The sequence below is a fragment of the Thermobia domestica genome, chromosome 9 (genome assembly GCF_964235325.1).
Source record: "Thermobia domestica chromosome 9, izTheDome1.hap1.1, whole genome shotgun sequence".
Classification (NCBI taxonomy): domain Eukaryota; kingdom Metazoa; phylum Arthropoda; class Insecta; order Zygentoma; family Lepismatidae; genus Thermobia; species Thermobia domestica.
In genome coordinates this window covers 164,703,209-164,775,297 of record NC_137462.1, presented here as the reverse complement: position 1 = coordinate 164,775,297, position 72,089 = coordinate 164,703,209, and the positions used below count along the sequence as shown (strand labels likewise).

Genomic DNA, 72,089 nt, shown 5'->3' with positions numbered 1-72,089 from the left:
AATTTGTGATGTCATATGCGTGACCTCGAGCCATTCATTGCTTCCATTACAAAGGATGGTTTTCCTTCACCAAACATAAAATCATTTCAACCACATCAACTCAATATTTCAATGTTTTCTTAAACACAAATATTGAAAAGGGTAAATTAATAAAATCAAATAATTAAGGTGAACTGAAAATAGAAATAAATAAGAAAACTTTATTACACAACGATGTTAATGATTTTTTTTTTTTTTTTTTTGTTGAAAACTTGCTACTCCTTGAAACGTACTGCTCTAGTCCCATTTTACTTATTGACAAAACTGACAGTAGTTGAAGTAGAAACACAAATAATTACTTTCCAATATATTATTGTATGATTTTCCAGGCTAATGACAAGAGAAAATCACGTATAATAGACAAACACGAGTAAGCCGAAAACATACTTTTATTGCAATTTTGAACTATATATTAATATCAGTGAAAGGGTAAAGCTGCCTTTTATACTCCAAGGATTCCAAATAGACATCTCTTAATCTTCTGTACTTGTAACGGGACATTGTACCCGCTATTACAATATATATATTTCACACGAAACTTTTAAGTGAATTCAGCATTTTAAGATATTTTTGCACTATTTTAGTTTTGTTATATTTTCAATAAACTGAAATCATGCACTGATAAACCTCAAAACAAATAAGCTGTGCACGAATAGTTGAAAGTCACCTTTATTGCTGTTTCTCAAATTATATCCGAAGTCCATTAGATTGCATTTAAAGACAACTGCGGATGAATGAGGTAAAATTATACATGTATACAGAGCTACAAATAGTAACATAGAAAATTAAAAATTTAATATAAATCTCATTGCGTAGCTCCTAAGACAAATAAAAATTAATCCAAATAATACTTGTAGGAAAGAAGAACATTAAAATACGATAACTAAACTACTTTCAGGATAAATAGTAAACTTTCAAATAGAGGCAATGCTGTTAAAGCTAAAATATGTATTATTGAGCCATTCCATCGTCACGGCAGGACATTTATACTACATTTCTGACGCTTTAAAGTTGTATATTTATGAAAGTACAAGAAAAATTCTGCAAATATATTATATATGAGCAGTACAGACTTAGGAGTATATAGCTGATGTTTTTAGTTTTTTTTGTCTGTTTAGAGTATAAAATATTAATTCCTAAATGTCTGTCACGGACGAGGACAAAAAAAGAACTGACTTTTGACATACCAAGTGAATGTTAGAAAACTCTGTGAATTCTTAACTCAAAATGTTTTTATTTAAACGGAAATATATAAATGATGAAATTTTCTAACAAACTTCACTTAAGAGAAATATGACAAATATTTGTATTAATAAAAACTAAAATTTACTGTGTCATGGGCAGGACACCGTGTGAATCAACACACAAAATCTCAATAAGAATGATTTCAAACATGAAACAAAATCGAAAATAAGTCAATTTCTGCTGTTCTGCTGTAGCATTATACACAAATAATTCCATTTACTTTACTTGAGGCTCGCTTTTATCACGCAAAAATAATAATATGTAGTACACTTACTTCTCAATACCTACTCTTTAGAAAATGTTTTTGCTTGTCCATTTACACTCATCTTGTAGGGAAATTCGTAAAAAGCACTGTGTCTAACAGTATGTAAAAATAGATGCTGGTATCCAATGCCGTGCTGTGGAAAATCAGCGCCCGGGGCGAGAGTATAAGACGGCGCCTCCGTAAATATGAGTGAAGTCAACAGACCAGCCGCAAAGCGCCACCATGGTTGGCACGAAGCGTAAGAAAATTTTCAAAATTAAACCCTGCTTTTCCTTGATTTTTGATTTTCCTTCCTTGATTTTCCTTGATTCCTTGATTGATTTCCTTGATTTTCCTCCCAGGGGCCGTCGTTCTTCATCCCCACGGCACGGCACTGCTGGTATCATAGAGATTATTTGATCGACATGCATGGAAGACACATCTTCTTCAACAGTCCTGAAAATTTTACCGTAATCACTTACGGTCTTCATACAAATTTCCTTGACTTCTTCGTCCCCTTCCACTGGACTTTGTGTGATAGTTGCATGTCTGTATATTCTCTTTTTCTGTCCACTAGAGAAAAATTTTACCAACAAAAATGTTCCTTGTGTTATATCTTCAACAGTTGGCCTAACACAAGCCTTGTTACCATGCAAACCTAAGTCGTTGCTCAGGATAGCTTCATAGCTTTCGGAATCATCATCAGAATCTAAATAAGCGTATGTTAGGAACTTCAAGATTTTACACGGATGAAGCTCTGATTTAAAAGTTCGGCGAAGGATCAAATTTTCGCTGTCAAATTGCAGGAAGAAAAGAAAGTGTTTTGATTGGAGACATTCAATTGACAGAGTATTTTCCGGTCTTTTATTCAAAACGTCTTTTTTTCTTTTTCAATTTCTGCTGATGATAGTAGTAAAACAGATATATTTTGAAACGAAGAGCTTAAAGCTGCTACGAAATCACCAGCACATTCTACAATTACTTTCTTTTGTTTCACCAAGTTCCATACTGGCCTTTTTGTACGTACTCTAATCCCATCCACTACTACCTTAAAACCAACAAAAAGGCGACGCTAATGATAATATTTATATGACACTTGTTTTAAATTAAAACATCATATTGACAGTAATAGATAATCCCCTATTTAAGTAAATAATGTTCATGCTTAGAAAACGTTATTTTAGTACAATGGAATCATTTTCTATCATGAATAATCAATGTACACAAATTTTCCCACCAGTGGCATGCCCACTGTCACGGGCAGGACAAGTCTTCAAATTGAAATAAATCAAAGTATATTATTAGCATTAGTCCAAAATTTGGTAAATATGAAATAAACATGCAAATTGATACTTCTACTAAGTAGGAACTACACTCTCAAATTTAGTAATTCAGTACAATAACTTTTGGTAGTTTTCTGTCACGTGCAGGACATTGAAGTTGACATTTATATCTTTAATGATATTATAAACAAAATTTATCCTATAAACACTTTTCAACTGCAGCTTGTAGAAAAAGAAGCATTTTGAACAGCTCAAAGTTACTTCTGTTAAACATGCACAAGTAAATGTGCAAGTTTATTCTTGTTATCGGCACTTACCGTAAAATGTTGCCGATAACAAGAATAAAATAATTCCTTCCAGATGATATGTTACAAATTCACAATTTAGATTTAACATTTTACGTGAATTCTAAGTATAAATAAGTTTTTCTTTGTGAGAGCTCTATTTACTTCATATATATGTAAAGATGCATTGGTTTTGACAGTTTTTGAAAATTTGGGTTTAGGCTCACTTTCACGTGGAATGGCTCTACTATGAAAGTAGTAGATAAATTGCTACATCGAAAATTTTAGTTGAAAATATGTGCTTGGCTATATGAATATTTGTTTTATACTAAAATTAAAATTTCATATTTCCGACTCTTGAGCTGAAGTTTTGTGAACTTCTGTTTGAGTCATATTTCGAAGATTTACATCATTAGTATGGCTGGATCATGTGTTGTATTTTTTATTCTTGCATTGAGTGTTTTCTAAATCTTCAATTCGTTAAAGTATTCATTTATGTTTTAATCATTTGTTCAATACCAAGACACACATTTAACTGTGTTTGGAACAAATGTGTGATAAAGACACAAATAATCTTCAATATTCTATAGTTCTGGTCGTCATCGTGCCCGTGATTCACACCATGCTGCCCTTGGAACATTTGGGTATCTTTCATTCAGTTTGTAATAATACATTTTGTATTTGTTCCTTTTAAAATATCTTTTTTTCACTGTTTGAAGAAGGCTTCTATTCGACATATAGGAAAAAATGTATATGAGTGGTAGCTGTGTTTGTCTGTTTTACATTAACCTTAGTGAAAATTTTCCAATCTTGATGAAACATGGCCTCCATTTTGCCTGAGATTTGCCCTTATTCTTACTGTTTAACGAAGAAATTAAGGAATATTAATGAATAGGAGGGGGAGGGGCTAATCTCCAGCTTGGAAGTTACATGATTCTAATAATAATAATAATAATAATAATAATAATAATAATAATAATAATAATAATAATAATAATAATAATAATAATAATATAACTTGATATTTCTTTTCTTACAATTTACATTGGATTGTAAAAATGTTTTAAAACTGCAATTGTTATTATTAGAAACTATGGTTAGAAAATACATGAGACTTACCTTTTGAATTACATAGTGTGGACAAGTGTCTATCTCGAATGCAGCGACGGCTCCTTGTTCAACTAATATCTTATTAACAAGTCCTTCTATATGGCAGTTGACGAAAACTAAACTTTTTTCTGATTGTTTCTGCATTTCAACAAGCTCCTTTGAAGGCATCCAACCTATTAAAATAATCATAATAATTCTACTTTCAAGTGACGACAGAAGAGAAGAAAGTATGGTAGTCGTGAGGAAATCAAATTCGAGAATTCAATGGATTTACTAGTTCCACAACCCTTACATACCGAAAAAAAGTGATTTTTGAATATTTGTTTATCTATTGGTCCTTTCTGATGTATGTACAGCGCTTAGAGGTCATTCTTTCAACCGATTTCTTACTGGAATCGAATTTTAAACTTAATGTCTTTATAAGATTTTTCCGGTGGATTTTTTTTTTCGAATTTTTCTCCTACCTTCAAAATAAATCATAAAAAAATGCGAATTTCTTGGAAATGCCATAAATTTTATTTATATTTCAGACTCAGGTGATTTTGTTCATTTTTCATTAACAAATAAGGTAGCACTGTTACTCAGTGGTAGGTTTTCCACCTCTTGTGCGAGAAGTATTTGGCTCGAGGTCATTACATATGAGTTTGTGGTGGGCAACATCGTGCCTTCTCAAAGTCTTTCTGTCTCTTCTCTCATTCTAATTAAAACAATAGTTTCATAATCAATCAGTTGCATTAATTACCCTTATCTTTTAATCTACAGGCCATAATCGTGGGACATAAAACTGGAAAATATTATTTCATTTTGTTTTTTAAATAAACTGATCAATAATAATAATAATAATAATAATAATAATAATAATAATAATAATAATAATAATAATAATAATAATAATAATAATAATAAACAGTACAGAATGGTATGGTTTGATTTAAGAAATTGGAGCGAGAAAGTTTAGTGTTGTGGCTAGCATTTTTTATTTCCTTTGAAAAAATAGTTACAAATAATTTTCTCTTTTTATGTAACATCTCTAACTAACTAGATCCCTTTTGTCACAACCCACAAAAGGATAAGATTGGCCTGACTTTTTTTTTTGGGGGGGGGTGATGTTTGGTGAGTTCCTATCGCAGTTCTTTCTGATTTTCTAGGTTAGAATTCGATGTTGCTTTGCTCAAAGAAGTTGCATATTTTCTCACAATGTTTAGCCATAAAAAAAAAAAAAAAAAAAAAAAAAAAAAAAAAAAAAAAAAAAAAACTCTGGGGACGTCACTTGCAATCAAACCCAATATTACGTGTACATAAATTGGGTTGAGTTGATTTTGAGTTTAACGTTCCTTTCAGCAGCGAGGCTATATGAGACGGTACATACTGATTAACGTATAATCCGAACCACATGAGTTCCAGCCGGGATGTGTACATAAAGCATAATGTATGTTTATTATTTGTTGTTACACGGAAACATAGTGTATTTCTATAAATACGAAGTAGATTCAGTATTTTGTATGTTTTAGTGACTGACATCACTAGTTATATATCGTAACATTAGAGATACGGTGGAAAAGTAAACGTACTACATTGAAAATATTATACGTTCTTTCACTATGTGGACAGATGTTTCGGAAATGAACAGCAGAAAAAATGTACATTTTTCGAACATAGGTTACTTTATAGTTCGTAATTATGTTGTCTGGAAGATCATTACCATGTTGCGTTTATCTTTATTTGTTTGGTTCAATAATTTTGCTGTTATACACATTTAAGATGTTTATAAACAGAAAAAAACTATAATAATTATTAAATTATATACAGGAGAGTACGCGAATTATCGTAATCAATACTTACTTGATATGTCCTTTTCTTTAAACCTGTTTCGGAATTTTTGTTGGAAAGTGCCACAATTATAAGATGAAAACAAAGGCTACAGGACTCAGAGATTCCAAGCGGTTTTGTTCCTTGACTAATGCTGAGGTTAGGTACTCATTGTACTAGTGGCGAAATAGTAGGTTGTAGAATTGTCATGATATATCGAATCATCCACAAAAATGACATAACACAAGTGAAAAATACCATTAGAAGTCTCTCTCCCGAGATCTTCGTCTGGATTGGTTTGTGCTTCGGCGCAAATCTGTCTTCAACATTTGAGGGTTTTTTTTTTTAAAGCGATGTTTAAAATATTTATGAAGTTGAAAAACAATGCTGTGAAGGATCAGGGGAACAGATTAGACTTGTTGAGTATACTATTATTCCAGGCTATTTTCCAAGTTTCAGGACATATTTAGGATTATCCTGTTTAACACATTTACGAGAAGAAGATCATTGGAAGATGACCTTTTAATTACGTTTCTTTGTGGATGATCTCATGTCTTCCATGTACTAAGTCCTCACAACATTTGGTATTACCTTTTCAAGTTGGAAGCTTCTTAGCGAAAATTTGGAAACCAGTTGCTGTTTTTGCATGTGACAATTAAGAATACACGAAACACTGTAACTTCTGATTGATTACAATAAGTGATATGACAATTTGGTCGTCGTGCACAGCGTGAAACAACAACAATAAATACTGTATTTTCCATTACTATTTGTGAACTTTGAAACTCAATGAATTACTTTAAGTAAAGCTTTTCTATATGTTCTTGGTCTAGAAATATTTCTCTGAAGACATATTACTATTAATGAGCTCTTCGTATCAGAGTATTCTGAATTTTTCCTTCACGGAAACAGAGAGATTAATATGACTAACGGAATATGGGGGGACTTATTATTGTTACTACTACTCTCCACGAACTGAAAATAACATGTGCTTATATGACATTTCAATCTCAAACTTAATATGTTTTCAACGAGTTATCATTATCAAGCGAAATACTTTCATTTTTTTTGTAACTGAAGATATAACTAAGTAAGGAGTTTGCAAGTAACTATTATTTTGAGTACTATTCCATGAAAGAATTTATTTACGTAGAGGGGTGAGAAACAATAAGAAGAAACAACGCAAAAGACAACGGCAAAAATGTAGATTGTAGGGAAAGGCTATGGCTATTTATGAACAATATTTCGAAAAGAAAATTGATTGTGATATGCCATATGAAATGATAATTCTGTCCTATATAATAGGAGTAAGTAGCTACACTACCACGTTAGTAAAGAAACATTAAAACTGTTTATTCACCAAGAAAGAAATAAGATAGAAACATATCGTTCAAAGACAAAATGAATTTGAAGATCCCTGGGTAGTTATATATTTTGCCTTGCAATTTAAGTTTTATTAGACAAAGTGAAATATTTAGTGAAGACAGAGTAAAGAAATACACCAGAACACAGAAAGGTAGTTATGTAGACAAATAAGAATGAATATTCAGATAACATTCACATCATCAGGCACCTATTCGTTTACTAAGAAGAAACAGTAATGTGTTTAATTTCTCTGCTATTATGTTTCAAGTTCTTTCGGTACTCTTTTTCTGGTATTTAAAGAAAAGTACATAGGGTGGTAAGTTAAACTGCAAGTATAAAAACGTTCCTAGTCCCAAGTGTAAAGAGTTTTTGAAATGTAGTGTGCTTAATGCGCCTGCTTCCTGTGCACATTAGGTTAAATTCCCGGTGTGAGCACTTGCCTGCTAATAGAAATCTGAAACTTTGATTTATTTTAAGAATTCAAATTATGAAGTGAAAAAAAAGGACTGACCTCGAAGTTACTATACTATTAAATTTAAGTTAATGCTAGAATGCTTTTTCAGAGGAATTAAAAAAAAAAAAAGAAAAACTATTACTGAAACTTAAAAATCTGATCACTTTTAATATTACCTGCAATAATTATGGCATGTCTAATCCATTTATCTTCTGATATTTTATTTATTTTACTTGGAATTCACAAACAAGATTTTGAATAGAATTAATAAGTTAGATACAAACAGAATTATTAACTTTATGTATTGCTGGAATTAAATAAATGAAGTGCGTCTTTCTAAGGAGCAAAGATGTGAATAAGCTAGAGTTCAGCTATGATAAGTGAGAAGTTTTAATGGTCATTTTCACAACATACTGTACTCTAAATGCGTTTATTATAAGTAGCGAATCAATAAACAGATTTGTTACTTTATACAGTATGAAACTTTTATTTATTTATTTATTTATTTATTAATTTATTTATAAACGAGAATAAATCTCAGAAATGTATCTGTACGTCATATGTTGCTCACCTATAGGAAGAAAATATTGAATAAATACAAAAATGTAATTCATTTAACATTCTCAATTCCAGAAAATATCACATTCTTCCCTTTATTATAAATCTAAATACCTAAAAAGATCTTAGCTATAGTGATTTTGCATTATCCTAATATTACCTGCCGAAAGAAAATGAATTAAGTGATTTCGCTCTGCTTATTTATTGACATCGATGTTATGAATGACGTTCTTACTATGTATTTACATGGGTTCCGAAGCATACTGGGGCGTGAATTTGGTGAGTGCACAAATTGTCATGCAAGATTACCTAGCACAAAACATATTCTTTCGCGCCATACTATTACTCCTCTCTAAATGAGTTGAATTACTGGACCATACCATACTTCGGTTTTCCTAATTAAGCTTTACGTACATTTATCTAGTATAGATGAATAAATTATATTTTAAAACGTACTATACTTCAAACTTTTCGATGTTATACCTAAGAATTCAGGCTCTGTATTGTAAACTTAGTTATATGTATTAAAATGAACTATGCATAGTTAACTTGATTAATATTATCAACATTAGGACTCTACTATTTTGTTCATTGCAGTTTTTTCGTTATTTTTTTATGTAAATATGCGATATTATTATTATATTAGAAACAAGTGAATCGCTTTTGATTATTCTAAATAATTCAGTGAAGATTTGAGAGGATAGTTTTATTCGGATTAACGTTATCTGTAAGTACAATATATGGAAGAAGTTCATTGAGGAATAAGAGCTTAATACTCCTAGTTTAAAAGCGAATTCCACAGAATTTTTTAATCCTGAGATTTCATCTTTGTATGTTCAAATTACTACACAGTTATGGTAATAGATTTGTAATTAAGTAAATAATGTTTTTACAGAGTATATTATATACCTAAAAGTTCTTTGAATCGGTATCTGGATAAAGAAAAATAAACGCCAAATTTGAAAATAACCGCTTGTGTAGTAATATTCTTAAGATAAGGAAAGAAAATAAATCAAGGGCAAAAAACTTTTCTAATTTGAAGTTTATGTATTTCTTGCAACTTCTGACTAAAATAAGTGAAGAAAATCACATTTTACCTATATTTTGTTCTATTAATGAAAACGAAAATACATTATTGTGTCTTTAAAAATCAACTATATATATATATATATATATTTGATAAGAAGAATTATATAGTTTTTCTTGCAGTATGATGCTATTTTAATTTGAAAATAATTTTATCGGTAACCTTTCAATATCGATATCATGAATTAACTTAAACTAGACTTTTATATTCAGTCGGCATTTTGAAATGAAATGAATACTATTATGGAAATAACTACATAATTTTTTTATTACAAAAATGGAATTTATTGGTGATGTTTATTTATTTCATATTTTAACAGGCCTAAACTTTATATTACAATTTCCAATACAAATTCCATTGTCCAGAAAATTTGTAACAATTTGTTCAATTTCCAATTTGTAACAATCATTTTAATAATTTTCTTTTTTTTAAAAAAAAGAAAAAAGTTAAGTTCTTTATGTTTGAAGGCAAATAATACTTGGCATTCCTTCAATGTTAATGATATAGTTAATTCATGAGCAAATAATAAAACCGTTTAGTTTTTCATTGTCAATCCATAAACAAATCATAATGCTATAGTTAATCCATAAACAAATAATAAAACTGTTTATTTTCCATTGTTAACCCATAAACATATCAGTTGTGCCAAATCAATTTAAACTAATACAACAAACATAATTGTAATTTAATTTGCGTGAAGTTCCCAATGATCAATAACACTAATATATTATGTTCTTAATCCAAATAATCCTTATAAACATAAAATTTACAGATCTATGAGCGAAAAATATTACTTGAAAATTGCATCCTTGAACTTTTGTAAATGTAGCGATTACATATAAACGTTTATTACTTGGACTTTTATAATAAATAGCAAAACAAGAATTATTGTGTTTCAGTTTACTCATTTTAGAAAAAAACCAACACACAGCTATGCTCTACTTTATGTCTTCACTTAATTCTTATAGTTACGAACATTAATAAGTTACAATACTGATGAACGGAAATTAGGAAAGAATTCCTGCTTATTGACCGGTGCAAATTTAGTGTCAGAATTGTGGTTCTTTTTTGATGGATAACACATATGGCTAATTGGAAAATTGAAACATTAATAACTAATTTGTCGAAACTTAATAAATAACAAATATGATTTACTCTTTTAATATTTTCTTTGAGTTAGAAGAACTTTAAATATTAATCTATTGTATTTTAAATTATTACTATTTTACATAATAAAACATACATTAATTAACGAAAACAAGAAACTTACAAGAATTGCCCAAAATTCATTAAAAAAAGTTTGAAAATAGAAATAATACATACTTGCTTTGTTGGCAATGGCAAATATCAGTGTACAGAGATGTATTTTAGTTACATTGTATACTAATTGATGTAGTTCTTCAATTTTAAAAGAAACATCACAGTACCCATGTAGTACTGATGTTGATAACAAAAGCAAAGGTACCATTAACATCCACATGTTTAGCGTATAACTTCAATATTACAAGAAGCAAAACCTTTATTTATATGTAGACAGTTACGTATAGTGTAAATGTCTTAATCATGTCTTTTATTTCTCATTTTTGTTGCTTTTGTAAGTAAAGGGTATAAATACCAAGTGTTTTTATCGCTATAATTAAAACAAAAACTTTTATGCTTCTACAAGGGGGAAAAGTACCTAATTAATATCTAAACAAGTAACTACAATTGCTGATCACTAGATATAGAATTCTTTCTTTGTTTCGTTTATGACCATATAAAGAGTTTTCTGATTTTAGCACAGTCATCATTAATTCATTATAAGTAGTTGCAGCGTAAGAATTTCTATGTCCTGTTGGTAGTTTCATATTTGGGAACATGAAAGTTTTAGATGTCATGGCTTAGTGACACGAAAGTAAACAACATTTCGTGTTTACAATACACGTAATAAAAACGTAGGAAATCACTTCATTCCATATATATAATGGCTTTCTTTCTCCATATACTCTTGAATTATGACAGTAAAAGTTTAGGTTCAACTTGTGAGTTGTAAGAGGACAATTATTACAGCAACTTCAGCAACAAAAAGAACAACTCTAAACTGTGTTACAAGTAATTAAAGTAGATCAATACCCTTTGCATTAGCAACACGACTGTAACTGACTAGAAAATGCATTAATATGTTCTTCGGAATAGATGAATTTGAGAAAGCTTTCGAATCTGTGTTGACTTACTCAGTAGTAAACAAGGACTAATGAACCATCAGCTAAAACTGTAGTTAAAAGTAACGCACTTAGTAATCGTGATTATTGCGAATTTTTGGTAAGTGATTGAAAAGCTGTAATAGAGAATTAATTAAGGTAAGTAGAACAGAAAGAATAACAAGGTGTTTCTGAGGACCCATTTTCTAGAAAATAGGAACTTCTTTACTGGTTTTTAGTATAGCAGTTAATGAATTATACTTCTGTATTAGTGATAAAATTTTCATTGTGTATTTCGGCAGTAAATATTTCTTTCAGCTTGTTACTATTATTATTGTTAGTGCTAGTTTATTACTTTTAGTTTGTTACTATTAAATTATTACTACAAGTGTTACGTTTTATAACATAACCCTTAACATATTGAGTGATTCTGGACATTCTCTTGGAAACATTTAAAGACATTTGATAAGTTTAAAGATTCATATTCTCGTGTACACTTTGGAAAATAATGTTCTATGTTTTTATCTGCAGAAACGAGTGATTGATTGATTGATTGATTGATTTTTACGTCCCGTTCAGCAGCGAGGCTATATGAGACGTGGACCTACTGATTAACGTGGAATCCGAACCACATGAGCTCCCGCCGGGAATCGAACCCGGGTCTCCCGACAGAAACGGGTGAAGATTACACTATATAGTAATTATAAATGATGAAACATTTCCCAGAGAAACATGTTGATGATGTTAATATACAATCATTAAGAGTCTGGCATACTAAAAATAATAGAAAATTTTCCATTTTTCTTTTGATCGTTTTCATAAGTGAAAGGAGATAATGAAATACTACGTATCAAATCATTGATAATGCTATTCTACAGCAGAAAATATGAATCTGAAGAATTTTCAGTGTTGCCATTCATAGAAATTATAGTGTTGCCAGAATAACATTTCCCCTAAAATCTAAGTTAAGGCAGCGACTAGAGGAACGAACTCAACTGCATTTGATTACCTATGATGTTGTCTTTTAACCCATTACTGCCCCTTGGCAACTTAAGTTGCCACGGCAATTTTTCGTTAGAGCGCAGAAATTCATGGATTGACGTTGCAGGTTTTAACCATGAAGTTACTTTGGAGTCTGCTTCGTCATAGCATCGTTGCATTTTCTTTCTATGATATATTGACGTCAGGTTAGCACTGTTTTTGGCTACAATGGGTTTTGAGGAGAAAGACTCAACTTGATTGATTTCAAAGACTCCAGAAGGAAGGATTGAAGGTCTGTAAAGGAAGGATTAACTTGATTTTAATAGTTATGTTTTCGCAGTGTATTTTCTCCCTCAAAATTGTAACTTTCCAAAATGTTCCCTTTTTTGAGTATGTATGTGCCATTTGGCAACTTACGTTGCCGTCCTAAAAAACAAGAAAAGAATAAATATTTTTCAAAAATATTCTAATTTCTATTTTAGAGTACTATTAAGACCAAATAGGCGAAAAGAAACTTTTCAAAATACCACTGGGGAATTATGGGCACTAATGGGTTAATCCTGTGAGCTACTTTTTTTAAATAATAGTTGTATTTACTTTGAAAATTAAACAATAATAATGCTATTTAAAAAGTAGTTCACAGGATACTTAAACAACATGACACGAAATCAAATGCAGTTTAGTTCGTTCCTCTAGTCTCTGCCTTAACTTAGATTTCGGGGGAATGTTATTCTAGCAACACTGTAATTTCTATGGATGGGAACACTGAACATTCTTCAGATTCATATTTTATGTTGTAGAATAACATTATCTATGATTATGATAAGTTGGATTTCATGACCTTCTTTCACTTATGAAAAACAAGCGAAAGAAAAAATAGTAAATTCTTTTTATTCTTTATCATATCATGCTTTTAATATATGGCACGAACTATGATCACGACCAGCGGCGGTCTGTGGGGGAAGGCTGCAGGACTGCAGCCCCCCCCCAACGTAATTCCATATTTCCAATTCGAGACTTAATCATCAATCATTATATTTATGATATTTATGCCTTTTTTACTCGCGTTTTGTTTTTCAATTTTTCACCTCGTTGATGCAAATTTGTTGTTCCACTTCACCCCCTGGGACTGTCAGTACAATCTCGCCTGGCCTTTCTTACGATGCTGTGATTCCAGTTCCTCCTCTTTTTAGCATGTCTTTACTGGTAACATGTGGACTGTTTTACATGCAGTCCTTTCGGATGGTTGACAGTTTGCGCAAGCGCACTCTTCTCATTTTGTGTTCGTCTGCTCTGATCAGCGATGAGTACGTATATTCAGGCTTGGCAACTCTAGGGCAAAACTATACAAAACTTTAGTTTCTGATTTTAGCTTCGAGTGGCATAATCCCCCTTTCTTTCATTAGCAACACTGAGTATACTTATGTTTTTTGGGGTTTGTCTGCTGGCGGGGTGTTTCTAGTAGGCAACTGATTTATTGTAATCAATATTCGATTATATTTAATTCTTTCAAAATGCGATTTAATTCTTTCAGTATTTGCGTGATGTCGTGCGAGTGATCTAGTGTTACTTGTGAATTTTATCTTCTGTATCAGTGTTTCCAAAAGACAAAGGAAAAAATCTATGAAATATGAAACTATACAATTAGGTTTTTTTTTTTTGCAGTTCTTTTAGAGCGGTCTGTTTCTTTCTTATGATTGGCCTTCTTATTGGCCAAAGCTAGGATGGCGCACCTGTGGTGAGTGGGGCTATAAAAGGAGTCGAGGCCAGAGAGAGAGATGTATCCTAATGCTTATTTTTGCACTGTTTTGCTCATCAATTAAATTTTGTAATGGAAAGAGCCACCAGACAAAACATTAAGCCAGAATATTCTTTTCTAATCTTTCTGCTATCCCGGTTTTTTCTCGCTCTCATAACAGAACAGCAGTTTTAGATTCCTGTTTTGCAAAGCGGATACCCAGTGGTGGACCAACCAGATGAAATTTTAAATCTAAGACTTAATGTGATGTATGGAAAACAGGAAGATATAAAAGAATGCTTCCAAATTTTGTCAGAATCCGAGACCTCAAGCACCACAACAATGAATGAAGTGTCTGCCTTGTAGTGAGAGAGATACACCCTAATGTTTACTGAATGAAGAATTTTGTTTCTGGCTATTTTTTTTTTTCACTTAGTTACGCCACATCTAAATATTCTATACAACCAACTTACATAGTCATCATATAAATGCAGCAAAAGTTCAGTCATATTTGTCTGCCTTCACCACTGAAATTAATTAAATCAGGGAATCAAAAGAACTAGTTGATACCGAAACGTAAAATCAAACCCAAAAGAGAATTGTTTCAAATACATAGTCAAGAGCACACGCAGTCAGTTATTTTAAACCAAGTAATCCTGCGCTTCCATTTTACAGACCTCTTATCTATATTTTTACTTCTGCAGAACTCTAATTTTGATCAAATTAGTGCTTCCTTTCCCGAAAAAAAATCCCTACAGAGCTCTAAGCTCTTCTGTTTTTGATAAAGATGAACTTCACACTGAACTTAGTGTAGTTTGTGCAAGAGAAGAGATCAGGAAACTTGGTGCTGCTGTGAAATTCCTCCAGTATGTTATAAGCAATAGTCTTGCTTCCACTTAAGTGCTAAAACTTTCCAAAATATTCATAATTTTGCCGCTAACTACAAGTGAACCTGAATGATGCTCTTCTACCCTTAAAAGAGTGAAAACTTTTCTAAGAAATACAATGGGAGAAGAATGGTTAACGATACTTGCCATGTTATCAATAGAAAAGGAAATGTTTGAAAAGATATCTAACTTCAGTAATAGAGTTATTGAAAAGTTTACTACAAGGAAGGACCATCGTATGGAATTAATTTCTAAATAAGGTGTTTTATTTTATGCAGCCCTCCTAAGTATAAATAGCACGAGCCGCCACTGATCACGACTTTTCTTTTCTGTGATTCTGATAAATAAAAATGTTAAGATTGGGAAGTGGAGACGAGATATTGAACATTTAGTCTATTGATGTATTATTCCACGAATAAATGTAGGTATCAAAATTCATACTACTACGCGGCGTGAAAAAGGCGTAGGTCATAAAGTTATTGTTTAATTAACTCCTTGGTTCCAGGTGTCATTTTCCTATGTGCGTGCTATAATAGCAGTTTCATATACTGTTAAAAGACTGCCTAGAACGTTATATAGGGTATAGTTATTGTGCGCGCATGAGGAGAACATTCACATTACTGATAAAAACAATTATTTGCATTATGGAACATTTGGACTGAAAAAAGGGAAATTCTGATGTTGTGAAGGGATTTTATGCTGGTTCAGGCTTGCAACATTGACTGGAGATCAAAGACAAATGTTTTCATTTTCCGATCTCGAAATAGATCTCGAAGTTGTTAATTATTTATCGTCAAAACAAATATATCTGTGCTTTAATTGAATGCTGCCTTAGGCTTGCCATCTTCTGAGACAACACATCTTTTTGTCTTTCCTGTCAGAACTAAGTCTTGCCTTGCATCCACTAACAAATTTCAGCATTTTCAGAATTAATACGATCTTTAATAAGGAATACGTTTTTATGACATCCACATTGATACCACTGGTACTCAAGGGGTTAAGATAGTAAAGAATTAATATTGTTGTGAGTTTAACGTCCCATGATTATTTTTTGAGGCTAAAAGAGACGGTAAATGAACGAAATGGCAAAATGAAGAAAGTGAGAGGACACAGGAAAACCCCGCAAAACTCACGTACACGGTGTTTATCCACTAGAAAACTCACTAAATGAAAGCTGGAATCAAACCATAGAGAATCCGGTAAAGAATATTAATTTAGTTGTAACTAAACAATTTGAAATTTTAGTTTGTGTTCTTATACGTAACACCAAGGCTATAAAGGACGAGACCTACTTTTAACATGGGCTTGGGTGCAATGCAATTGGTAGATGTATCATACAAGATCAACCCTCATAGTATAAGCCGTTTCCCACCAATCTATCTCGCCTTCAGGAGAGCTGGATTACAGGATAACTTACTAGTAAAGCAAATATACTTAAACCGAATCGGAAGTAATCAAGTTTTAGAAAGAGACTAGCCTCTGTCTAGCTGGGGGCTCCGCCCCCAGACCCCATCATTTGCTCGGCCTACAGCCTCGGATCTCTTACGTATCAGCCTGTCCATTTCTTTCGTATTTCAACTACCTAAAAGATTTTGTATCTCAAGAAAACTCCCATTTAAATAACAAAGACACTTTTCATTTCCCTTTTAGATCCCCTAGAAACTAAAAATATTCACGTTTGGCAATTTTTCTGTGGTTTAGTCTTGGAAGGCTACAACCATGCCAAATTTCATAATTCGAATCCTGCCGGAAGTGCCTAGACATTTTGGGGTGTAGAAGGTGTCTCATATAATTAACATGGGGAAGATTTTTCAGTTCCCCATAAAGCCAGTCATCAGTTGAAATTTTTCATTTTTGGTGATTTACTTAGGTGACACTAGCAGAAACATACAAGCATACTGAATTTCAAGTTGGTATTCCAATTCTAAGTACCTAAAATATGAGACTATAGGTCCAAAAAAAAGCCCATTTCAATAATATGGGGAATTTCTTCATCCCCTCTTTAGACGAACTTAAAAATATTCACTTCTGGCAATTTTCTGTTGGTTAGCCCCGAAAAGCTACAATTATGCCAAATTTCAACTCTCCACGTGAACCGGAAATATCCCTTTATTTTATATCAGTTCATGTAGTTCTATATATAATTAAGTTTAGGAAGAATTTCTAACAAAAAACATCCCGTCTAAGCTTTATTGGTTGCTTGGTTCATGCTTAACGTAGTTTTCCAACACAGAAGTTATGTGAAAGGAACTTACTGCTAAAATGGGATAATAATCACTCTCATAGTATTTTATTCAAGACTTCTCTCATCTGGAAAATTTAAGGTTCAATTCAGTTATTCCTAGAATCTATTTGTGAGTTTAGATAAATCGCGTCATAACTGAGATCTCTGACTGGATCCTCAATGCATCCTCCACACATTTTTCTTTCTTAAAAACCCATCGTTCTAAGTACTTGTCTTAATACAACCATTTGAACGTTTTTTTTGGATATATTACTACTGTAACACAAGATTTGAAAAGAAAATTCCATGAACAATGCTGATACTCTATAACTGCTGATAACAAGAAATTGCATAATGTAAGATTAATGTTGTGATACTCTTTAACCTGACATATGAAGATTTGGTAAAGAGAGCATCTATACCCTTCTAACCACGGTCATAGAAAGCACTCTGGTTCCCATTGTCATGGACTCTTAAACGGAACAAAGTGCAAAGTTTTTTTGCAAGTTAAGAAAGTCAGTAACATAGGCTTATGACATGATCAGAACTCTTTACTGTCAGAATGCCAGATTTTGTGGTCATGTGTTTGAATGGTACGTCTGATTTCGTGATGGACGTGAAGACGTTGCTGGTGTCCCCAAAAGTGGACGCCCATTAACCAGTCATTCAGAGGACAATATGGAGAGTGTCTGCGACCTGCTGCAGTCATACAGTCGCATTACTCTCCACATGATGAAGATTGTGCTGTTTATTGGCGGGTAAACGATCCTGTAGATTTTGACAGAAGATCTGGCAGAGAGGAAGGCAGGAGGATCTGGATGTTTGTGCCTCATTCTTTGACTGAAGAAAAAGAAAAAGTTCAGGCAGTTTAGGGCTACAAAGAGTTGAGTCCGTGTTGTCGAACTATTCGTTGCTGAATCACATCGTCACAAGGGGCGAAACGTGGTGCTCTCAGTATAATAAGCCATGACAATGGGAACCAGGCTATCGGCGATGTTTAGAAGGTAAAAGATACTCTCTTTCCAAATGTTAAGATGCCGTATATTAAAGAAGAATATCATGGCCTTAATCTCACGTGATAAGCAATATTCTCTCATTAGGAGTTACAGAGTACCAGCCTCGGTCCTGAAACTTTATGTCAAACACTATACAAGTGGCGTTTGTATAGATGGTTATGATATTGTTATTGGTTGCAATATGATGATAAAATTTTAGGTGAACATACTTTGAGCCTTTGGATACAAGACCATATTACTCAATGTAACCTCTATCTGCTGTGACGCAAATCGTTGAACATTCTTGCCATGCCTTGAATGGAACTTATTTATATTTAATTTCTTAACATATACAAAATTTATACATAAAAGAATTCATTTTTGTAAAGCACAATATGATAACATCATCATGCTAAAGAAATTGTCAAAATCAAAATCTTGAATTTTTAAAAATCGCTTATATAGATATAATACGGCCAAGGTCGTGTATTAAAACTACTTCAACTTGTAGTTAAGTATTATTTAAACTTTAATATTTTAATGTAATGAACATTAATTTCTTTCAATCATTTTTAAAACCGAACATAAACTGAATAAGAAAGATTAGGCCTACACTTAAATTAATTGATTTATTTTGTATTTTGATAAGCTAAACTTCTTTGAATTCGGTGTTTGTAGATAATTTCAAAGCAGAATATAGTAGAGCTAAAAGTAATGGATATGGCATAGAGAAGAAACGCTGGATACAGTTGACTCATGCTTAATGATTCTGTTGCCTTGTGTGGAATATTCCGTCTGGTTTTCTTATGGAAATTGGAATGATAGCTTAGTAAACCTGCTTCATCTATTCTCACTAAGCTGTAAAAAGTACACAAAAATTCGTTAGAAACAAGAAACAAACATTGAATTACATAAATCATATAAACACTGAAAATTGTTTATGAAAAGGTTACCAAATTATTATCATTTAATTGCACAATATTAACCCTTGGAGTATCAAGATATAAATTTTACTTAAATGCCCAAGATGGGGTCAATTTGACCCCATAGATTTTTGTGACTCTAAGGAAAGCAAAGAGATAAAAGGATATTCTATTGTTACAATACAAGCAATGAACATTTATTGTAAAGAGGAAAATGTACCACATAAGAGAAACTAACAAAATGAGGTTGGCGCCAAAACTCGCTTGCACGAAAATGCCATGCCCTCAGCGCCATCTACATTTGGCGAGATGAGAGTTTTTTCTCTCCCCTATCGGAGTATGACTGAAAACTCTTTTATTCCATGTGATTGACTCGGATGGGGTCATTTTGACTCAATTTTCCATTTCTGTAAATAAAAAGACAAATTAGATTCTACGATACTTGCTAAGTGTACAAAATTATTCAAGAGGCTCTTATAGAAGCATTTCTAGAAGACCATTTCAGCATATATATTTTTAATGCAATAACAAATAGAAGATGTCTCGCTGGGGTCAAATTGATCCCATCTTGGTACTCCAAGGGTTAATCTATAATTTTTGTGGATATTTTAGTATTTCTTTTGCTGTTCTATTTTTGACCTTGAAATAAGTTGTTATCTTCTGCAAAATGTTCTACTATTATTCTTTGACGTTGTTATCTACTTTAATATCCATAATTTGGGGATATTGAACAAATAAATAGTAAATGTTTGTTGTTTGAACACAAGGAGAGCTACCTACGGCCTTATTCTTATAAAATTTAAAATTGAAATACTTTCTAGAACATTACTTTTACGATTATGATAACAGTGTCTGCCAAATAACTATATATATATATATATATATATATATATATATATATATATATATATATATATATATATATAAATGACTATGTTTGTGACTTAATAACTCTTAAACCAGCCAACCGATCTCGATCAAATTTTCAACATAACTGAGGTTTGCACCTGGGATGGTTTTTATCATTTTACGTTAACGATGCAACTTCGGGGAGGAGGAGGAGGAAGAGATATAAAAATGATTGAAAATTGTCAATATTAGTACAAAATTATTATCCATACTTTTCGGGGTAGCTGAGATGAACAGTGACAGTTCCAATGCCGTTTAAATCCAAATTCAACCCTGCAACTTGAAGGACGGGAGAGGGATATATATATATATATATATATATATATATATATATAATGGTCGAATGGTCGAAAATGACCAATATTACTGCTGAATCAATAATTTTCGGGGTCGCTGAGATGAACAGTGACACTTCTGATACCGTTTAAATCCAAATCCAAGCCTGCAACTTGAAGGACGGATGGGATATATATATATATAAAATGGTCGAATGGTCGAAAATGACCAATATTACTGCCGAATCCATAATTTTCGGGGTCACTGAGATGAACAGTGACACTTCTGATGCCGTTTAAATCCAAATTCAGTCCTGCAACTCAGAGGGGGGATATATATAAAAGTGATCGAAAATGACAGATATCGGAGAGCGCTCCACTAATAATAAAAAGTGACTGACTAGTGGAACATATTACATTTTTTTTTTTTTTTTTTTTTAATTTTAGCCCAGCAAAGCGGGTAGTTGACGTTAGTGCTGAATGCATGAGAAATATCAAGCTTTCTTTTGCGGAACAATTAATAAGTTTGAGACATAGTTTTAACATACACTGATGTGCAAAACTTAAGGAAGAAACAGTTAAAGTAACATAAAATATTGCGTAGTCGAGAGAAATGAACGAAAGCCCGGTAGCATGTTGCCAGAGGTCTCCAACACGTATACAGGGAGAAAGATTTTGCATGGCATGATGCTATCGTGACCGTAGCGCAGAATGGATCTTTTTCCCCAATACGAAGCAATTGAATGAAAGGGACGAGATAGTGTGTGTGTGTGTGTGTGTGTGTGTGTGTAAATCAGAGAGCTGTTAAGGTGAATTGTGGTAATGTTACTTACGATAACATGGCCCCGGTGACAATATTTGGGTAACGTTACACGGGGAAGAATCGTCGGGAAACTGGAAGAAGGACGAAATGTAACGAGTGTGGGCCAAAGAGTTTGGTATTGCTCACGGCATTGTTTCACATGCACGGAGAGCTTTCCGTACTACAGACATTGATTGTGAAGGAGAAGTGGTGATCTACTACGGCCAACTACAGCAGCAGATGACCATTACATTGTGCAACAGGTAAGAAGGGATTGAAATCAAACAGCGTGTGCAATTGCAAACTGATTTAACAGGACAGCAAGGCACCTAATCTCACGGTTTGCAGTGCCATGTCGACTGCATGGAGATGACTTCTTTAACTGACGACCATTATGTTGTGTTCCGTTGACATCCTCATATCGGCGGGACCGTTTGTAGTGGTACTAATAATATCAGAACTGGACCGATGAGGAGTTGGATCACATTCTGTTCTCAGATGAAAGCAGATTCAGTCTGAGTAGTAATTCTAGGTGTACACTCATTTGGCGAGAGGCGGGAACATATAATGAAACCATGATCATAGTCAAACATGATCATTTTGGTGGTCCGGTGTTCTTGTCTAGGGAGAAACAATGTTGGGAGCATATTGACCTAATTTCGAATACAGTATGCTCACCGTTCAACGTTATTGTGATACTGTACTCCTTCTCCACGTGGATCTTTTCAGAGGTGCAGTCGGCCCCATTTCTTCTTTATGGATGATAATGAGAGACTGAATCGAACAGTGCAAGTGGCGGAGCTCTTGAAACGAGACGATATTCAGCAAATGGACTGGCTTGCCTGTTTCCCCGACTTAAATCCCATCTAACGTGCCTGATGCTATTTGGAGATATCTTGTAGCACGTCTGAATGCATCAAGGATCATCAAGCAACTGGAAACAGCACTGGTGGAGTAATGAAACCACATACCACAACAACTCATTATCAATTTAGTGAAGAACATGAGAGCACGTTGCAAGGCATCCATCATTGTCCGTGGTGACTACATACCCTTCTAAGAACCATTTAACTCCTGTAATGTCGGAGGCGGCATCATGAGTAGCAGTGCTTTCAGTGTTAGTTATTGCAAAAATGGTACAATTTTGTTTTTCTAATATAGTTCAAGCTTCAACAATCTATCCCACTTTTTAGTGATACATTATGCGAAGCTTACTTTCATCCTTAAGTCTTGAACATCAGTGTGTTTACTCAAACTCTTGTGGTATATTAGCATTAAATATAGATTATTGTCAATAACTTGAAGAATATTTTCAGCCGAAAGTTTTGCACGAGATAAATTTCTCTCCAATTTTAATATTCTAGATTAGTCTATAGTTGATTCTAATTTGACAAACAGCTTCAATTACATCTAAATTTATCTTTCCATAATTTTATGAGACATGGTTGAATGTAGAAAGGGTAAATGTCTAAAAGGTGTATATTGACTATGCTTCATGTGGAACATCATTTGCTAAATGACCACTACCTAATTACTAGTTGCAGCGCACTCAAACAAAACATTCAATATTTATAGATCACAGCGGTTGGAGGTGAAAGAATGAAACAAAAATTAAGATAGGAACATGTCAGAAGGCGCATGGAATGGAGTACTCAGTTTGTCCCACAAGGCCCCTATCATGGAATCCTGAACAATATGAAAATTGTAAGCGGTAAAGTATTTAATTTGATACACTATTGAGAGGATTACGAAAAACAAACTGTTTTATTTGACTGTGCAAGAATTGACCAAAAAATGATGGCCATTTCGTAAGTAGTGCTCCACATGGAAACCTTTTTCCTATACAAGTTCTTTGTTCTTCCATGATTCTTTTAATTATGTACCTACAATTTTCTGTGAGGAAATCATAAAGGATAGACTTTACAATTTTACAGTTTCTGATTTGAACCCAGCACAGCATGGCTTCCTGCAACAGTAATCTTGTTTTACTAATCTATCAAAGTTTCTTACTCATGCTATTAATTTATTTCGGATAATCTCAACGCCATGTAATATACATAGATTTCTCAAAAACATTCGATAAAGTTGACTTTCATCTGCTTCTTTATAAGCTACCCAATAAAAAGATATAATGTTCATGGGCAATTTCTGTCTCCGTTAAAAAGAGTATCTGATTGCAAGCAACATATTTCTTTGGCAAATTTATCATCCAAATTTGTTCCAGTTCTTTTTGGTGTTCTGCAGGGTAGTGTTCTAGGACTCTTTAAATGGGTGATCTACTGTCCTACACTTCTTTACCATCTTCGAACTTTATCCTTTCAGCCGATGATTTTAAGCTTTTTAAAGAAATTTCTTCTATAGATGATGCTTCAACGAACTCTTTCTAAACTTACTGAACAGTGTTTGTCCTGGAATTTAACACTAAAACCTCAAAAACGTTCCATTCTGAGTATTACTTTGAAGAAGAATAAAACTCACTACATGTATTATAGTAACAATAGTCCTATTGATAGAGTTGATATCCATAAAGATCTCGGAGAGTATTTGACGAGAAACTTACTTTCGCTGATTATATCTCTGCCACTGTGAAGAGTGCTATGAGAATACTTTGTATTATGTATAGGTTTGCTGAAATTTGTTATATGAAATCACTCAGTATTTTCTTCGAAGTTTTTTGTGTCACCTAAAATTGAATATTGTTCATCGATAGAACATGACTTGTGCTTCAAGTTTATCTAATTTTGATTCCATTATTACCTTTTTCTTGCTATTGTCAGACGAAGAGTTCTTTCAGTTCATTAATAAATTGAATATCTAGACTACACACACATGTCGCATGGTAGCCGATTTGCTGTTTCTCCAAACTTTGGATTCGATTTGCTGTTTCTTCGGATAGAAAAATTGTCTCCGAACTTTTGATTTCAGCTCTCAATTTTCTTGCACCGTTTCACCTTACACATAGTCATTTGCTATTAACATATGCCACGCCTAGACTTTCGACTGTACAACGTTCTTTGTACTCTAGGCTGGCACTTGTACAATACTGATATTAATACTTTTGACTCTGAGAAAATTTTAGAAGGGAAAATGTCTTTGTAAATTTAATGCATACGTAAATATTATACATATATTCTTTTGTTACTTTCAGTATACTTTATGTTGCTTTTTGCAGTGTAAAATGGACTAAAATCTGTGTCTGAAACATTTGTGAATAAATATATAAATAGATAAAATTTTCGGATTATTACTCTGGGACTCTTGCTAAAGGGAGCCCGTGAGAAAAGTAGAGGTTCCACTCTATATGCCCTTTGACATTTTCTCATCACACTTCTTGTTCCATCCTTTTATCTTCAACCAGTTATGATTTGTAAGCACTAATTTGTAAACTATTATGTGTGTCGGCTTCATATGGAATAACTTAGAAATGATCAGTTGTTATTGATATGTAGATCGAATACAAGTAGTATATCTTTCTTTTATGTGCAAAATTGAATTAAGTTTAAATGGACTAAAAACAAACAACTAACTACTACTCATCATATCTGTGATATTTTTAATATCATATATACAAAGTGTTCTGTAAAATGTATAGGAATAAGTCGTTTTGAAAAGGTCACGAGTGAGAAAATAACGAGTTTGCATTGAGTACACTTTTTATTGCTACCAATTGCTCTAAACAAGTTGTTCATTTCGTACAATGACAAGAAAACTCTACTTTTTCAAAGGCCGATCATTTCATGTCTAGCAAGAGTTTAAAAAATTAAACAGGTTTTTGTTCGATTTTTTCCTAACTTTACTTTTCTGACTCATGACCTTTTCAAAACTACTGATTCATATAGAATGTAAAAAATAATGTTATTGCTCTATCATTATTTAAAGAATAATAAAATAAAAACGATATTATCTTGTAGTAAATACTGTGTTTATATTATTTAGAACATGTAGACCTATTTAATACTTACTAGTAAGACAATAGTGACGTATACGGAAAGTTCTTAGCAGTTGAGTATGCTGCTGTAGTGATCAAGTATTCTCTCTTCAGATAGGCAAAATCGCATTCAGACTTCTCCACTACATCATTATGGAATGCTGAAGGGATAAACAGCACTGCTTTCTCGTTGCACATTCGTCGTAATCCTTCTGGATAGTGACCCACGAAATAAGATTCGTTCTTTTTTAGATGTTTTTCCCATAGTAGTTTCAAAATGCCTGAATCTGCATTCTTTAAAGAAATTTTTTTTATAGTTAAGTGTAAGGTAAATGTAAATCCATTTATTTTATAATTACGAATTATGTTAAGCTTTTACAACATTTAGATAATTATATTTTTTACTTCTAAGATCCAACAGATGTACGGTATACGTTATATATACGTATGCAATTATTCTCATTCATGCACACTTATTATGTTAGGTAATAAAATTCATCGGTGTCTGTTTCCATCGTCCGAATAAAGTTTGTTATCATATAGTACGGATGTCTCTGGCGGGGGATAGGGGGACGCATGTGAAAATTTTGGTTAGAAGAGGAAATAGATGAAGAGCGAAAGTACCGTACTTATATAGAGGAAGTAAAGGAATAGGAAGAACAAATGAATATTACATCTGTTGTTCAGTAGTAGTATTAAATTGTTATCTACTTACATGCAACTTGTCTTTTTAGAAGGAGTTATCTTCTGAATGCTGTGTTATAATGAAAGTAAAATAAGAGCAGTAAAAAAGGACTACGCATAGAAGTATTAAAGCGTAATTGCTGTACGAAGACAATGAGGAACCTAAAGATACTTATGTATGAAAACTTCTAAATTCAAAGCAAATACCTACTAGTAGTAGAAAGTAATGATGAACGCCAATGTTAAGGGGAAAAAACGTAAAGGTTGTCAGTTCACAATATTGACTGAAGCGGATCCAGCTGATAAATGTAGCCTGTGAGGAGTGTAGGAGACAAGTTAGATAATTACTGAAAATTTTAAAGATGAAGAAGTAAAAACATTCGTTTGAAATTTACAAAAATATTATATGAGTTAGAAGGAAGTAGACACAAGAACCAAATAGTTGTGGGAGTATCATGAGTAATTTCCCAAGTAAGGTACGATATCATTTAGGTACTACAATGAAGAAGCATGGGATATAATATAAACTTCAGAAAAGTACTAAAAAAATGTATAAAAACAGTTTTACTGAAGATGTAAAATAATGTGTAGAAAGTTGAACCACGAATTTGGAAGGGAAATCGATAAGGATAGGGAAACATACAATAGAAGGTGAGAACAGAAATTTAAATAGATAGAGAAATTTGAATAATGCATATGGAGGTGAATTCCACGGAAATAGAAAGATAGCACGGGAAAACTAGTACGGCAATATACCTAGGTAGAAACTAAGAATGAAAATGAATCTACAACGAGCGAAATGTAGCTTGAGAGAGATGGAAAGGATACACTCAATTATATAATAGAAATTATAAACTGTATATTTTAGGTATTAAAAGAAAAAACGTAGTAAACAAGAATAACGGTCAACTTCAAAAACATAAGCTAAATGAAGAATATAAAGGTAGATTGTATTAAGAAGGGAAAAAAATAAATATTCGAAATTTATAGCCAAATGATGATAGCCAGATTTCTTACAGAGTGATAAGATTTCATTAGCTAATAAATCAAATAAATTATTTGGGGACTGTATAACTACAATGATATAAATACATTTAAGGACATAGGAATTCACAAATCTGGGATCAAAGTTAGTACAACAAGAAGGCGATGTTAGGTGGTACTATTCCCAACAAAGTATCCATGACACATTTTGAACAAGTAACATAACATACAGTACTTGTCTTAATAGAACTTGTAACTATCCCAAACGGTCATACAGTTGTTCGGACGCGTAGTCGGTCAGAAGCTGTAAGATATGTCTATCTGGGCGATTGTTATTGTCGGATCCGGCTGTTGGTCAGCGCCGTCCTACCATGCTCCACATGTGCTCGATAATGTTTGGGTCCGGACACCTAGCAGGTTAGAGTAGAATGTGTATACAGAGTAGAGCAAGCTACAATTACTGGCGGTATTAGGATGCTAGTGACATGCTGTTGAAAGATGGATCTCAGAGTGTCCAAATAGGGCAGGAGAACAGAATTGACGAAACCAGGAATGCACGACGTACTAGTAATACTCCTTTTAATGAAGATAAGACAAGAACGAAATTTTGCTTACTTCCCCTCTCTCATCAAATACCAGAATTTCAAATACGGGTCTTATGTGGCTAATAAGAACACATTGGATTTTTTCTTTCACCTGTAAGTTTACATACTACCACAGGTCCATCACAATTGTCTAAGGTACAAACAACTTTCATTACTGAGTACCACCACCTTCTATTCACCTTTTTGCCCCACTCTCTTTCGATACCACGCTTGCCGATGAGCAGGTGTCAAGAGTAATCAGTGAAAGGAATGCAAGATGGTAGATCGATCTTCAACAATCGAGTGTTTAGTATTTGTGTGCTCGCTATGCTTAGCGTTCGGGGACCACCTCTTGTCATCTGTTTGCAACTGCTTATTCAATATATTCGTAGCTAACCTCTATAGACCGTAGTGGCCTTCTCCTCGATTCGCAACCTGAGGACGCGTCATGGCGTGGTGACAGGAACCCACATTAAACTATAAACATAAATTTTAGAGAACAAGGAATATGTATTATAATTCAATATTCTATCTAAAATAATAGATTACTCCGAAATCAGACATTTACATGCTAAGTAAGTTGAGGTTTGGTTTCCGACTATCAAGCTTTGTTATTCATAAGTGTGGGAAGTATTGTGAAATTTTTATAGTCTGGTTGTCTGACAGTCGAGAGTTATCATAGCAAAAAAACGTAGCAGATATCGAGAAATTATTTTTAAATATGCATTCAATGTCCAGAGGACAGGTTACATCTTCATCCATCTACTGAAACTGGAAGTGGTAGAAATCTGGCTTCAATATGCATTTCCAAGAGAGGAGAAAAAGGCAAGAGGTTCCAGTAAATAGTATGAGTATATTTTACCTTAGCAGCCCTTTGAACAGCGGAATATGGATACGTAAGAACATTATGAGTGCCCTTCTCGATGATTTCTTCAAGCGAATTGAAAGGAACATATATTCTTCTCGCAGTAAGTTTGGTCATAAGAAGACTGTTGTAAGCGGTGTACATAATGTACCCCAACAGAAGTGAAGTCATGAGAAGTACTCGACCTGAGCATGAAGTTGGAACAGTACTAGAACCTGGAATTAGAATTAAAGTATATTATCAAAGTGTTGATTTCATATACGGATTTTCGATCAAATGTTGAAAGACCAACAAGACCATTCATTTTGTTCTTCTTTTTATTAGTCAAGGAAGGTAAATGACGTTGAGTTTTATTTAAAATTGCATCTGCTCTTGAGTACTAGTTTACGCTAGCTTAGGTTACATGTCTTCCTATGAACCTTTCAAAGTATGTATTATTACAGGCGTACCGGTTTTATATGAGGTACCCTATACCATATATATCTAAATTTGCAATAACGTAATTAACTCATGATAGTGATAACTCAAGATATGAAAAAATACATAGCTTCATTTACACTTTCTGTTATTAATTATTGTAATGCACTAAAATTATAACTCCGAATTACTATAATTTGTTAACATTCAAATTTTGTATTTTATAAATTTATTTAGACTAGTTTTTGTGACCAAGCCTTCAGTTTGCTTTACTCTATAGACTAAAAAGTGCTTAATTAAACGTTCTAATTGATAACATTTAACTTCTTTTTAAGTTTGACCATGAACCAACATAAATAATAATACTCAGATCTAAATATGCTTACAGACCTTGTCCTAATAATAAACAGTAAAGCACCTTTATGTTCAGTATTCATAACTATTCATTTTCAAATAATTAAACTGATACAACACAGTTTAAGTTGCAATCAAGTCGTTACAACATTACTGTAGAAAAACACAAACATAATTAACCTTCACGAATATGGTATCAAATGATGCCACATATTTATATGGAAAATGATCCGATTTTTTTTCCACGAAGAAGAGTACGAACTGAAGGTAAGCAAAAACAAGTGCTTCAGAATATTATTTTTACTTACCTTCAGTTCGCACTCTTTTTCGTGAAAAAATTCGGATTATTTTCCCGATAAGTATGTGACATCATTTGATGCCATATCTGTGAAGAGGTTAAGTATAATTATGGCCCTTGTCCTATTTTGAAATAATTGAATTGAAGTAATACTATATTCAATTACAGTTTTCAATCACTACAATAGTTGTAAATAGGCAATGTTCCTGCAGGCTAGCCATATCTATTATCATTAGATGTATGTAGCAGGTAGTGACATTTATTAATATCAGATGCATATAGCAGGTATTGATATCTACTGGCATCAGATGCGTGTAGCAGGTAGTGAAATCTATTGACATCAGACGCATGTAGCAGGTAGTGACATCTATAAGCATCAGATGCATGTAGCAGGTAGTGACATTTATCAGAGTGACTGCTAATGTATAATTATCGAGATTAGGGATTAGCGTGATGCAAAGTTTCAATTTATAATTAGGAATTTTAGGTCTGGGTTGAATAGTAATAATAATAATAACACCAACTGTCAAAATTAAATGAATTATTAAGCCAGATAAAGTTTGTTTCTAAATCTCTTTCAGATTATCGCGACAAGCCAAAATCTTATTTTATTCTACCAGACAGACAAGGAAATATGACAGGCAATCGGAAAATACCTCAAAATTCCACACAAAAGTCATCTGGATTGAACATAACGTCATTTGTTCAAACGCTTAACATCAGAAACATCTGAGACTTGCCATTTGCTTACAGTATTGCAAATTTTAACTGGTTTTACCCAAGAGAAATGACTACAACAATTGCTAGAAAACTACGATCTAAGTGCGTTTACATTTTACTTTTTCAAATTGTTCCAAACATACATCTTATATCAAAATACAGGATTTTATCTTTTAAAATTGTTTCAAACCCATTATCTTATATTCAATTACTGTATTTTACTTTTTCAAATTGTTTCAAACCCTTTACCTTAATTTATATTCAATTACAGTACTTTGTCTTTTCAAATTGTTTCAAATTCTTCATCTTAATTCATATTCAATTAAAATATTTAACCTTTTCAAATTGTTTCAAACCTTACGTATATCTTATATCCAATTGCATCATTTTAGCTTCCCAAATTTTTTCCAACCCTATATCTTATATTCAATTACAGCATTTTACCTTTTCAAGTTGTTTCACACCTTACATCTTATATTCAATTGCAGTCTTTTACCTTTTGAAATTGTTTTTAAAACCCTATATGCTATATTCAACTATCCAGTTTACCTCTTTAAATTCTTTCACATCCTACATCTTATGTTCAATTTTAGCATTTTCCTTTTTCAAGGTGTTTCAAACCGACATCTTATATTCAATTTTGAGTTTTAAAACTACCATATTAAGAACACGTAGTGAAAGTACAGTAGAATTTCATTAACACTTAAATATGTGATTTACTTTCACTTCATTACATTTTGCTCCTCTCTTCCTTGCAAAAGTCTATGCGTGATTGAATTTTGATGATTGCAGAAAGGACCTGAGTTTCATTTTTCTGAAAGGTTTATGAGCTTTTTCCCTAGAGGTATACACAGCTTTATGTATAGAAAGGGCAGGTGTCGAAGGTGTTATAACTATGAAAATACAATATTGAATTGTACAGTAAGTTGTACGGTTTGCTGTCCTGGAATTTGAAGTTTTTTTCTTTAATATCTGAAAACTACACCAAATGGACTCAGATCCTTTATGGAATAATTTATTCAATTAGTCTTAGATATTAGCCAGAGTGAAGACCGACAACTGGAAGTCCCATTCCAAGTATCGACTATTCAGCTATAGTATCTTCTAATTCTTACAGGATTGCATTGTAGATTGAACTAAATCTTTCTTTTCTACATTAAATCGAATTCTACTATTGTAATTTTTTCGTAATACAATTGATGTTATCTAGATAGTTGATGGAATTCCAAATAAGAAACGCATTTTTGATACTCCTATTATTAAAGGTTGAAAAGAACCATCATGTCACATCAATTACGCTTAATTGATTAGATAAGTGCCATACGCTAGAAGTTATTCAATTCTCAATTGACTAGAGCAGGAGTAGCTGACGTTATGGTGTGGTTCGTGCCAATTCGAGGTTTGTGAATAATACACTGTAAGAAGTGATATTATGAAGGATTTAAACTTTATTGGCTGGTTGGATTGAAAATTAGAGTTTTTTTCAGCAGTGACGCTATATGAGACGTAGACTTACGGCTTAATATGTGGTTTGAACCACATGAACTCCCAACGGAAATCGAATGCGGATCTCTGACACTTAAACCTTGTTACATTTTTAATTACTCACTCGTAAATATACAACAAATAGGAAGTTATGAAAGGATGAACGTATGTATTCATACTTCACAAGTGGTTATTACATAACAACAATTACCAAGACATGATTGATTGATTTGTGCAGCGTTTTACGAGCACTATACCTCATCTCGACAAACAATTCATACCTTGAATAAAAGATTTGCACAAACTGGTCTGTAGCGGATCTTCTTGGACCAACAATGTTAGTAATGCAATATGTTCTATGCTTAAAAGATGTAATTTGCGTGTTGAAAATGACGGAGGACACATTGAACATTTGATTAAGGTTGCCTAACTTAATGTTATGATACAACGTATAATAATTTCATAGTTTCATATTTGGTAATTAATTCATAGCAAATGCATTTTTGTTAAGTGACTTGTGATCCACTCTGTATATTGGAAGGATGATTATAATTTTGTATTATAAAAAAAGAAAACTTAACGAAGGGGTAATATAATGTAGTTGACTGTTTCAAAATGAACAGGTTTCAGGAAAGATTTTTACGAGAATAAATAAATTTAATATTCCGTGTATCAATTGATAGATATTTTAATTTTTTAAAATTAATATCTTAATAACATTTGTAAAAATAAAAGTATCAAATATTTTAGTTAATAATAATCTTATTAAAAATTGTAGAACAAAACCGTATTTTATTCGCATTCTAGTTTTCAGCACAAACAATATCTTCCCTTTCAGCAACGAGACTATGAGACGTGGACCTACTGATTAACGTGGAATCCGAACCATATGAGTTCCCGACAGGAATCGAACCCGGGCCTCCCACACCAAAGGCGCGTACGCTAACCGCTTAGCCATGAAGGAGCTCTCTCTCTAGATAGATAGATAGATAGATAGATAGATAGATAGATAGATAGATAGATAGATAGATAGATAGATAGATAGATAGATAGATAGAAAGAAAGAAAGAAAGAAAATATTGTCTTAAGGTATTGTATTAATAAGATAAAATAATCTGTAAAAGATGAGAAGTACAGAGTATTCGAAATAAGAAATGTGGAAAATCCAGACTGGTATTCTCTCTCAATGGAATTTACTAGCAAAACGAGGAAGCACATACGTAATCTATTGCAATCCTGAGAAAGTAAATGTTGATACGAGTGCAAATATTATTGAAATGTACGACTTTGTATTATTAAAAGTTAATTTATTATTCTATTTAACGTATTATTTAAACATTAGGTTCATATTATTTGAAGAAAAGTCAGAACTCAGTTCTGTAGTAGACCTACATGTGTTTTGTTTTTGGCATATTTCCTAAGTAAGGTAGGGAAGTACTAAAGTAGAGACAAATTAGGCCATATTTCACCTGTATATGTTTATAATTTTTTAGTAACATAAATGGTATTATTTATATTGTTAGTATATTAATAAAGTCATCCTAATTACAGTTGAATTAATAAGACATTGTCTAAAAATTTTATTATAATGTTCTTTCGATAGGAAGGCCGAGATGAACATGATAGTATTGCTTGTTGCATGTTTATTATTTTCTGTTAATTAGTTTTGTTTAAGTAAACTTTTAGTGAAAATTTGATTGAAAAACATATAAAACATAAATTAATTGTATAAATAAAAATACTATTGTAAAGAAGAAATTGGGTTAACATTTGAGATGCGTTATTTCGAAATCTTAGATTATTTATTTTTATAAAATTAGCTTTTAACAAATCTGTAATCTCATACTAATGTTACAAACGTAATAACATAATTTTCTTGCGAGAAAACAAGTTCTACAGGCAGTAACAGGCTATATTCAAAACACTACTAATACTTATCCTTATTAAGGCTGAGATAGTATCTACCTCCATATCCTAGGGTAGGAGTTAAATGATATTGGGAACGTTATGCTAGTTACGAATTGAGCAAATTATAAAATAACTACCCACAGATCAATCTTGCAGTAATTTACTTTATCAACTCTAATCCGAGGTTATCTTAGGGGAATTCAATAACGTATTAACTTGTGGAACAAAGCAGCGGTGGCTCAGTGGTAGAGCGTTCACCTCTGGTGTATGGAGTCCTGTGTTCAATCCCAGCTCGCACCTAGTGAACTTTGTAGTGAACAAACACCGTGTGCGTGTGTTTTCTCTGGATTCTCCCGTTATCTCCCACTTTCTTCATTCCACCATTTCATTCATTTCTCATCATCACCGTCTCTTTTAGCCTAGCTGACATAACCGTGGGTCGTAAAACTTAAAGCTTTTAACTTGTGGAACAAAGCAATCATCTATATATTCATCTTACGCAGTTAGTTATTATTCTTTACTATACAAGTCTCTTTGCTCCAAATCTTCATACAGAACTGATTCTTCTAAATCAACAAATATAAACAGAATACTCTCCTATTTACAACTAAATCGTGAAATCACAAAATCACTTTGGCAGGTTACTTCATTCCTTCAACATCTATGAGACAAGAGTTGAGCCTATTTCGTCTCGAAACAGTGTCCTGAGAGTGATTTTTTTTGACTTAGAAAGTGCCTCTGTTTCTATTAGAAGAACTCCGTCTCATTTCGTCTTTTGGGCAACCCTGAAGCACCCTCTTTAATGTTTCTTCGACTTGGCTCTTGTGGTAGAAGTAGGTACATATGGTCCTTATTTCTTTACGAAGTCACCATTGTCAAGTACATAAATATACTGTATTCACTTTTTAGCTTTCGATCTAGGTTCAACATACTATCTCGCCTCTCTTTCTTTCATCACAAATACAACAAACATCTTGAGCAAGGAAACATCAAATGCTATTGTGTAAAAATAGTATTAATTGAACATGGGAATATTAGATACGTAAAAAGTATATAGATTAATTACCTTGGAAGAAATGATGTCCCAAAATAAGAAGATAGCAAGAAGATATTTCGTATGAAGTGGAATCGCCATGTCCACATTTTTTTGCCAACGCTAGAAGTAGTAGAAGGGCCAATGGAAGAAAAGCCAATTCGCAGATTAGGATGAACCACACGGTTGGACTAAAAGCTTCCACATATGATCTCCAAGAATATGTAAATTGTGGAGCTTGGACATAAAGACGAAACCTGGAAGAAGAAATTTATATTTCTTAGCGAATAAAATATCACAGCGTGACGCTATAACCTGAAAGTTAAATGCACTATAGGATTATATATATATATATATATATAAAAATTTTGATGGGAGCCGAGGGAGAGGGACGATGAAACAAAATATTGAGTGGGAATGAGAAAGTGGGAGAAAACGAGAATACCTAGAGAATATCCAAGCATACTATGTTGTCCCCCACAAACTTACTTGACCGAAAAAAGATTGAACCAGGGACATTACACACCAGAGGTAAGCACTCTACCATTGAGCCACAGTGCCCCCTGAAAATCTAGTAGAGCGACAGTGTTCATCCCATCGTTTGTCTATGGAGTGATACACGAGAACGGTAAAGAAAAACCGAGAAATGTTTCTTTGATATGAATTTACCATCTTCAGAATAAGATATCCATGGGACGTAGTATGAAAAGTGAAATCATAGAAAATTTTAAGGTGCTGCATAATTAAGAGTGTAAGTGATCTTTTTTTCTATTAATTGAAGTTATTTGTCACATACATATATTTATGTATCAATTTAATGAAAAAAATGGAGTTGGAAACACGCCAGATGTCTAAAGTGGCAACAGTCAGGAAGCGATCACAGCGCCGAGCTGTTGGTAATGGTGTTTTGGGGCAAACTCAGTACTACATGAAGAGCTGTAGAACGGCAGTCAGCAGTGAATTAAGCAGGCGGTAATAGTGTAAAATAGGCGATCTCTCTAACTTCTAAAGAGGATAAACCGTTCGTGCTCGGTTATGCTGTGCGAGAGTGACAATAGTGGCAAATGTGGTGGGTATGTCGCAAAAGGCAGTGTCCAAGATGATGACGGCTTACAAACATCACGGCAAAACCACATTAGCAAAGAGGAATAATGGTCAGAAGAAAACTCTCAGTGACAGGTCCTGCCGATCATTAACGCGGATTGTTACTCAGAACTGTCCTACAACTACGATGCAAGTGACGGAGAACTCAAGCAGCCTTTCCCGCTTTAAATTGAAAATAATGAAACAGCTATTTTAGCGATTTTAAAAATTCTGCTCCTAAGAAGGGAAAAAAGGTTACAATTTTAATAATATTGAGATTTCCCTTTATTTGGACACAAACTGCCGAATGTGAGGATTTTCTTTAGTTGGAGATAAGAAACTCGGTGTATAAATTCAATAATAATAAGAAAAGCCCTAAGAAAACAGAAAATAATAATAAAGCGCTTAAAGGCAGAAGATAATTTACTGCTATTATCCATAAAAACTTTCTGAACTCGTGCCAAGTCGAACAAATTAATACCTAATATAAAATTATTTCGATGGCAATTTTATGAAGTTCTGTATTAACTATTAGCTAAGTTTGGCTTAGCATGACTTAAAAAAATGTTGATGATAATTTATTTTCTGCCTTTAAGCGCCTTATTATTATAGCCGAATGCCAAAAAATTGGTGATTAAATTTTATGTGGGATTGGCTGCACTGTTGAAGTTGAGCGTGCGCAGAAGTATGTCCTAGTATTCTGTGCTTGCAACAGAGGTATAATCTTTCGATTGGACTTGCGTAGGTGCGCGCAGCAGTAAGGTGAAATGGCTGCCATAATACAAACTCCCGCCAAATATGAAGTGAGATTTATTGTACGAATTCTGAACGCCAAAGAACAGAATGTAGCTGACATCCATCGGTAATTCTAATGAGTGAAGAGAAGGTCAGTATTGAGTGAAGGGAGTGTCAGGCAATGGCGAAGAGAGTTTCGGGAATTGCGTTCAAATGTTCATGATGATGAGCGTAGTGGAAGGCCTAATGTTTAGACAGACGAACTGGCGGAATGCTATAACGAGAAAGTGCGACCCAATCGCCGGTTCACAATAACTTAGCGCGCCGAAGATTTTCCCAGAAGCTAAAACAGTGGATCGAATCGTGACTGAGGAGCTGGGTTATCACAAGCTGTGTCCGAGATGGGTGCCAGAAATGCTGACAGACGCTCACAAAGAGCGAATAATGACCGCTGCACGTGGTTGTTTGACTCGCCTGGGAGGACGATCTGGATGACCTGTTTTCCCTCACTGTGACGGGGGATGAAACTAGGATTCCGCGAGCCCAAGGGAGTCGTAGCAGCAGTCAATGGATTGCCATCACTTTGGTTCTCCTAAGGTTAAGAAGTTCAAACAAACACCACCAGTTCACAAAATTATGGCAAATGTGTTTTGGGATCAAAAGGGGTTGATTCTTGTGAATTTTTTGGAACCAGGACAAAAAAATTACAGCAGATTGCCCAAAATGTATAATCTACGACGTCCTACCCAAAATCGACGGAGAGGAATGCTAACCTCTGGAACTCTTCTGATCTATGACAACGCTGGCCCACACACACAGCTGTTTGTATTGTTGAGACAATTCAAAGATTTTGATGGGAATTATTCAATTATTCCCTTACAGTCCCGACCTAGCTCCCAATGATTTCTTTCTTTTCTTCAGCTGAAAATTTAACTTCCATCGAAATGTTTCAAGAACAGTGGAGTACTCAACAGATCAGTTCTGGACTGACAGCACTCTCAGGCGGCAGATTATTACACAGTGAGTATACAGAAGCTTCTGTTACTCTACCAGAAATGTCTATCAGTTCATGGTAATTATCAGTTCATGGCCAAAAATAGCCAAAGTATGTTGGGGAGAGTTGTATAAGTTGGGACGACTCATAAAATGGGACGTTGAGAACAGTGCTCTAGTAAGTGCGTCACATTACCAGCTTCGAGTGTTAGTGGGTAGAGGTTGTATGAAGAAGTGACAAGACATTAGTTGTGAGGAGCTGCAAGAAAAAAATACATGAGCAACAATTGCAAGTATGTATGAACAATGTGTTTCTAAAATATTTGAATGGTATATAAAAGTCGCTTGTATTTTTATATGCGAAAGTTTTTACCTAGTTTTTCTATTGTGACAACTATATAAGTATTTGCATGTTGATGAGACAGGAAGGAGTCATAGATGTTATGGTGTCTTGTAAAAAAAAGTGATAGAAGTGGAGCAGAAGACGAATTCGTAAGATGGGACAGTGCTTGAGAGCATAAGATGGGACAGTCTCCTATCTTACGAACTTGGCCCAAAGCATATATTACAATTGTAGAAAAAGTGTAGAACGTTTTAAGCTTAGTAAATAGGTCAGTACTCCTTGAAGGAGCTTTCAGTTTGCTTAACACAAGTTTGTTTGCTGAGTATAGACAATCTAAATTGATTACTGCGGACAATGTGAGACTTTGAAGTTAAATTATTTTAATGCAAACTAGCATCTGTGGCATATAGGACGTTTAGTCATCCTACTCTACAGCCAGTTCCAATGTCCATGTTTCTCATAATCGTAACTTTGTCCTGATGTTTGAGTGAAAGTGCAAAGAACCTGTTTGAAGGGGGAGGAAAAAAAGTTAAAATTTTCATTACAAATTAAAACAAAAATGAGTTTTAAGTTACCGTTTATAGACATTACACGAAATTTGAGGAAACAATTGCCCCATGGTCCCAAGTTACTCCTATGCTATTTATTTTATTTCATTTCCCATTTCTAAGGACAATTCTTTCCTGTCATTTTTAGGATGACTTCTGCGAGGATCTATCCAGAAAGTATTGAGATTGGCCGTCTCGCGGTGCTCCAGTCGCCAGCAGCGCGCTCCCCGGCAAAGGAGTTTGTAGTGGAGGATCTAAGCTAAGCAACACACTGAACATCAGTCGCGTCCGAGCCCTGATGCAGTAAGGATCACTCGTGCCGCAAAAGCTGTTTTTGAGTTTTGGTCAGGACTGGAAGCGTAACAAATGAAGCATTCGCATTAAAGTTTGCTTTCACCTGGGCAAAAATGCTTCCGAGATGCTTGCCTTGGTCAAGAAGGCTTACAAAAAAACGTCCTGTCAAGGGCTCAGGTTTTCCAGTGCTGCAGGAAGTTCAAGAAGGGACCATTGAAGACAGGGAGCGATCTGGACGCCCTCCAACGAGTGGTATGGACAAAAATATGGTCAAAGTGAAAAATCTGAACTCCGACCGTCGTTTGAGTGTAAGGTTAATTGCCATAGACCTCAACATATGCAAAACAACGGTTCACAAAATTATTTCTGAAACTCTGCCATGACCAAAACTCAAAAACAGCTTTTGCGCCATGCGTGATCCTTACTGCATCAGAGCTCGGACGCGACTGATGTCCAGTGCGTTGCATAGCTTAGACTCTCCACTACAAACTCCCTTGATGGTTAGCGCGCCGCGCGATGGCCAGTCTCATTACTTTCTGGGCAGATCCAGTATCAAGAGTACATCGGTCTGAAGCCGATATGAATGCAGCTATGAATTAAAGGATACCCAAAAAATAATGGAAGCTTCAGAGTTAATGTGAAAAATGGAACATGCCACAAAATCTCCCCAAGCTAGGAAGATGAAACTGTATACATATACACTCCTTATTACAAATAAGCAGGCATATGACCCACTATTTTCCAAAATTTAGATTTTATGGGGAAGATGGGACAATTTCTATTTATTTATTTTTTTCGACACGTTCGAATTGACGTTATCTATTGCTCGCGTGTGTGTGCGCATCACGTAACACATAGTACCCGTTTAGAATGAATTTTGGAACATACTTAATGCCTTCTTCCAAGGTTTTATCATATCATTGGTTACAGATGTATCCTATAGGGGTAAAGAAGTTCAAAATGTTTGGTACAAATAGAGTGTAGTATGATATTTCACGATTCCATTTTCATTGAAAGACGTTTCTTAAGGGAGAATGGGGGTTCAAATATTTTCCATTTACCTATTCTTCCCGTACGAAGAACGGACATTTCTGCTAGCACATAGGTCTATTTGTTTAAGCGCCCGTCTACTGATCTTACACAATGACTTGATCTTTTGCGTTTACTTCAAACCTGGTTATTTATTCTGATCATTGATCACCTCCATTGTTAAATTTGTCTGTGTAGAGATAAAATGCAGATCATGAGACGTGCATTTCTGAAGAACATTTTCTGAAGAACCTTCTACCATGTACATGTAGCGTCATAATTTTGGTTTTGCAGTTTAAAATTAAATAGCTTATTTTTAAACGTTGAAAATATAGTGGATTCTAAAAACAGAGGTAAGAGAAGTAGGTTTCCCAGAGAAGAAGCTCGTAAACTTGTGTATAGAGTGCACAAATATTTAAAAAATGTACTCTTCAATGTTTGAACGTGCTATTGGAATGTTGTAGAGAACAGTAAATTTTGTAGTGAACTGCATCCATGAGATTTCTGACTCATTTGCCTTCCCTCCGGTATCATCTTTCATGCCATTTAATATTTCTTTATCACTAGATTTCATTTAACGCGTCTTCTTTGGCCTAAAAAACATGACCTGGGCATATTAAAACTATAACTTTTCTTTTTATATTTTGGTGAACTAGTCATACTATTGGCAACGGTGAAAATAATATTTACTGTTCCTTATTTCCGTCACTATGCTAGAATTTCCTCTTGGTTAAGCAGTTAGCGCATTCACTTTTGGTGTGGAAGATCCGGGTTCGATTCCCGGCTGGAACTCACGTGGTTCGGATCCCACGTTAAGCTGTAGGTCCACGTCTTATACAGCCTTGCTGCTGAAAGGAACCCTAAACCGAAAATCAAATAAAATAAAATAAAAGCGGAGAGATTCGATTCTCCTTAACGATCCGTGTGAAAAAGGTATATTTGGAAGATGTAATAATATTCCTAAGTTGATAGCGGCATTTTTAAAATTTTTTATGTCCAAGAAACAAATTTTTCACGACTACGGTCGCGAACTGCTGGTAAAAGAGCTTGTTCTTGAGCAACTAGCAAAAGAAAACAGTTCAAATAACGTATTATCTTCTCATCTTAAATCCAAACCAAATTAGAAGTGAGTAAGGCACAATTGTAGTAAATTGTTACCACAGTCCGAGAAAGGGACTTTGCTTAAGAGTATGTGGAGAGAAATTATAAAAAACAGTTTAAGACTTTTTTAAATAAGTGATTGTAGCTAATTGACATACTTAATAATTAAGGAATTTCTAGGTATAAATGACTATGGAGACAACTCTCATAAAGAAGAAACAAATATATGTGAACATACCTAAATGCAAAAGATTTTTATTACATGTAGAGTTAATTTTTATTGCACTCAAGTACAAAATATTATCACGCATGGTTCCTTTGAAACATTCCATTTAAAAATTGTTTCTGGATCTATCACGGCAGAAGAAAACATATAATATAATTCATAACAAACCATTCTAAAATTTCGGCAAACTTTAGAACACATATGCGACCGGAGCATATAAATTGATTTTTTTGTTGCCCTTTTTTACTTTCTTCAATTTGCAACTTTTTCGCGGTATTCGACTTTAAAAAAATGATTTTTTCCGGCTCACCCTAATGAACAACACTGTAACAAACGGCTAGCCAATCAAGGTGTCCGAAACATATCACCACAATGGCTGCTATGCAATTACTGATATAACTTCCATTTACTCTGATTTATATTGCGTTAAAAATGTCTTCAACTGGAGAATTTTATGAACTATTTGATCACTACTTCGCGAGAAACGAATGTGACGATACTGTGCAGTGTGTAATGCACTGTAATTGTTAGTTAAATAGCAAAACAGAAGGATTAATGTAAGTAGCTAGGAACAACCAGTACTTAGTTAAACACAACTTGTTAGTAGAACTTCATATATAATTACATTAATAATTTGTATGTAAAGTTATATGAGCATTACTACTGAGGACATACCTGCTACACATGTCTTACTTAGTTAGAAATATAATATAGCTACAGTTGTAAATTTCATGCAAAGAACTTACGACAAAAAGACGACTCTATGAATGAACTTTACTATTTCGTTTCGCCCAGGTGTTTCTATCAATGGTTGAATTATAATATCTGCCTCGTGTCTTTGGATCACTCCAATTATTCCGTTCCATGAGCCGTTCTGTTCTTTTTTACCAATAATGCGAGGCCGGAAAGTGGTAACAGAAGCACTGTAAATAAAATTCATTATATTTTAGAATTACAAAAACCAACATTTACATCACAGTGCTCAAGGAGTAATTGAACACTTCTATATTTACATATATATATATTCACATGTAATTCAATACAATGATACATACCAAACAAGCTGCCATCTGCATGCACACTTCCGAGATTAAACTACCTACATACTGTTCTGTGATTCGATGCAAAGTCATTCCACCTAATAACTAAATTTCACTGGAAGTAGCTCTTACCATATGTTAGCTCATATATAGATATTAATATACAGTATAAATGTAAATATAGAGATAATATATTTTAGGTTCCTGCATTAGTAGAATTCGTTTGATTGATTACATGAGAGTGCTGATAGTTGAAACTTGTCGCCTCTTTACAGCAGCAGGATTGTAACATCGACCAGTAGTTTAAGGTGGAATCTGAACCGCTGTAGTGCTTTCAAATCTTAATTGTCTCCCACCGGGAATCGGATCCAGACCACGTGTACCATAGGCGCACGCGCTACCCACTAGACTAATGGAATTTACAGTAAGTACCTTTAATTGTTAAATAAACTAATGTTTGATTACACTAGTTAACAAAGGTTTTGTTACATAAAAGGAAATACCTGTTCTTAAAGGAACTTTTTGCGCTGAATTCGAATATGCACTCGATTTTTCTCCATCACGTACGATTTTCCCGTAACAGAGGGATTTTCGGGAAAATCCCTCAAAAATTTCCCTTTTCGTTTATTTTACACCCCAAGATCTTGACCCCTTGCATATACTAACATAGAAATTATACCTAAGTATACTTTGATTCATATTTAACAAACCCTCCAAGTTTCGTAATAATCGCTTTATTCTTTCTAGAGAAATAAATATGTTTGTATGTATACTGTGTGTACTGTTTATTGCACCTTATAGTAATGCTTTCAGATCTCTTAAGTTGAGGTAAAACGTTTTGCTTTATTACCACAAACACATATATAAAATATAATACAATATAATTTACAAGTGTGACAATTTACAATAAACAATAATACAAATGTACCAAAAGGTCATGAAAAGACAATCAAAACTATCACAATATATGAAACTTCCATTGGGTTACAAAAACGTACACTACTTCCTTCTTTTGTAAGAACTGTTGCATTCTCTAACAAGACCCCAACAATAGTCCCCCATCATTGAAGGATCCCATCGTCCCTGGTACCTTTTCTCCATTGCCATTATATCTTGGTGGAATCTTTCCCCCTGTTCGTCGCTGAGAGCACCTAGGTTAGCAGGAAAGAAGCTGAGGTGGGAGTGCAAAAAGTGGATTTTTAAAGACATCCTACAACCCAACTCTTTGTATTTCTGTATCATGTCCTGTACGATTTCTGTGTAACTCTCAGCTTTGTTATTGCCCAGAAAGTTGCGCATAACACTTAAATGCTGTCCAGGCAGCTAGCTCAGCACTGTTTAACTTGCTGTCAAAGCTATCATCAAGCATTAATTTCCTAATTTGGGACCAATAAACACTCCCGCTGAAATCTTAGCACCACTCAGGTTAGGGAACTTATCTCGCAAATACTTGAAACCTTCACCAGATGTGTCCATGGCTTTGACGAAGTTTTTCATAAGTCCTAACTTGATATGAAGTGGTGGCGGTAGTATATCTTATTAGGATCTACCAAAGGAGCGTATTTGACGTTGCATTCTCCAGGTACGTAATTCACTCTAGGTTCCCATTCCTTCACTTCATAATGTTTGTCATCAGCTCGGCTATCCCATAAACATAAAAAACATTGGTACTTCGTGTAACCGCACTGCAGTCCTAATAAAATACCAACTACCTTGAGATCACAACATATTTGCCAACAATGGTCCTTGTAATTTATAAGATTTAGCAAAGTTGACATGGTGTCATAGGATTCCTTAATCTTCACTGAGTGCGCAAGTGGTATAGAAGGTTTTTTATTTCCATTATGTAAAAGGACAGCTTTAAGGCTAACCTTTGACGCGTCGATAAATAACCCCCATTCTTCTGGAACGTAAGGAATTCCTAGCTCCGCCATCAACCCATTTATATCCGTACATACGCACACATTATCTTGCATTGAGAAATAGCTTGAAAATTGAACATGCCTTTTCCTGTACACTGATATGTTCGTTTCTGCATCCAATAAGTTCCACTGCTGGAGCCTTGATCCCAGAAGTTCCGCCTCTTGTTTTGTCAAGTGCAAATCACGGACTAGGTCATTAAGTTCACATTGCCGGATGAAATGTGGCTCGCGAACACAGTCAGGGATGAACGTTGGATCCTTGGATGTACATGTTGATGTCGATGGTTCATCAAGGTCATGATCATCATCCGAGTCTTTTGGCCATATCTCTTCCCAGTTGGTAGGGGGCTCGGGAAGTGGAAGTTCATCCCCGTGCGGAATAGGTCTAATTGCGGATTTAACGTTGGGATAACTTATTGTGTATTTGCTTTTTTTAGAATGTCCCTTAACTACTGTGAGACAAAAATAACAATCATCCAGATGGTTGGTGGGTTCTCTCCACACCATTGGTACAGCAAATTTCATGAACCTCCGTTTCCCTTTGGCCCATGCAAGTAAAGTGACGTAGCACGACGCACAAATTATGTTGGGTGCCCAAGTTTTGTCCTGAACTCCCACACGACATCCGAAATATATATAATATGCTAGTTTCACCGATGGCGTAATGGATCTACACTGTCCTTTAACTACAAACTGGCCACACACATAACAAAAACTATTTGGTGAGTTAACACACGAACGCCGTCCTCTTGACGCCATTGTACTGATCACAAACTAAACTTCTGGTCTTAGTTGGGTATAATGCCGTTAAGATCAAACATGAAAGCATTCTTAGCAGCAAAGACAACTTTGAAAGTGAAGTAGTGTTAAACCACAAGCCAATATAAAAATGTACAAAACTCCCTCACCAGGTGTCAAGAACACAAGAAAGAAAGAAATGCGCGGGGGGAGGGGGGAAACGATACCGGGAGGGGGGAAAGTGTGTTGTTGACTATTGTAAATATTCATTTTTATGTCTGTGTTTGTAGTAATAAAGCAAATCGTTTTTACCCCAACTCAGGAGATCTGAAAGCATTACTATCAGGTGCAATAAACAGTGCACACAGTATACATACAAATATATTTATTTCTCTAGAAAGAACAAAGCGATTTTTACGAAACTTTTAGGGTTTATTAAATATAAATCAAGGTATACTTAGGTATAATTTCTATGTTACTATATGTAAGGGGATAGGAGCTAGGGGAATAAAATATCTGAAAAAGGGAAATTTTTGAGGGAATTTCCCGAAAATCCCTCTGTTACGGGAAAACTGTACGTGATGGAGAGAAACCGAGTGCATATTCGAATTCAGCGCAAAAAGTTCCTTTAAGATCAGGTGATTTTTCTCATGTAACAAACAAAAAGTTTAAATTTGTTAACTAGTGTTATCCACAAAAATCGCTATCCGCACAACTTTCAGTCCCAATTAATGCGGATGAACGACGCTCTACCGTATTTTCTTTAATATAATTTACGTAAACAATTATTTATTTGTTTATTTATGAATACAACAGGCATATGCCCAGTTAAGGTGTTCAAATATTACTATAATTCATTTTTACAAGTTTTCTTAGTGCTTCACAGGACATTGTACACATATCAATTTTATCATTTTTTTTGGACATAATTTGTTATATACAGAACATATTCTCTAGATTGATGACTTCAGCATTATATTGGTTATAGCCTTTTGCGCAATAGAAGAGACCAGTGTTATTAGTTCTAGTTCTAACTGAAGAAACATGGAAATTAAATGTTGATAAAAAGTTTGGCCAATCAAATTAATTTTGAACTATTTTTTTTGGAAAAATACGAGATCGGCAATATTACGTCCTTGTTCTAATGAATAAATATTAAAATTGTCTACCAGTGTACTATGGTTTTCAAGTAGAGGTGAAGGATAAATTCCAGTTACTTTGTACATCAAATACCTAGGATATTTTGATTGAACTTTTTCAATTTGTTGACGATACTTTTGTTGAGAGGGGTTCCAAATCACAACAGCATATTCCAACTTGGTGCGTACATACGAATAATACATTTTCAAGAGTGTTGCAATATTTCTGAAGTCCTTACTACTTATAATTATGAATCCTAATAATTTAAACACATTATTAATAACATTTTTGATGTGTTTAATGAACGTTAATTTAGGGTAAAATGTAACACCTAGACCTTTAACTGTATTAGGTCTACTTTAGTACTAAGCTTATAATCATATTTAAGGGTACTTTGTTTCTACTGAATGATAATACGTTACATTTGTGTATGTTTACTACAAGTTTATTTACTGAACACCAGTTCGCAATACTCTCTATGTCGTGTTGTAAATCAAGACAATCATGCACAGATTTTACCTTGGCGTATATTTTGAGATCACCAGCGAACAATAATTTTTCACTGTTAAGTATTTGATCTGGAAGATCTTCGATAAATAATAGAAATAGTAAAGGGCCTCGTTTGAATCCTTGTGGAACTCCTGATATCGCAAATTATTCGTCTGATTTAAATTCTTTATAGACAACTGTGTGCTTACGTTCACTTAGATATGATGCAAAAATTTGGTGAGGGCTGAAGAAAAATTATAATGATTTAATTTGTTTAACAGTATTTTATGACTTACCCTGTCGAAAGCCTTCTCAAAGTCAATATATATTATGTCAACTTGGCATCCTTCATCTAATGAGTTAGCTATAATGTCAGTGACTATTGCTAGATGAATTGTTGATTTGAGAGTAACAAAGTCATGTTGATAGCCTGAAATTGCTAGTTTAACATGGTTAATAATCCGTTTATATAATATCTGTTCAAATACTTTCGCAAAAGTTCATAAAATTGATATAGATCTAAAATTACTAATTTTACATTTATTATTAGATTTAGGTATCTTGTATAGATGTAGAATACAAGAATGAATTGTAATAAGAGATAGTATAATTTTCTCGCAAAGTATTTCCAATCTCGGTGGCTATCTTTCTTTAAATTTCCAGCATTTATGGATTTGAATGCAGCGCTCCGAGTTACCTTTAGCAAGAGAGAGGGTTGTAGTGTTACCAGAGAACGAGGACCTGCTCGCGCAACACTCCATCTACTTGGCAACACCTCTTTACCACACACAAACATTGCGTCATAGTTTTTGTTTCATTCGCCTAGCTCACACGATTGTGTCCCTTGCTTTAGTATTTATATCATCATGATCATCCGACATTATTATTATTTCTATCATTTCACTATGTTAAGGGACAAGGTTTTGGGCATTTGATGGCAGCGTTCCGAGCTCCCTTTAGCAAGGGAGAGGGTTCCAGTGTTGCTAGTGAACGAGCACTTGCTCGCGCAGTACTCCATCTGCTTCGTCACATTCCTTTGCGACACAGCAAGATTAGGTCATAGTTTTTGTTTCATTCGCCTTGCTCACACACCATTAATTGTGTCACACGCTTTATTTATATTATCACAACTATTCCACATTATTATTATCTTTATTATTCCACTATGGTAAGGGATAATGTTTATGACATTTCAATGCAGCACTCCGAGTTTCCTTTAACAAGGGAGAGGGTTGCAGTGTTGTCAGAGAAAGAGCAATTACTTGGGCAGTACTCCATCTGCTTAGCCGTATCCCTTTACTGCACAACAACATCGCGTCATAGTTTTTGTTTCATTCACCTACCCACATACTATCGCTTGTGTCCAAGCTTTACACGAATGGCATATGTTTTTTTCTGGATTATTCATTGGCCAATTTAATTGACCATAAGGGTGAATGTATTGTCATTTCTTGAACAACTCATTTACTTTGATCATCATTATGCTTCCAGGCAGGAAACCCACAATGTAGACAAACAACACTCAACTTACGTGAAATTAAGTGAGTCCATAAGTAAAGCAAGTATGTCGAAATGAATATGACTTCCAAGAAGCATTTTATAATCTCTTACATCCATGTCTGGCTTCTCCTGTAAAGTAAAATAGTCATGATGAAACCATTAAAAGTATTTAATGTACTGTATACGTATTAGTACTATAATTAAACGTATTCACTTTTAGACATTAGTTCATATGTGAGTACGTATCAACAGGGTCGTATCCAGAAGTAGTAGGACTGATTTTTTCCCGCGCGCGCGGAGCAATGTAGGGGGTCTGCAAGGCTGGATGTTATGAAGGGGAACCTTGGGAACAGGTGTCGACCGGCGGCAGTCGCCTGCGTGCGTTAGTTGAGTGTGGACCACTGTGTTAGTGACCTCCTGTTGTGACGCCTCGTCGTCAGTTGCGATGAAGCGAAATTTGGAGCAGCGGTACGCCATCAAGTTTTGCGTCAAACTGGGAAAATCAGCGACCGAAACCAAGGACATGCTTACGCAGGCCTACAAGGAGGATACCATGAGCCCCACAATCACCCCGTAAAAAGAAGACCAGAATGTCGAAGTCGAAAGTGAAATCGATGTTGATTGCATTTTTTGACCGTCGTGGTATTGTCCATAAGGAGTTTGTACCTCCTGGACAGAGTGTAAATGCAAGATTTTACGTGGAAGTGCTCACACGGCTGCGAAATCGGATCACACGCGTGCGACCAGACCTGGTGGGGAAATGGAAGCTCCACCATGTTAACGCGCCGTGCCACGGCGCTTGGATTGTGAGGGATTTCCTGACCAAATTCGGCGTTTCCACGTTGCCTCATCCCCCTACAGCCCTGATGTGGCACCGCCAGACTTTTTCCTGTTCCCCCGTATCAAGAGACAACTTAAGGGGCATCGTTTCGACTCGGTGGAAGCGGTGCAAGCGGCGACAACGAGGACGCTGAACGGCATACCGGAGGACGACTTCCAGAAGGCCTTCGCGACCTGGAAGGCTCGCTACCAGAAGTGTGTGAATGCCCAAGGGGCCTATTTTGAAGAGTATGAAGTCGATGTACCAAAATGTTCAATACTTTAAAAAAAAAATCAGTCCTACTACTTCTGGATACGACCCTGTATAACACTAATGATTAGTATTTACTATTAAACAAAAATCACACAAGCAAACTTGTACAGTTCTGCATAAGTTAATCGTATGAAACTTTTATTTTATTTTATTTGTTTTTACAAAACTAAAATAGAAATAAAATGTGAGTCTATTGATGTCGATGTAAACTACTATACTAATTAAACCAATTGTATTTCTTTGGCATCTATATAAATGTTTGACTTGGTATCTGATGGGTAGTGTATAGAGACAGAGTGTTAGGTAGAATGTCTATTTCTTAATGTTAAAGATGTATTAACAAATATCATTGTCCCGTGTATACACCACATGAACAAGTATAAGTTTCTGCTCGTGTTATTTTCTCAATTAATATTCAAAGCGGAAGGGGTTGATTTTCTTTTTGCCACTTCTGGTTTTAGTAGAGATATTAGAGTGGAGATGGATTATATCCTTGGAACGCTTAATTGATTGCAGAAAATAACTTCTCGCTTTTCTACTACCGTTTTTACTCTATTTGCAATCAACTTTAACAACCGGAAGAGATTGATTTTCTGCCACTTCCGGTTTTATTAGGTTAAAGTGGAGATGGCATATATTCTTAAGACACTTCATTGATTACAGAAAATAACTTCTCTCTATCTCTAGTACATCAACGTTAAAACCGAAAGTAATTGCTTTATGCCACTTCTGACTTTAATACAAGGTTAAGCGAGAAGATTGTACTTGTTCTTACCAGGGAACTGTACGAATGGGACACTCGAGTTGCCGGACGAGGTGCATCACATGTGAAAGAGGATATAAAAAGATGTCCATATGCAAAATTGTAGCGGCTGAGGGCAACATGGACGAGCGTGAGAGGCGGAAGAAGTGGGGCCTACAGTGGGACTTAATAACACAGAAATATGCAGAATCACACGTTTCGCTCCCGAATGGTGAAAGAAATGCATGTGAAATGTATAGGAAGTGGAACATGAGAAGAGGTGCTATATTGTGGGGGATATGGTCATCATGGGCGCCATCTTGAATTTGAATTCAAAATGTTAAATGAAAAGTGGGGCATGTGGTATATCAATTAAGACTGAAATTTTACCAGAAATGCATTGGTGCGATTAATTTTATAGTTTCTTTATTGTGAGGTAAGAAATACGAACATGCAACAACGTCTGGAGGGGATATATGGACATAGGCTACATATCCAATGTTTCATTTGAGGCCTGTTAAGGTATAAGTCAATTGTCCAGCAAAGAGTGCATGACAAAAAGTATACTGTATGCATATGACAGTGATCGTGTGGAAAACCATATTATCTAAACCATTCGCAGAATGTACTCACTTGATGCACCTCTATAAGAGTACAAAAAGTGTGTTCACATGCAATTCACTGGGAATGTTGAAGGGGATAAAGATTGCTGTATGTTTGTGAACAATATACGTACTTGCCTAAAACACATTTCATTACACCGTGAGTCGTTTGAAATACAATAACATGAATCATAATATAGGCAATTACAAATAAATATAGGCGAAAAAAGATACCATGCCAGTCTATGAAATAGTTAATGTGGAGGGTATCGATAAGAATGTGCTGGAAGCAAAAGACATTTTCGCAGTGTGCACACCTGACGAAGCTGGGATTAGTACACTGATCTTCCTGACAATCTGCTGCTATGTCAGAATCAAAACAAAAGGTCATTATGGAGTTTGGAATTTCCCCGGATGTTCTTCAAGGTATCCGGCTACGTAGAAAGCACGCACGTCAGTTATTCATATCGCTCGCGCAGTCTCTCTCTGTTAGCACAGAATGTTGTCGATGGCTCTGTACTACCTGCTCCGACCTCTATCGTTTGTAACTTCTTTTTCTTACGCACAACTAGTTTGCATCTAGCCACAGAGTTTATAATGATCTACATTGAAATTGCAATTGAAATGTAATGCAACAAGAAACCACATTTATAACATTTTATATTAAAATATGTTATAATTTTAACCAATTAAGTCTATAAGTCACAGCATTGTAATATCAGTCACTTATTCCGACATTCTTTGTATTGTCCAGTGTTCAAAGCCCTACGTGCCAAAATTCCATCATTGTAGGCTTGTAATGTAACAAACAATACATACGAATCAGAAACTGTCGTCAGCCTCAACCTAATTACCTTTGGATTTTTTATTCTTAAGGTTTATTTCATGGGTATGAGACATTTGTTTACCCATCTCTGTGCTCTTTCTTACCTGCTCGTTTTTTCTAATTCACAAGACAGTTACAATAGCAATTTTCACACCAATGAATTTCTGGTAAAATTTCAGTCTTGATTGATATACCACATGCCCCACTTTTCATTTAACATTTTGAATTCAAATTCAAGATGGCTACTTTCAAGATGGCGCCCATGATGACCATATCCCCCACAATATAGCACCTCTTCTCATGTTCCACTTCCTATACATTTCACATGCATTTCTTTCACCATTCGGGAGCGAAACGTGTGATTCTGCATATTTCTGTGTTATTAAGTCCCACTGTAGGCCCCACTTCTTCCGCCTCTCACGCTCGTCCATGTTGCCCTCAGCCGCTACAATTTTGCATATGGACATCTTTTTACATCCTCTTTCACATGTGATGCACCTCATCCGGCAACTCGAGTGCCCCATTCGTACAGTTCCCTGGTTAGAACGCTAAGCCAATTACCAGGAAACTGCTTCTCATTAACTATTGTCGTTTTGGCTCTACAACAGACCTGCAAGACTATGAGAAGTCGAAATCAGTGTTGCGAAAAAGTTGACACAAAAAGTCACTAGATGGGAGATGAATTGACTCCAATTTTCCGTGGAGTTTTAGCCGAATGCTGTGTACTTGCCCAGCTCGTCGACGCTTGCGCTGATTCAAATAAATAAAAGAAAAACAAACATATATCTAAACTCTTTCGAGATAATGAGGACAGCATAAAAATGACTTCACCAGATCGTCAATTAAAAATCACCCAAAAAAAAGTCGCTAATCGGAAAAAATATTTTTTGTTGCTATCCTGGGAAACGAATCCCCTAGATTTAGCGAGTTTCCCCACAAATTGGTAACACTGGTCGCAATAGTCCGTTTCTAATCTTCGGGTCTCGAAAAATGAAATAAATAAACTTACAGTACCTCAAAATGAACACATTTGATATGCATGCGTTGCAAATTTGATCTTCTTTGCCAAATATTGTAATTGGATATCTTCCATGGTTTTGTTGGTAATAATCTTTCAGCAACAATGACTTCCATTGTTGGAAAATTTGGTTTAATTTTGAATATATCAAGAACAATGGATGATTTTCCCTTAACATTTTTCCTTAATGCATACACTGACGAATTATATTTCATTGGCAAATTCTTTAGTGTTGTGCCGTTTCCAAAGCCACCTAATAGAAATAAAGGTCTTGTGGCAGTAGATGCAGTCACCAGCTGAAAGAAGATAAGAGAGTGACATAATGTACAGACGGATAAAATTGATAAGGTATGGCAAATGATAAGGTGAGTCCATTGACGACCCGTTCGGGAGAGTAATGCTCCCGGAAGAACGTTCTTTCGCGCGCTACTCTAGCCAGCTGTTTTACGCGTTATCCTAGCCAGCTGTTTTAAGTTGGTCACAAAATGTTTATCATAAAGTTCAAGAACAAAACGGGCCCTATGGGGCTTCTAACCTGTTGTTACTACTACTACTACTACTACTACTACTACTACTACTACTACTACTACTACTAAGTATGCCTAAAATTCAAAATAGTGAAGAAAAACAAGTTGAGTCCAATGGACTCGCCTCATCATTTTGTGTTACAAAAAATTCTTATCATTTTAAGTTTTTTTTTTTTTTTTTTTTTTACTTACTAACACTGAATAGGGATTTCATTTAATTTGGAACTTATAAAAGTTGTTAAGATTATCGATAATCCATACGTTACTTCTTTTTGGTTAAAAGTATAAAGTTTCGTTTAATATCCCAGATTATATAAGACACTGGCATGCAGTTTAACATCAATTCGAACTTCATATACCTCGTCTGAGATCGAACTCGGTATTTCCACACCAGAAACAAGAATTCCAGCGTTTAGCTTGAGGGAGCACGGTGGCTCAGTGATAGAACGCTTTCATCTGGTGCGAGAGGTCCCTAGTTTGATCCCGGCCAAGTAAGTTTGTGGTGAACAACTTCGTGTCCATTGATTTCTTGAGGTATTTCCGTTTCCTCCCACATTCTCATTCCGCTCATTCTTCCATCATCACTCACTTTCCTTCATCATTCGTCTCTCTTAGCCTAACAGGGATAATCATGGGACGTTAAACTAAAAGATTTCATTTCATTTTATTTTTTTTTCAAGCCTTTAGCCAGAAGGGAGGTCCTGCGTACATTACTTAAAACGAAATTTAGATAATGTATTAGTTAGTGATCTATCTACATTTTTTTAAGTTGATTAACTAATGAAATTTGGTGATCACGCGTAGGAGAAATTTCGCTTATTAATTGGGAACCTGTCAAGGTGTTTAAAGTTAGGTTCCGCATTAGGTTAATTAATTAGACTCTATTCAAAGTAATTCTTAGTGTCATCTTAAGAGCTTGACTAATGCGTGATTAAAATTCTCGTATTGAGAAACATATTAAGCGATGTTATCCAGTTATCCACGACCTATTTTGAAAGAGATCAGTCACGACTTTTCTGTAGTATTGTCCAAACATATTAGAAGGAACAAGGTGAAAAAGAAATTTTAAACAAATACAATGTCAGAAATTAATATTTCGCCGGAGAAATCAATTAATGCACTTGTCTTAAATGATAAAATACAAGTATGTACAGTATAATAAGGGTATCTTGTTTAATACTGAAAATTTGATCTAAACTGCAATGTGAACTACAGTACTTTATATTCTAAACCAAGAAATTTCCAATTAGTACTAATTAGTCAATTACTAACCGTCAATTAGTACTAAGTATATCTTTTCAGATTGAAAAAAATGTTATTTCCCTCATGCAGCGAAGATAAGTAGTGGCGACTGTGAACTATTAGGAAATAGCATTGTTCACAGACTGAGATATTTCTCACTTATAATAAGGATTTTAAAAAAAGTTAAATTAAATTTGCTCATTTCTTCTAAACTTACGTTTATGACGAAATATTCAGCATAATTTTCGGGTAAAACTGCAACCATGGCTCCTAAAGGCTGATACAAATTAAATACTTTATTATTATATTCTTTGTAGCAAGGTAATATGAGAATAGCCCTTTTTTGAAAATCTTTCACCATTTGTAGTAGCCTATACAGATGGTTCCAACCTAAAATAAAACAATTAAGAATGAGAAAGATGTTAAAGATTTAATAAACACAATGTTCAAGTTTCTGAAGTATTATTATAAGCATATACACGTGTGTGTACTGTATGCGATGAAATGAAAATATCTTTCATTGGTCATAATTTATTTTATTATAATTACTATTTATTTATTTACCTATTTTGTAATGCTATGTAGGATTCTATTAACGGGAGGAGGCTATCCGAACATCATTCATATATTCTTGTCAAGTTGGAAACATAAGGCTTTCTTGTTTTCTAGTCAGTATAAAATTCTTACTTTAAAAGAAAAATCTATGTTATAAGAACATGAATTTCATATTTTGCTTATAGCATTTTCATATAGCTTGCCCATAAAAATTCGTAGATAACAAGTGAAATACTCGTAATAAAATTTTCCTGTGTTTGATTTTGTTTGGAGTCTAAGAATGATCTTTGATTAGTGTTAAAACGGTATATATATATAACGTTTTTATTACGCCCACGAACTGACTTAGAATTTTGATTGTGCATAACATAGGAACCAGAAGTTTCCACACCATAACATTTCACGTGCTCCTACAGTATATCAAGGTCTACCACCAAATCAAGTTTGATCCCGATCGGGTGAGTTCGGCGTATGGGATTTTGTTTTTAAAAACCTGATTCAAACCTTAACCGCCCATAATTCGGAAACCGAAAGTCTGCACATCAATACGTTATTTCACACGTTTATATAGTACGTCAAAGTTTACCACCATGCCAAGTTTGATCACTGTTGGATGAGCTCGGTTGAACTCATACGATAAATATAGGATACTTGATTTTTCAGGAAATGAAAGGTGATTATAACCAGATCTTAAAGAAATTTATATGGGACCAGCGGCCAAGTATATTCTTTCAAACGAAACCCGAATCATACTTGTAATGTTTTAACAAATAGTTTTAACTTTCTTCTAAATATCTCGAAAATATATATATATAAAAAAAAAAGATGAGTAGGATTTTTGTGCATATTTCAACATTCCCGATACAACACTACTAGAAGTTCTAAAACACATGAAGGAGTCACGGTGGCTCAATGGCAGAGTGATTATCTCTGGTGAGTGGGGGTTCCTGGTTCAATCTCCGCCCAAGTAAGTTTGTGGTGGACAACATCGTGTCCGTGGATTTTTGGGGTACTCCCGTTTCCTCCTTTATTTTCATTCCACCAATTCTTCCATCATCATTTACTTGCCTTAATCATGTCTTCCTTAGCCTAACAGGCTTAATCGTGGGACGTTAAACTAAAAGATTTCGTTTCATTTCTAAAACACAGGAATTCGTTCATATAAAGTCCTGACCAAGAATGGGTAGAATACAGATGATTGAAGGATGAATGATATTTTTTCTTTGACTCCACTGTGCATTTATTTTCACAGAGGAGAAACAACAACAACAACAAGAATATGATTTGCTATGAGAAACAACTTACTTCAGTCTCCGAAGAGAGTTTTCTTAACTATTAGAAGATGATTATAGATCTCTAAGTCAAAGCAGACAAAGGAACTCAGCAGAGGGTCCGAAATATGTTTAATGATCAGAAATATAATTGGTCTAAATTTCAAGATATCTATTGGTCTTTTGATGTGCAAATATGTGATTCACAAATAGTAATTTATAAGAATTTCTTACTTTCATAATACGAAGTAGCAACTATGATTGTGTCCAATTTTGACTTGGAAATTCCCTGCACCATATCATCCAGCTCTTGAAGATTAAACGAATCTTCTTCATTTTTCAAAGAAACAGAAAACACCAGATAAATGTTTATGATATCTAACCATAAGAAGAGCATTATGCTGGAAACTACTGGAGGATAACTTAGATGTGATTTTATTTCCTTCAGCAATAGTTCCAGACTCTTGGTCGACTTGGCACTTTTAAAAGAAATATAAACCAAGAAAGAATAATAACATGAACCATTGAACGTTTCTAAATAGAGGCAGTCCACTTGTAATTTGTATGTTATACAAATATTCTCTAATAAACCTAACTCTCTATAATTAGAATGTAAAGATTAAAGAGTGTGTATGTGTTAAAAATTTGTCAACTGTGCCAGAGAACCGGTGTTTTCTCGTAAATGTACATATGTATTGCAGCAAATGCTATGCGAGATATTAGTACTAGTAGTTTGCATGTAAAACTCCATTATAAATCCATTTTCCTTCACATTTGAAATGACAAATGCACCTTGAGAATTTTAAAAATGTACGATCGTATTAAATAACTTATGCTTTCTAATGTTCATTTTTCTTTTCAGTGTCAAGAGAAGGTAATAAGTATCTTCACATACTTCATATTTTCTAAAGAATGGAATAATATTTTAGAATTTTGTTTTAACAGCTAAACGCCGGGTTTAACATATGTTTTTAAATGAATATTTTGCATTTCAAATAGTTCATTTCGTGCATGAAATTCTTTATCATTGAACTTACATTTTAAACTCCAGTTTGCATCTTGCAGCAAGCAAATGTTTTGTAACATCATTTTAATGCCAGGCATAGATGTTTATCCAGCCAAATCTTTCGCTGATATATAATGTATTGATTTTTGCGTCTCACAGCTTCATAGAACTGCTTCTTTGTTTATAGTTCAACTTATACCACGAGAAAGGGAGGATGTAGAATTACTATGTTTTACGTATAAAAGATTTTACAACGCTTATGGAGACAATAAGGAAACTGTTTTACGAGCCGTATTGTGCATAAATATATTCAGGTTTCTTTACTGGAAACTTCTGTTATCAATGCTCTATCCATTTGACATCAATATCATCTGGAAGTGTGTTTCATTACGAGTAAAAGAAACTATGATTTCTGTTGCTTGAATGATATGGAATCCAAATGCGTAAATTTCAAACATTTAATAACATTCGCTGCCTGAAGAAAATCAAAGTAAAAATAAGAAGCTCAATTCTTCACGAATAATACTTTAAATCTCAGGAATGTAAAATTCTGTTGAGCTGAAACTTAGGTGTGACGTTCTACATCAAGCAGGATATTTTGATTTTTTTTTTCAAATTTATTGGTGCAGAGATGAATATTTTATGGGAATTTTTTAAATTGAAGTACAATATTTTTAAAATGGAAATCTTGGAGAATTTTCATCTGTTATTTCCAATATGCTCGTGATATCGATAAATAGATAATTAGGCTCGTAATTAGGAAATTAAGATAGAAGATCCTGTATAACTTAATTTAGGCGGAGGAGGGTTAACTTGAGATTATCTTATGTTCATAGTTTCTCAGTATAAATGCTATTATTAAGAAATACAAGTTCGATTTTCCTTGATGAGCTACATAGAAAAAGGCTTATTTGAAATGCATTCAAGAATTTGGTCAGTTAACAGAAAATTAGAAATTGAATATAAAATGAATACGTAATTCTATCAAGTGAATATAAATTATGCCTACCTGCAGAACACCATAATGCCAAGTACAAGAAGATACAGCACAACTAGGAAGTAGCAGCTCATACTGAAGCATCAGTGAGCATAAGATGGGTCAATAATCAACATGGAGTCGCACACATACATATACACACCTCTTATATTCAGTACTAAAAAGCTTGACAATGTCCTATATACACCCACCTCGAACAATAGCCTTATTGCATATTTTGCCAGGGAGAGGCAGGACTGTTTTAACATTGGAGTTTTTAATTAGTATATTAGTGTACAATTTATTAAAAAGGATATATTTTTCAAACTCAGGGGAAAGTACCTGCCCTCCCCAAATAACGCCCATGATCTAGAACATTCTTGATTAAAAAAAAAATGGAAGTTCCGGAGCAGCCAGATTTGCACAATAAATCAAATGCTGCTCCTCACAAAACACGTCAATTTCTGAAAACAAAACATGACTAAATCCATCCTTCCTTCACAGTTAGAAGAAATCGTTGTTAGGTCAATAAGAACGCAAACCTCCACGATAACATAGTGGTCAGTCTCTCCCTCTCACTATATATATATAGGTTGTTTCAAAACAACACCAACAAGTTTAGGATGTGTTTTCTGACCGAAAATAAGATGAAAAGTATAGATCAACGTGTGTGTAGAAATGCTTACTTTCAGCGCTATGACCAGGCAAAAATGCATTAGCAGCCAATGTGGTCCCTATCAAACTCTGATATATCGTTAGACTTCCTCATTGCAAGCACAAACATCACATTGACTGATGGAGTGAAATCACTGGCACCATATCCGGCGAGCTATTCTGCTGTGCCACCTCAGCCGAACAAGTTTGTTCAAAAAAGTAGCAGGTGATCATAATGTTCTCGGTAATCAGTGTTTACACGCGTATATAAACGATATGCAATATTCAAATATTGGGCAGGACAGCAATATTGTTCTTTTCATTGTTTAGTAACATATTTAGTGTTATTTCAAAGGTTATTCGTAAAAGTTCTTTTGTCTTGAAGCGTTTCCAATTCTTAAAGTTCATTCTCCTTCCTTGTTTGAACTTTAACTTCAGTTTCTTATTTAGTGTGGTTTTAAAGCTATTCAAAGCTTGCAACTTGAAACATTTTTTAATGCTACAATTTAACTGGGTTCTTTTGTGTATGTGAATTAGGTTTATGTTGGCAGCTGATACCTGTTGATTTAACTAGAGATAACTTCGCAACATATTTCTATTAAAGAGTAAGTACCGTATTTCATGAAGGTAGTCAGTATTTTCTTTGTTAGAAGATTAGAAATGACCATTCCAGATGTGCAGAAGTGTTCACAGTCGACAAAATACTTAGTTGTTATGTCCATCGCTACTACAACGCATAAGTAAGTTTTGTTAGCCTCGTTTTGTAATTGGAAATATATTTACAACACCATTAAAATAACACTTAGTGCTTGTTACACTTTCATATTATGAACAATAAAATGTGAAAACAATCATAAAACTTTATTTTTAGCATTATAGAGACTTACGATAATAACATACCGTATTCTCTACTTTATTAACTTGCTCATTTGTATAGTTCCAGGTTAAGCCCTAATTAGCAATGCTTGTGTTAGAGAGTTTAAAAAATGCACAAATACTACTAACTTCTACAATGTTATATTATTAGCTTTTAAGAAAAAATATCCAGAGATGAGATATATACCAATCGATAGATCTCATCGTACTGAACACAATGATATGGATGAGTCTAAATTCTCACTTTTATTTTTACAGCAAGTACAGAAAAGGGAATATTTTTCTAAACCCATGCTTATTTTTCGAGAAAGTAGAGAAACGCGAATATTATTTCTAAACTTATGAAAATTTTCAGAGTAAGTAGAAAAAGCGAATATTTTTTCTAAACACGCTTATTTTTCGAGAAAGTTGAGCTATGTGAAAATTTTTCTAAACCTATGCTTATTTTTCGAGAATGTAGAGAGAAGCTAATATTTTTCTAAATGTATTCTTATTTTTCGAGAAAGTAGAGAAAAGCGAATACTTTTTAAAACCTGTGTTTATTTTTCAGGAATGTAGAGAAAAGCTAATATTTTTCTAAATGTATTCTTATTTTTCGAGAAAGTAGAGAAAAGCGAATACTTTTCTAAACCTATGCTTATTTTTCGAGAATGTAGAGAAAAGCTAATATTTTTCTAAATGTATTCTTATTTTTCGAGAAGGTAGAGAAAAGCGAATATTTTCTAAACCTGTGCTTATTTTTCGAGAATGTAGAGAAAAGCTAATATTTTTCTAAATGTATTCTTATTTTTCGAGAAGGTAGAGAAAAGCGAATATTTTTTAAACCTGTGCTTATTTTTCGAGATTGTAGAGAAAAGCTAATATTTTTCTAAATCTACACTTATTTTTCGATAAAGTAGAGAAAACCTAATATTTTTCTAAATCTATGCTTATTATTTTTAGAAGGTTAAGGAAACCTAATATTTCTCTAAATCTATGCTTATTTTTCGAGGAAGTAGAGAAAACTGAATAGTTTTCTAAATATATGCTTATTTTACGAGAAAGTAGAGAAACGCTAATACTTTTCTAAACTTATGCTTATTTTACGAGAAAGTAGAGAAGCGAATAATTTTTCTGATCCTATGCTTATTTTTCGAGAAAGTAGAGAAAGAAAGCAAATACTTTCTAAATATGTGCTTATTATTCAAGAAAGCAGGGATAGTGCAGTAAATGAAGCTCAAATTCTAATGAAGAAAGGAACAAATTAGTAACAAGCTAAAAATTGATACAGATGTTGGGAATGATGTTTTAAACAACATTTTAAAAGTCCCCTGAAATCTCACCAGACCTTCGTCGTCATATTGGAAGATGGCCGCTGGACGTTTCAAATGAACAATAACCAGATAGAAATAGCAATATCTTCGGTATGGTTGAAACTGGAGAGATAAATTTAGTGTTGTTCTATAGGACATAGATAACAATATTTTTTATGAAAAATTGTTTCTTCTTAAAAATATTGTGTTATCTATGTTCTATAAAACGACACTAAATTTATCTATTTATGTTTAACCTTAAATAAGATATTTCTATTTTATCTGGACATTGTTCATTTGACACTTCCAGCGGCCATTTTCCAATATGGCGACGAAGGTCAGGTGGGATTTTAGGGGACTTTTAAAATGTTGTTTAGAACATCATTTCTAACATCTGTACCAATTTTCGACTTGTTACTAATTTTTTCCTTACTTTTTGGTAATTTTACTGCACTAAGAAAAGCAAATATTATTCTAAACCTATGTTCAGTTTTTGCGAAAGTAGAGAAAAAAGTAATTATTTTTCTAAACCTATGCTTACTTTTCGAGAAAGTAGTAAAAAAGCAAATATTATTCTAAACCTATGTTTATTATTTTTCGAGAAAGTGGTAAAAAAGCAAACATTGTTCTAAACCTATGCCTGTTTTTCGAGAAAGTAGAGAAGAAAGAAAATATTTTCTAAACCTATGCTTATTTTTCGAGAATATAGAGAAAAGTAAAGATTATTCTGAACCTATGCTTATTTTTCGAGAAAGCAGAGAAAAAAAGCAAATATTTTTTAAACTTATGCTTATTTCTCGCGAAAGTAGAGAGAAGAGAACCTTTCTTTTCTAAATTTCACAATTCATACTGTGGTGATAGCCATGCCACAAATTAAGAAGAAAGTAATGTTGAAGTATACATTCTCCAAGATTTTCATTATGACACTAGAAAGATGACAGCATATAATATGATTAATGAGATATAGCCTGTAGTTATGATTTACACTTAGAACTTTATATTTAGTCTAGCTTCAATATTGTAGAACAATGAGATTACATCAAGCGATAAATTAGATCAAGCTTATTAAAATTAGATGTTTGAGGGTCTATTCTCGTACATCCCTTTCGAGAATATATATATATATATATATATATATATATATATTATAAACTAATTTTTATGGCGACATAAAGGATTTTAGTGGTATTTGGACATACCGTGATTCAATCTTTACGCCATCGTTGATACGGGCTTATGTCATTACACTCGGAAGACCAGCAGAGGATCTTAACAGTTTGTTTACGGATATCAAACCGTCACTGCAAAACACACAAATTCATGTATTTCTTGTGTACTAACAGACCGCAATAAACGACAGAAAAACTTCCCTTTTCTTTTACTACCAGTTTACGAGGTTTTGTTAAAGAATTTTCCTGTCGATCTAAACTTTTTTTTTTTTTTTTTTTTTAGCTTAGCACTTGACATCGACAGGTACAACCAGGAATGGGGAAGGAGCCGGTGGCCAGACCATGTCTACGAAGGGTTAGATCGCCATTAAAAAAAAAAAAAAAAAAAAACTTTGGTCAACGCGACGAATTACTTTACTTTGGGGCCAGAACTAGTGCTAGTTTCTCATTCGTATCTTAGAGAGGGACCAGAAGCAGATCCTTGCTTTGAGACCATGGACTTTGGTGGGTTTATGGTGTACATTGAAGTCATGGTGTTCTTTGAATACTTCCCGTATTTTGAAGTGTACTGATATGAAACTCCAAAAAATAGATAAAATATAAATTTACGCTGTGATAGAAAAGCTTTGGTGCTGTGAAATAGCGTTTACTTTTACTTTAAGAATTTACACAAATCGATGATTCTGAGCCAATTACATATAGAGCCAATTTCATTACTCTCTCTTAACCGGCCTCTCTTTAGCCGCCCACCTTCCAAGAAATAAGTCATTTTCGTTATCAGCCGCGCTCGATACTTCACTACAATAATAAAAATACAACAGTAATATAATACAGTACTGTACTGTATTTAACATTGTAGACTCAACCGTAATTGTTCAGTCTTGTGTTTTTCTTCAATCAACGCTTTGTGTGATAGTCTATTGCGCTTTACTCAATTTGCAGTATTTCGTTCAACTGAGTGTCACTGGAGTAACTTATGGTCGAAAACTTTTGACTTTGGCAAGTCAAATTTACTGAGCTATAATACTGTAAACGTATTTTTATCTCTTACAAAGATGCTATACAATTTAGGGACTATGAAATGTGATTTTCGTTTTAAGCGACTTTTCCGTTATCTGACGAGGGCTCGGTCCCGTGGTAATCGGTTAACTTGAAGTCTACTGTATTTGATTTATTTACTTCTAAATATAGAGTTGATGCCACGTGCTAATAGTTATACAATCTTCCCTATGTTCACAACTTTACTTTTTTTTGTCGTTATGCTACAAACGAATACTTTTTTCACCTTCGTTAAGGAAAATGTGAATATATATCTTAGAAGAGAACAAACTAACCACTTAACAGCAGCCTGGTATGTATTTATTACATCCCAAAATTTCGACAATTGTTAAGTGACAATGTTTGCTTTATGTGATTTTTCTCATTTGTTTGTGAGGTCTTTAAAATGTCCACTGGTAACTGACCGATGATGCTTTTGGTTTTTTGTCGTCGCTTTCGGTTACAAGCTATATAACCTCCTCTCTGCGAGGAAGCAATTCGTCACTGGTTTAATTGCATCATTTCGGCTTCTTTCATTCCTCAAAAACGAGTGCGGCTCCATACACACGGCAATATCTAAAAAGAGCCACAGGTGGAAATTCTCATTTGGAGAGGCTGACGTTTATAGGGAGATGGAGCTACACCACCTTACTGTGTTGTTCAGCAGGGGGTTCCGAAGAAAATACTTTATACAGGATGTCCCGCTTTTTTCCGCAGGCGACTATTTCAAGCAAGGAACAATAGGAAGTAAGTACAAGCCTTGCTGTCCGGAAAATAAATTGTAATTAATGGAGAATTGTTGCTAAGGATAATGTTTCATGATTTTTTTTGGTTGCAAGAGCTTATGATTCGATCCCATTTCTTGTTTGCTGTTTCTTGAAACGAGTAACTAATAAATAAAATACCAAGAATTTATATGTGTTAGTGTCCAACTGCTATGGAAGGAGGGAAGAAATAAAAGGTGCAGGTGGCAATTTTGTTTATAGTGATTATAATTCTGGTATTAGCACTAGCCACATTGCAAGATGAGCTCATATTGAAGATTTTTAAAAATAAACGAAGGAGATATTATCTGAATTGTTCCTTTTTGTTACCCATCACACACTCAGCTTAAATGAAAAATTGTATGGACAACAATTCCTTGTATTTATGTACCAATTGCGATTTCTTGAAGCTTTTTTTTTAACTCACAAGGGACCATTCCGATTTGATGAATTCAATTGTTGAAAATGGTTGCTAGCACTGAATTCAGCACCAAAACAAACAGAGAAAAAGAGGGTGTTTAGTGGCAGATCGTATACAGGTGGGAGTTAAATAACGCCAAAGGGCGAAGTTAGAACGTAAAAGTGTCTAGTAATGCCATGTTGAAACGAGTAGAGGGATTGAAATCGAATGTTGGATATGAGGAATGGATGTAGAGCTCCACTGGATAAGCGTAATGTGAATCATGGGGGACATCTGGAAAGGCGCCATGTTGGAATTAGCGCAAAAAGAATATACGGGAAAGGGTTCATGTGAATACTGTGTGTGAATACTGTGAATACTGCAATGTCAAATCACCTGGAAAGTACCAACGATTACTTGCTCGACCATTGACGAGATCAGGAGCTGCTTCACTTTGATAATATACATTTTCCCAGTAAGTTTCAGTACTTATTCCAGTAAATAAACATGTAAAGTTTGTAATAGAATATTTGAGTTTTACTATATACGTACTTATCTTGTTTTATTTCTTATTATTATCTTTTGAAGGTTTGGAGTTTAGTATCTCAATTGTATCGGAAGTCACAGTTTTTCTTTCATTTCTTCATTCCACCAATTATAATTATTTCCTTAGTTCGCACCTCGTTGTCTCTTATTTAGCCTAGAGTTAAATCGCAGATGAATAAATTACCATACAAATTTAATATTTAATACTGTGATTGGTTTTTCTTTAAGTTCAAACTTGGTACGTATTCTTTGAAATATCTAAGTATTTATTGATAAACATAAAGGAGCGCTTATCAAAATTGTAATTTTGATCCCTTAAATCAGAGGTTCACAGTCTAGTTTATCTGACACCTCCTTTCGTAATCCCTGTATATTTCATATGTACCTTCTGTGTGACTCCTTCTGCGATTTCAGATGCAGTATTGGATTATGAAATTTTCAATAATAATAATAATAATAATAATAATAATAATAATAATAATAATAATAATAATAATAATAATAATAATAATAATATAGGTACAAAATGTCAAATATATGGTGCTTGTGAAGTTAGCTGAAGTTATATTGTAAATGGTCATTATAGGTGGTAGTTGATTCATAAATTTACAGTTTGTTTCTGTCAGTACTTTGCACTCCTCTTGCTCGCTATTCACGTCCCTTAGGTTGGGAACCACTATTGTAGTTGAACGCAAAATTTGTTGTTTTCAAAAAAATATATAGGCCTATTTATTGTATCCAGGATGCTAATTTTTAAATACAATGCCTGAAGGTGTTTTATAAGTAGAATATAAGTCGGAAAGCTGAGTACACTTGAGCAAAAGTACTCGTTATACGACATTTCAATATGCATGAGTTATGGCCTGAATAACAAAAAACTGAGATAAAATAACAACATCAAACTATGTATGGCTGATGTAACTTCTGTGCCGCTACCTTACAATTCATAATTTATGTTTACATTTCTTTAAGTGCGTTATATATATATAGTAACTTCCGAATTACAGTCTTTCTGTACCTCAAGGTATAATAACAATAATCTTTCGTGTTGTTAAGCTTACACACGCAACCATATACACAAACACAAATACACAGACACACACACACACTTATAGATGATACACCAATCGTATACGTAGCTCCTTATGCTTATCTCTAAGTGTTTATTTTCTTAAGTTGTTCAGTTCACATGTGCTGTCATCGCGGTTAACTACTGTAAGTGAGCATGATTAACTATCAATTTGTTTTACACCAGGAGGGGAGAATTACACAGAACTATTTCTCGGTATATAAAGACAGAGGAAGAAGTAAAAATTCTTTGGAACACGTTACGAACGAAGACTTTTATGTATTAGATAGACGTAACAAGCAGGACATAAAGAAAAAAGATATAGAATACAAAAAAAGGCGAGATAGAAAAGAGTATTATGGTAGATTTTGATATACTAAAGTTGCTTCTCTATAATTTTCATCGTCTGCCATCAATAACAGATTTATAGCTTAGGATAGGAACGAGTAACTAATAAATAATTTCATAGCTATCTCTTTGGTCGCCAAGTTCTAAAAAGATGTTGGCTTAAAACCAGAACCATTTCAATGCCCATGCAATCAAAGACACACACAACAAAAAATTGGTAGCCTAACAGCTTTTTTCTTTCTTTCTTTTTTCCTACCTGTACTTTCTTTCAAAATTAGAATAAACAGCAAAGCAAAAGCCTTTTTATTTTTATTTTAATTTTTTTTATAGTTTCTCCTTTCATACAAACACTTCCGAACATGTTTTTTACATTTATTTTTTTCATCCTAGTAAGAAAACTATCTGTAATGAATACAGATAACTTTCAAAATGTTTACGAATTCAAAAGTCGTAAATGAAAGTGCATTAACTGTCTATCGTTTATTAATTAGCTATTAAATTCCATAAAAACATAACACTTTATGGTTCATTGTGTAATTTGTTATCGTTGTATTACTTATATTATAGATACACAAGATTGCAAACGTATCGTATATTAAGTAGTCGAAGTTGGAAAGTTACCTAATCCATATGTGGTATAGTTACGTCGTTATAATTGGAATTTGTCTGATGGGAACTTGCTTGCATGGAGGAAGTGCTGTGAATTATCTCTACACGCATTAAATCAAGTCAATTTTCTTCTTCTTCTTTACTACATATGTTTATTAAATGAAACTACAAGTATGTTTAATTCACTCAATTTGGTGGTTCTGGGAATGCAGGAAATAACGACGAAACGAAAACAGCAAAAGCATTATTGTCCATGTCATAGACGTTGTCTTTTAATTTTTTGTCAATGGGTGCTCACGCTTCGATATTTAGATAATCACATAATTTGGATTCTATTCTTTTTTCTTTTTTAATATATTTTTTTAACAGATCCTATAGACCAGTTACTTCAAAACTGGATAGATCCTCCTGAAAGACGTTAAGAAGTTATTTTGCAGATCGTAGAATTTGATTAAAGTTTTTTTTTTGATTCAATATATTTCAATCAATTTTTTTTGTAGGCCTTACATCTCGAGAACTACATACAGTGTAACCAAACCCAAACTATCATTTAATTCAGTATGATGTACTTATTCCGTACGAAATACGTAATCTTCATTTAGGTGCAGTTCAAAAATTTTGTGGTCTCTGATCCAACAACTAATTGTAGGCCAAGATCGCAATCTTTTGATCCATTTTTGGTTTTCCTAAAATTCTTGTTTTAAATTTTTAACAGATCCAATAGACCAGTTGTTTAAAAACTGAATAGATCCTCCTGAGAGACGTTGAAAACTTTCATCTTTTAGATCGAAGAACCTGACACGTGAGAAAAGTTATTATTTTTTAAAAATAATTTGAATTATATATTATTCTGCTCATGAGATTCAGAGAACTTCAATAGAACTTTTCCTTTCATTTAGGAAACAATGATCCATAGGTTATATGTTTATAATGTTCTAATTACTCTCATGGAACATATAGACCAATGACACTATATTACGTTAATTCTATTGCCCGGTTACAAAAACACCTAGCTCCGAAGATACAACTCAATGCTCCTCTTTTAAAATAACTATCAACGACGTAACAGCAATGGAAATGTATAGTACCTCTTATATTTAAATATTTGGTTAAGCTGAAAATACATTTTCGCCTTCCCTTTCCCCAATAAAATTCTACGTTATAATTCACAAAGGTTGTGGCTGTTTGAGTTTTGTGGTGTCTTCGTCACTCACAAACATAATCTATTTGAATATCGCTATGAATTTCTAGTACTTATAAACATCACCGCCAATCGAACATTTTGGAAACAACAAAAGAGTTAAATACATTTTCTCTTATTTACCAGTGCATTGCACATTGAATAAAGTAATTTACAAAGCTTCCAAAGTTTAATGGAACGAAGCCAGTGACACTGCTAGGACGCAATGGTCTAGACAGCAAATACTAAATCTTCAGTTTCCTAAACTATTTAATGAAGCTCGGATTGAAGCTGTTAAACTTTATAATGCAATTTCTGTTGTTGATGTTATTGACGTTTATGTATTAAATCACTGCGTGGTTTCTGCAGCAGCTTTTGCACTTTTAGTACTCCATATAAAAACAGCTACTGAATCTACATTAGAGACAAATAACACTGGTTAACAAATTTAAACTTTTTGTTTGTTACATGAGAAAAATCACCTGATCTTAAAGGAACTTTTTGCGCTGAATTCGAATATGCACTCGGTTTGTCTCCATCACGTACAGTTTTTCCGTAACAGAGGGATATTCGGGAAATTCCCTCAAAAATTTCCCTTTCTCAGATATTTTATTCCCCTAGCTCCTGTCCCCTTACATATAGTAACATAGAAATTATACCTAAGTATACCTTGATTTATATTTAATAAACTCTAAAAGTTTCGTAAAAATCGCTTTGTTCTTTCTAGAGAAACAAATATATTTGTATGTATACTGTGTGCACTGTTTATTGCACCTGATAGTAATGCTTTCAGATCTCCTAAGTTGGGGTAAAAACGATTTGCTTTATTACTACAAACACAGACATAAAAATGAATATTTACAATAGTCAACAACACACTTGTATTGCTCTCTGTAAATTAGAAACGTGTATAAAAATAGAATGTACTTCCAACGTATATTTTTTTAAACGTACAGTATATGTATATCTTAATACATATATATACAATTCTCCAAGTTTTTTCGTTTTGTTCATGAAATGGTTATCAATATTTGTTATCAAATGCAACAGAATGCAAAAAGAACTTCCACTTCTCGAGCCCCCTACCAACTGGGAAGAGATATGGCCAAAAGACTCTGATGATGATCATGACCTTGATGAACCATCGACATCAACATGTACATCCAAGGATCCAACGTTCATCCCTGACTGTGTTCGCGAGCCACATTTCATCCGGCAATGTGAACTTAATGACTTAGTCCGTGATTTGCACCTGACAAAACAAGAGGCGGAACTTCTGGGATCAAGGCTCCAGCAGTGGAACTTATTGGATGCAGAAAAGAACATATCAGTGTACAGGAAAAGGCATGTTCAATTTTCAAGCTATTTCTCAATGCAAGATAATGTGTGCGTATGTACGGACATAAATGGGTTGATGGCGGAGCTAGGAATTCCTTACGTTCCAGAAGAATGGAGGTTATTTATCGACGCGTCAAAGGTCAGCCTTAAAGCTGTCCTTTTACATAATGGAAATAAAAAACCTTCTATACCACTTGCGGACTCAGTGAAGATTAAGGAATCCTATGACACCATGTCAACTTTGCTAAATCTTATAATTTACAAGGACCGTTGTTGGCAAATATGTTGCGATCTCAAGGTAGTTGGTATTTTATTAGGACTGCAGTGCGGTTACACGAAATACCAATGTTTTTTATGTTTATGGGATAGCCAAGCTGATGACAAACATTATGAAGTGAAGGAATGGGAACCTAGAGTGATTTACGTACCTGGAGAATGCAACGTCAAATACGCTCCTTTGGTAGATCCTAATAAGATATTACTACCGCCACTTCATATCAAGTTAGGACTTATGAAAAACTTTGTCAAAGCCATGGACACATCTGGTGAAGGTTTCAAGTATTTGCGAGATAAGTTCCCTAACCTGAGTGATGCTAAGATTTCAGCGGGAGTGTTTATTGGTCCGCAAATTAGGAAATTAATGCTTGATGATAGCTTTGACAGCAAGTTAAACAGTGCTGAGCTAGCTGCCTGGGCAGCATTTAAGTGTGTTGTGCGCAACTTTCTGGGCAATAACAAAGCTGAGAGTTACACAGAAATCGTACAGGACAAGATACAGAAATACAAAGAGTTGGGTTGTAGGATGTCTTTAAAAATCCACTTTTTGCACTCCCACCTCAGCTTCTTTCCTGCTAACCTAGGTGCTCTCAGCGACGAACAGGGGGAAAGATTCCACCAAGATATAATGGCAATGGAGAAAAGGTACCAGGGACGATGGGATCCTTCAATGATGGGGGACTATTGTTGGAGTCTTGTTAGAGAATGCAACATTTCTTACAAAAGAAGGAAGTAGTGTACGTTTTTGTAACCCAATGGAAGTTTTATATATTGTGATAGTTTTGATTGTCTTTTCATGACCTTTTGGTACATTTGTATTATTGTTTATTGTAAATTGTCACACTTGTAAATTATATTCTATTATATTTTATATATGTGTTTGTGGTAATAAGGTGCAATAAACAGTACACACAATATACATACAAACATATTAATTTCTCTAGAAAGAATAAAGCGATTATTACGAAACTTGGAGGGTTTGTTAAATATGAATCAAAGTATACTTAGGTGTAATTTCTATGTTAGTATATGCAAGGGGACAAGATCTTGGGGTGTAAAATAAACAAAAAGGGAAATTTTTGAGGGATTTTAACGAAAATCCCTCTGTTACGGGAAAATCGTACGTGATGGAGAAAAACCGAGTGCATATTCGAATTCAGCGCAAAAAGTTCCTTTAAGAACAGGTATTTCCTTTTATGTAACCAAACCTTTGTTAACTAGTGTAATAAGCAATTGTTAATTCAAGACGCAATTTCTCAAACTTCATGTTTCCATGGTAAAATAGTAAGATTTTTCTCGTTCTCGAACCTTCCGCAACTATGCTACTAACCTCACCCAAATTCACACTTCGTTGGAATTCAACTTAGAAGATTGAGATTTTGAAAAAAAAATCACATGCAGTTATAATGAATATGCTGATCATGTTCACAAAAAGAATATAACACAGTAAAAGATCTAGAGTTGATCCTTCATCTTGAGAAAGGTGTTTTGGGAAGAAAAATATTGTTTATTAAAACATGTTTCTTCCACTAGTTGTAAGGACTCACATTTCCCACAAAGTTGATGGTGTTATTTTGTATGAGCTCTTCGTGTATTTGATGAGCTTTCATTTGCTTTGAAGCAGCCCAACTGTGCCCCGACTGTTGTCGATATTTTGTTATGTAGTAAAGGTTGGTAGCTACAATAGTTGACATTTAGACAAGAAATGTTAGAAATTGGAACACACACTTAGACGATACGGCCATTGTCAATGTTTGATTGTGCAAACATATTGTATATACTATGATTTCGGAAATATTTGTTGAAAGTTTGTTAAAAGGATTGATGAGTTATTGTACCCTCTGATGTAAGTAAATGTATAATGGTTTCTGCTTAGGGAATGTACGGATATTCTAGGGGTCCTGTAGATACTTGGAGTTACATCAGTATTGACTCTTCTAAATGATATATTGGATCAAATTACTTGACCAACAGTATTGAATACAAATCACTCAATGCTTCTCTCTAACAAAGTAAGTACAATAGTGTTGTTCAGCAAAATTTATTCAATCAATTGATTCTCTGGTCTTGGTGAATAATTAAGTATTGAATTGAGTTGAGTTTGAGTTTGACGTCCTGTTCAGCAGCTAGGCTATATGGATCTACAGCTTAACGTGGAATCCGAACCACATGACGTCCCGCCGGGAATCGAACCCGGATCTCCCACGTCAAAGGCGCGTACGTTAACCGCTTAGGCACGAAGGAGCTCTAGATAAGTATTGAAAACGAAGGTTTTAGAGAAAAGCAAAATTTAAGGTCCCAACTCGAAACCATGAATCAGTAACTTCGGTTAAATTATTTGCAACTTCTACCATTTTATCAAAAATCTACTGTAAAATTAGAAAAAGAATAAACTTTTTCCAATAAGAGGACTCAAAGTAGTGTTGACGGCGAAGATATTTCACTTTGAAAAATAGACTTTAGGAGCGTAGCTATTTATTCATCCATACCAAGCACTTAATCAATTCCATTAGCCCTATAAAAATAAATCATGTTATAAACTTATTTTATAAGTGTATGAACTATGCATATTTTTTATATTTCTGGTTCTGGAATCAAGTACGACTTGATCATAAAATTTAGAGAATTCTTTCCATTTAGATATCATTCACAAAACATTATTTAGACAGAACTAAATGTAAATTCTTCTGAGTATACCAAACAGGCTGTGTTCTTAAGTAAATTGACAATTAAAGTAAATATGACAATGATAAAAATCGCTGTGAAAACATACAGCTTTTTCTAAACAAATGTATGTGCCTTTTCCTAAAGTTATCCCTGTGTGCCTTTGCAAGACTAC

The 72,089-nt window shown here is 34.0% G+C and overlaps 1 protein-coding gene across 1 annotated transcript; it reads right to left on the bottom strand.

Moving 5' to 3' along the window:
- Nucleotides 1–19,067: 19,067 nt before the first annotated feature.
- LOC145694195 (putative glutamate receptor) lies at nucleotides 19,068–52,185 on the bottom strand. The gene is made up of 7 exons (XM_081770308.1): nucleotides 52,111–52,185; nucleotides 47,865–47,962; nucleotides 41,751–41,927; nucleotides 34,686–34,909; nucleotides 28,435–28,652; nucleotides 25,355–25,614; nucleotides 19,068–19,341 (listed from the first exon to the last, which is right to left on the bottom strand). The coding sequence occupies exons 1-7, from the start codon at nucleotides 52,135–52,137 to the stop codon at nucleotides 19,113–19,115; spliced, it is 1,233 nt and encodes a 410-aa protein (XP_081626434.1). The 5' UTR covers nucleotides 52,138–52,185; the 3' UTR covers nucleotides 19,068–19,112.
- Between the last annotated feature and the right edge of the window lie 19,904 nt (nucleotides 52,186–72,089).

Excerpts from the sequence above, each read along its gene's own strand:
- LOC145694195 (XM_081770308.1), bottom strand. The coding sequence starts at position 52,137 with ATGCATATCAAATGTGTTCATTTTGAG. Across the intron at positions 41,928-47,864 it reads ATGGACTCACTTAATTTCAC|TGCTTCTGTTACCACTTTCC; the intron begins GTAAGTTGAGTG and ends TTTTATTTACAG. Across the intron at positions 28,653-34,685 it reads GGGACATCATTTCTTCCAAG|GTTCTAGTACTGTTCCAACT; the intron begins GTAATTAATCTA and ends TTCTAATTCCAG.